Source organism: Anabrus simplex, chromosome 3 (assembly GCF_040414725.1).
Source record: "Anabrus simplex isolate iqAnaSimp1 chromosome 3, ASM4041472v1, whole genome shotgun sequence".
In the NCBI taxonomy this organism is placed as follows: domain Eukaryota; kingdom Metazoa; phylum Arthropoda; class Insecta; order Orthoptera; family Tettigoniidae; genus Anabrus; species Anabrus simplex.
The window spans coordinates 477,329,266-477,392,182 of NC_090267.1; the positions used below are offsets into that span (position 1 = coordinate 477,329,266).

The following is a 62,917-nucleotide window of genomic DNA, read 5'->3' on the forward strand; positions in this document are numbered from 1 at the left end:
GTTGTAGGTTTTCATTATTTTCTTTTTCATCGACTCTATAACTCCCTCAGTCTCTTTGTATAACTCTTTGTTAGGTCTTAATCTTCGTTGTCCACCAACATATGTAGGTCTCAGAATCTTCCTTAGGATTTTCTTTCTTTCTTCTCCACTTGTTCCAGTAATCCTCTGCTTGTTAAATCCAAGGTCTCAGCCCTAACTTGGCAGGTTCGATCCTGACTCTGTCCGGTGGTGTTTGAAGATGCTCAAATACGCCAGACTCGTGTCGGTAGATTTACTGGCACTTAAAAGAACTCCTGCGGGACTAAATTCCGGCACCTCGAAGTCTCCGAAAACTGCAAAAGTAGGTAGTGAAACGAAAAAACAAATAACATTAATTATGCTCCAGTTAATGACGGCGAGTTGTTAAAATACTGTTGAACGTACTCGAAATATTAAAGATTTTAATTTAACCTCTGAAATTCAATTCTGTTTCGAATATAGTTTTCATATCTTCAGTATTTCCGAACAACGTCCTTTTATACCCCCGGATCCATCAGGTCAGTTGCAAAACGCTAATTCACTGTTAACTTCAATTGCACTAGTCTGCAATGATTTCATTCCCTCAGAAATGTATATATATTTTAGGACACTAACCTCACCCTAGATCCAAAAACAGGTCAGAATATTCCTAGCACATAGCGATTGTTTCATACGGACCTTCTTCTTCTTCTTCGCCTGAAGCTTTCCCCACACTTGTGATGTCGGGGGTGAGAACTGTGTTACACATGTTGATTTGGGCCTGTTTTACGACCGGATGCCCTTCCTGACGTCAACCCTACGTGGAGGAATGTAATAACAATTGCGTTTTTCTGTGGTGGTTAGTAGTGTGATGTGCAGGAGCGTAGCCATGGAGGCGGGGTACTGGGGATTAGAAACCCCCCTATGAAATGTTTACAAAAAGATAAACAGAGGTTAACAATAAATTAAATAAACATTCAGAGACACAACTGTAAAACCAACAGATCTGTTGAATCTATTTTCTAAGAAGCCTCAAAACTCGTTTTTAGATTGTAAACTGAACATACCATTCGGTGTAAAACTTTTGACCTTTATCGTCAATTATTATTATTATTATTATTATTATTATTATTATTATTATTATTATTATTATTATTATTAATGAATATCAACATAATTCATTTGTATTAGTATCCTTATAATGCATGCGCGCACCACACATGCACAAGCACCTTTATTATGCTCTAGCATCATTTTGTAACTATGATCCCCGTCGGCCGATCCTGGCTACGCTAATGGCGATGTGTTTTCTGAGTATGAAGAGGAAAATACTGGGACAAACACAAACACCCAGTCCCCGAGCCAGAAGAATTAATCAGACACTAGCGGGAATCAAACCCGGCACCCTCTGAACAGAAGGCTTTAACGCTGACCATTCAGCCAAGGAGTCGGAGCATACTGAAATTTATATTTATTTATTATTACAATTGGCTTTACGTTGCACAGACACAGATAGGTCTTATGGCGAAGATGGGATAGGAAAGGACTAGGAGTGGGAAGAAAGCGGCCGTCGACGTAATTAAGGTACAGCGATTGTTTCAAATGGGAAACCACGAAAAACCATCTTCGTGGCTGCCGACGGTGGGGTTCGAACCCACTATCTCCAGGATGCAAGCTCACAGCTGCGCGCTCCTAACCGCACGGCCGAATCGCCCGGTCTGAAATGTATATAATAGTATATATTTGTGAGATAACTTTACTGAGATCAATTAAAGAAAAAGTTGTGTTAATTATATTAACATCTTAATGTATTTGGTTACAACATTCCGTATGAGTGTGAAAGTTTATGCTGTATCCTCTGACTTTCATTTTCTTTAAAACAGAAGAACGGGGTGAAAGGTTCCATAAAGATTTGAAAGAGACTGAGAAAGGATAGCCTATTAAGGACGATGGAACATCAGCATGCTTCCTGTCTGTCGTTGGATGCTCAAGAGAGAACACCTAGAAGCCATACATATATGTAGCGGCATGATCTTTTTCGCATTAATTTATGTACGATTTCATGAAAACGAAACATATTTTCGCGCTATTTCATGAAACAGGCCACGCCCCATCGCTTGAATTTCGCTATAATAAATGTGCAAAAGAGAAACAATATTGATAATCATTCATTATTCCTTATGTAATGTTGATTCGGACTTGATTAGGGAAAATTGCCCTTGTACCCTACATGACCATTGCTGATACCTTTGGATAACATGTAGGCTACTTACTATCACGTTATTTTTTAGGTGGGCTACGCAGCGAAAGAATATGTGAAGCAAGTCAGAGGAAAACCCTATATCGCCATACCATTAAGGGATTTCCTAGAATAATATTAAAACGAACAAATACTTGTGTCGAATTGAGGTATCCTTATTCTGTCTTGTTGTCCTTCACACACGTGATACTGAAATACAATTTCAAGCTCGTTATTTTCGATTAATTTCGTTGCAGTTTCGCACTTACCGCAGAATAAGTAAATTTCGCTTTAATGTGGCTTAAACGCTTTAATTCGCAAAAACGAAATGACTAATTTCTTAACCAGAATCATACGTCCGGCTCTATGGCTAAATGGTTAGCGTGATGGTTTTTGGTCACAGGGGTCCCGGGTTCGATTCACGGCAGGGCCGGAAATTTTAACCATCATTGATTAATTTAGCTGGCACGAAGGCTGGGTGCATGTGTTGTCTTCACTGTCATTTAATCCTCATCACAACGCGCAGTTCGCCTACGGACGTCAAATGAAAAGACCTGCACATGGCAAGCCGAACATGTCCTCGGACATTCCCAGCACTAAAAGCCATACACAATTTCATTTCCCAGAATCGTATGATTCGTTAAGATCTTATAATCGCTTCAAAATATTTTTGTCGCGTTTATCGTTAATGCGAGGTAACCATGCCTTTACATATAAGGAAAGAGAATAGAAGAACTCTCACGTCATAAAATCGGCGATGACGGTAACGTCTACAAGTGCATATATTCTGCAGCTACACTTGCACTGAAAATACACAGTGACAATATGGTAATATAATGATAAGGTTTTGTATACGAAATAGTGATAACATTTACCAATTTACAAGACTGCACACACACACACACACACACACGCACACACACACATGAGGAATGAAACTGTTATCGGTTCTTTGTGAATTATTTAGGCATTTTAGTAGGCTGCATTTGTTAACAGACTACCCTTGTTCATTTAGTTTGCGTTATTATTATTATTGTTATTATTATTATTATTATTATTACTTTACAAGGTGCTTTAAGAGATATATCGCACCGACACAGATAGGTATTATGGCGACTATAGTACTGGAAGAGACTAGCAGTGGGAAGGAAGCGACCGTGGCCTTAATTAAGGTAAAGCCCCAGTATTTGCTTGGTGTGAAAATGGGAAACCACGGAAAACCATTTTCAGGGCTGCCGACAGTGGGGTTCGAACCCACGATCTCCCGAATACTGCATACCGGCCGCACTTAAGCGACTGCAGCTATCGAGCTCGGTCGTTATTTTTTTAAGGCTTGGATTCAAAAGATTGATGTTCAAAATGTGTGTTCAATAAAATCTCATACTTTTGCAAAATTCAGTCATTGCAAATTTGCCCATAAATATGAATTAGATTATCAAATTTACCGTATCAGTGTTTGGTTGAATCACTTCATTTTGTTTAGGCAATAATCGTGTACAGCCCAAAGGCTGGTTGGATCTTCAACAGCTTCAACATTAGCTGTCACCGATGGCCTGGGCATCACTAAAGAGGCGTTCTACGGAAATGAGGAGTGAGGTAGTTTCCCGTTGCTTTCCTCACTGAACCAGAAGTTGCTATTACATATCAATCTGCCAAGCCCACTGAAATGCATGCATGAGCAACATTAACACACCATTCATAGCAGGGACTGGCTGCATAAGGAATGGCATCGCTCATACCTCAGTTACCTTCACATTGTCAAAGCCAAAGATTACACTGTGACAGATCAATGAACGTTTAAAAAAACATGTTTTAGCCCATACTAGAAGACATAGTGCGCTGTAAACACTAGATCTTGCAATATTCATGAAGTCGTAATCAGGGTTACTAGCCTACTACAGCCTGGAAGCTAGGCAAAATGCCTTTTTGACATAAATAATGTCATGGTTGGAGGTCATTCGAAAATGTGTGTAACGTGACGCGACAAAATGTGTGACGGAAGTGTAACCATAGCAACCGCGCAGGCAGTGATGTAAGGTATGGATGGATGGTCAGACAAGGTTACCTAACAACCGTGCAGGTTATGGCTTATGGCTGGTTGCCATTTGAAATTATTAGCAGCCGTTGATGGATGGCCATGACCGAGAGACATATTTATGATCATTTGATTTTCGCAAAGGAAAAAGTTTTCTTTTTTTTTAAAATCCGGATGGATATATCGAAGTGTCATATAAAGATAGACATGCTCCCGCACATTGGGAACGTAGGACCTGTTATTATTTCCCCCTTTTTTGTGCCTAATTTAGTTTCCATTGCCTATTTGAAAGTTGAATGCCTTTTGTTTTCCTTCTTTTTTTTCTTTTTGAGTTATGGATATTTTCTGCTATTATCTATATATATTAAAAGAATTATAGTAAATAAACAGCGTTAGCAAATCCGTCCGTCCATTCTACTGGACTGCAGTGCTTCATTTCTGTATTATTCTCTCGGGAATTACCTGCCGGTGAATTGTGAGACATTGATAGGTCTCTGAGTCCAGCCAACTTTGAGTAATCATAAAATCAGATCATAAAAAGATCACTCCAGTAATTGCAAGGGATGGCTTACCATAGCTCGCAATACATTCGCGGGTTGCTAAGCTAAGCGATTAACACTTTCATTAATATTCTTATATATATATATGCGATTTTCTTCCTTCGTAATGTGATCGCATGCAGCCATGTTCGATTACTACCTGTCAAGCCAGAGAGTACACACTGCCTCTGTTTATGGAAGAATATTAATCTGTTCTCTGCTAGATTCCGTACTCCTTAATTCTCTGACCTTCCCCAGCTTCTAAATAATTGCACTCAGCAAATGGTAGAAGAGAATGCAGTCGCCGTACGCACAGACGGGAAAGTATCAAAGTCGAATAGCCTTTTGTATGACCACTGCACGGACAAACTCTTGAAAAAGTGGGTGTCTATTCACCCGAACCAGTATTCAGTCATGGCCAATTGTATGTTGCAATATCTCGGGCAAGATACGTCAAAGCGCAGTGAATATTGCACGGAAAGAAGTGTTATAAACTGTATTACCGGCATTAAGTGTTCGTAAAACTATTGAACAGGGCAGACAAAACAATGTAACTTCGACAGGTAGATCACGACGAGTTATCTAACCTATTTATAATGAATGCTGCGGAAGAGCACGGGTCCACCATATTAACATTAATCAGTGGAAATAAAATAACATATAATTCTAATGCACTGTATTAATAATAAAACAATTTAATTTTAATGTAACAGATTAAGAAAAATATTTGCACAAGCTATAGTTTCGTATTACATAAATCCCCATGCAAGTCAACTGGTACAGAGGGTTGCCAGGTACCGTACCCGATATGTGAAATTAAGTACTAAAATGTGAGGCAGATGTGTATTAAGCAGCTTACATTAAACCATTTTTGTTATTTTAGTGCCCATTTTTGACATTTTAAAATTATTTTTTATTTTACTGCTATTTCCTAAATTTTTAGTGCTTATTTGCCTGCTTATTTTAGCAAAATAAATGCCTGAACTTTGGGCACTAGTTGTTACATAACCTGATAATTTAACAGTCATTTCTTTCAATGCATTTTGCTGCTTTTTAAATAACTTCAAAACCCACTACCGATAGAATTGTCTATAAGGCAAGCAAGTTGTTTTGTTGAAATAATGTGCACTAATTTTCTTGAAAGGAAGATTTTTGCTGAGTACGGTAACAAGTAACGCATTAGCTAGTCGAAGGCGTTCAGTCGCAAGGGGCAAGTTTACGAGTCAATAACGGCTGCATTCGCCGAGGCTCTGGCACCGCAAAAGGGTAAGAGAGGAAAAAAAATGAAAAAAGTATGACTGTGGAGGACAAGAGTCGAAATTCAATGACCCTCCCCAGTTTGGAGGTCATGGAAGGACATAGAACGGCAGAGGCAGCGATGCAGAGAGAGGAAAAGAAAATAAGAAGAGCGAGTAACTAGAGAGGGGAGAGAAGAAGCAGCGAGGATGCCAAGAATTCTGAGATTGCGATGTAACAAAATGCACAGCGAGATATAGAGGTTTATATGAATGGCAGGCTATGTGAAAGTTTGGCAGAAAGTGGTAATCAAAAATCTCCCCAGCCCAACAAGTCTGTCGACGTCATCCATCACAGTTCACCCTGACCGCGACCCTACAGTCTCACATTCTCCTTGGAGACAGTGGAAAGGACAAATGCAATCTACCCACACTCGACACGTCTCGCACAATGAGCATAAAAAAAGAACACATCCGAGAGGCGGGGAAAACTTACAAATACAACTCTCACATATCCCATCCCATCCGCTGCGAGACTGGAATTCGAAAACATATCCCTGAATGCCTTTTGAAACTAATTTACGGCTTTCCTTGACAATACAGTACATGGCATTTGAGAATATTTCAGTCGGCATGAACCTCCACATAAAACTCGCTTCACGTACTTTACGATTTCGTAGGTCATTTTTAAACATCGAACTATTCACCATACAATATCCTAGAGCTCTGTGAAAACTGATACGCATTATTCACCAACAGTACCAGAGTATGAAAATATACATCCTTGTTCGCATCTGATAAAATGTTTCATACATCATACCCATAGAATTTTAATCCATCGTCATTATCGTATCGTACTCAGGGTACAGTGTATATTTAATCTTTACTGATTAATTACATGTATATTCATGCTATAGTGTAAACTTTAGCTTTACTGATTAATTACCGGTACTCTAATTTATTTTAGCCAATAGCCTAATGCTTACTGCAATCTTGCAAGAAATTGTTTCCTCAAAAACAGTAAGAAAATAATTAAGAACAGCAAGTCAACTCCAATAATGATATTTTAATAATACCCGAAGGGAAAGGAATTTGACGTGAACTGCATGGCTTAGCCGTCTGTGAGCAATAATTATTACGTACAAATGTATTGGTGCTTATAAAGAGTTGTTAAAACAAGGGGAGAAATATCATCCATAAAAATAAAGATAACCTCATTACTGCACCAATGAAAATAATGTTACGCGTGATATTTAAGTAGAGTAATATTATTAATGTCATTTACATACTATAATCCACTAATTCTTCATATCCCGATAGAGCGCGACACTCGCGCGTTTTGTCGAGCCTAGCTACATCTGGCGGCGGTCGATAAAGAAAGAACACCTGAAGTAGATACAAGCGAAACCTAGCAGTGAATATCTTGACTCTGATGCAAGGTGGTGAAGCACTCTACCGGCAACTGGCGTAACTAATGAGAACGCGCTGGTTTCAAATCCTTAACAGTATCTGATTTTTTTAAAAAAAAGTGTTTGCCACCGTACGATGTCTTTCTTTTGTTTTCTTTTTTTCTTCTCACGGATGGGGTGTACAAGAGTCGAAAACCGATTTAACTTAATATTATGAATATTATTTACCACATCGAGTCTTGTACATGCACAGTAGTACATAACGAAGAGATGTTATGGACAGAATAATTGGCTATTTTTGTTCTCTATGTAACAACTTTTCGATATGTATGAACTTCGTCTGTACTAAACATGATCTAATAATTCCATTCATTCATTCGTTCTTTCTTTCTTTCTTTCTTTCTTTCTTTCTTTCTTTCTTTCTTTCTTATCCCTTTACCCTCCAGGGTTGACTTTTCCCTCGGACTCAGCGAGGGAGTCCGCCTCTGTGATATAGTGTTTAGTATGATTATCTACCACACCCGGAGGTCCGGGTTCGACTACGGACTCTGCCACGAAATTTGAAAAGTTGTAGGAGGGCTGGAACCGGGTCCACTCAGCCTCAGGTCAACTGAGTAGAGGGAGGTTCGATTCCCTCCTCAGCCATCCTCGAAGAGGTTTTCCGTGGTTTCCTACTTCTCCTCCAGACAAATGCCGGGATGGTACCTAACTTGTGGCCACGGCCGCCGTTTCCTTCACTCTTTCTTATCTATCCCTTCCAATCTTCCCATCCCCCCACTAGGCCCCTGTTCAGCACAGCAGGTGAGACCGCCTTGGTGAGGTATTGGTCCTCCTTCCCAGTTTCAACTCCCTACCCAAAGCCACACGCTCCTGGACACTGCACTTGCGGCGGTAGAGGTGGGATCTCTCGCTGAGTCCCAGAGAAAAACCAACCATGCAGAGTAAACTGATTAAGAAAGAAAGAAAGAAAGAAACAAACAAAGAAAGAAAGAAAGAAAGAAAAACTCAGCGAAGGATACCACATCTACCTCCTCAAGGGCAGTGTCCTGGAGACTGAGATATTTGATCAGGATACTACTAGGGAGGAGGACCAGTACTTCCCCAAGGCGGCCTAATTTTCTATGCTAAACAAGCGCCTTGTGGGGATTGGAAGACTGGAAGGGATAAACAAGGGAGAGGGAAGGAATGGATCATGGCCTTAAGTTAGGTAAAATTCCGGTATTTGCTGGAGAAGAAGTGGGAAACCACAGAAAACCACTTCGAGGATGGCTGAGGTGGGAATCGAATCCCCCTCTACTTAGTTGACCTCCCGAGACTGAGTGGAACCCGTTCCAGTCTTCGTACCACATTTCAAATTTCGTGGCCATGTTACCGGGGTCTCCGAGGGGCGGGGGCAGCTGCTAATCACACCAACCACTACACCTCAGAGGCGGACTCTATTTTTTTTTTTTTTTTTTTCTCATTGATAATAGTGAAGCCTCCATGGCTCAGGTTTCAGCGCACCGGCCTCTCACCGCTGGGTTCTGTGCTTCAAACGGGTGATGGACAGGTTTTCTCCAAATACTCCGGTCTTCCCTGTCATCTTTCATTCCAGTAACACTCTCTAATGTCATTTCATTTAATCTGTCAGCCGTTAATCATTGCCCCAGAGGGAGTGCGACAGGCTTCGGTAGCCGGCACAATTCCTATCCTTGCCGCTACATGGGACTTCATTCATTCAATTCTTGATCCGGTCGAATAATTGGAAACAGGCTGAGGATTTTCATTTTATAATAGTGATATTCTATGTCTTGTACAACTTCTCGTACAGTCCATGTTGTTGTTGTTTGAGTCATCAGTCCATAGACTGGTTTGATGCAGCTCTCCATGCCACCCTATCCTGTGCTAACCTTTTCATTTCTACGTAACGATTGCATCCTACATCTGCTCTAATTTGCTTGTCATATTCATACCTTGGTCTATTCCCTACCGTTCGGAAACAGAATATCTGAAGTAAAATTCTGTACCTGAGAGCTGAACCAACGTAAGTCACATTTTATGAAACTTAGAACCATATAAACGTAAGTCCACTGTCATTTTATTTTTATGGCAATAAAATAATGAATAACCATTTTTAAGTGTAAATTATTATTAGTATATGTATAAAAAAATAAAAACCAAACCCCATGGCACTACAGCCCTTGAAGGGCCTTGGCCTACCAAGCGACCGCTGCTCAGCCCGAAGGCCTGCAGATTACGAGGTGTCGTGTCGTCAGCACGACGAATCCTCTCGGCCGTTATTCTTGGCTGTCTAGACCGGGGCCGCTATCTCACCGTCAGATAGCTCCTCAATTCTAATCACGTAGGCTGAGTGGACCTCGAACCAGCCCTCAGGTCCAGGTAAAAATCCCTGTCCTGGCCGGGAATCGAACCCGGGGCCTCCGGGTAAGAGGTAGGCACGCTACCCCTACACCACGAGGCCGGCTCTTAGTATATGTATTCTTCTTCTTAATCTGTTTACCCTCCAGCGTTGGTTTTTCCCTCGGACTACTCAGCGAGGGATCTCACCTCTACCGCCTCAAGGACAGTGTCCTGGAGCGTGAGATATTGGATCGGGGATACAAATGGGGAGAATGACCAGTGCCTCACCCAGGCGGCCTCACCTGCTACGCTGAACAGGGGCCTTGTGAGGGGATGTATTCACTGATCAAAATTACAGAAAATAGATCAAGAACAATGACGAACATTTATTGTCTAAGTCATAATGCAGCAAAAATGCTCTTCAACTGACGATTTTCCTCTCTTCTGTAAAATGACTAAAATATGACTTACGTTTGTTTTGTTCTCAGATACAGAATTTGTCCGTAAGCTGACAGAGTTGTGAAGGACTACAAATTAATCATGAAGAGGTGATAACAAAAAATTATTTCCGCTATCCTGGATCAGTGTTATTGATAAAGGCGTCGCGAGTAGGATGAGTAATGGCTGAGCAAATTGGCCGGCAGTAATAAGGGCTGTCCGTGAGTGCCATTCCATCTAAAATGCTAAAAGTATACAAAACAATGGCTCGAAGAGCCAGGCTCTGAATGTTGGGCGACAAAGAAATAGCATGAATAGAAACTGAATGTTGCTGAAGTGAATATGCTATCATAGGCTCGTGGTGTGATAAGGCTGGACAAAATCCGTAATGAAGTTATTCACCATCTCAGAAAAATTAGAAGAAAGGCGACTCAGATAATTTGGTCATATTGAAATAAGACCAGAAGACATAATGGTGATTATTGTTTTAAGAGGAAGTACAAATAAGCAACCATTCTCTATATTACACTAATCAGAGAGAAAAAAATGGAAGGGATCCGACAATCCGAAAAATTAAGGTATTAAGACAAGGACCACGAGGGCCGTGAAAATGAAAAATTCGAATGCTCTAATACCGTCGGGGTCGGAGAAGAACAATAGTTAACCAAGGGAGTTCGGATAGGATAGATGAAAGTGAGGAGCGTGCACAAGAGAGTGGAAGCAAGTTCAGAGCCCCTGGGGCCCCTTTTAGATGCCTCTTACGACAAGCAGAGGATACCGTGGGTGTTATTCTACAACCCCTTTCACAGGGAGTGGGGGGAGAGGACGATATAGCGCACCGAGTTGAGAGGATGCCATTAGAGGGTAAACCAGGACGTCCAAAAAATGAGATGGAGATCAAGATTTACGAAGGATTTGGAAAATTCCAATGCTGATTCTGCTAGGGTCCATGGTCTAAGACAAGAAATTATTGAGGAAAGCGACCAGAAAAGCCAACCCCATTTGCCAGGAAAAAGGCGTGTAAGAAGGAGAAAAAGATTTTATCGTACAGCGAATTATTTATGGTTTTAAATTTTGCTAATTATTCTCAAGTGTTAAGTTTGTGGTGGTGGTGGTGGTGATGATTATTGTTTTTTTTTTTTTGCTATGGGCTTTACGTCGCACCGACACAGATAGGTCTTATGGCGACGATGGGATAGGAAAGGCCTAGGAGTTGGAAGGAAGCGGCCGTGGCCTTAATTAAGGTACAGCCCCAGCATTTGCCTGGTGTGAAAATGGGAAACCACGGAAAACCATCTTCAGGGCTGCCGATAGTGGGATTCGAACCTACTATCTCCCGGATGCAAGCTCACAGCCGCGCGCCTCTACGCGCACGGCCAACTCGCCCGGTAGATTATTGTTTTAAGAGGAAGTACAACTAGGCAATCATCCTCTATATAACACTAATCAGAGATAAAAAATGGAAGTATCCGACACTTCGAAATAACCATTTTAAGTGTAAATTATTATTAGTATATGTATAAAAAAATAAAAACCAAACTCCATGGCACTACAGCCCTTGAAGGGCCTTGGTGTTTCGTCGGCCAGAGGAAGACAAGAGCCACGAAAGGCGTGAAAATGAAAGACTCACTTGGCCTCGAATGCTCTGGTATCGTCGGGGTCGGAAGAGAACAAGATTTCCCCAAGAAAGGTCGGATAGGGCAGATGAAAGTGAGGTGTCTGGCACAAGTAAGTGGAAGCAGTGCCAGTACTCAGCTGAGGGTCCCGTGGTCGCCAACCCACTCTCCCAAGTTAAAGAGCCCCTCGGGCCCCTTTTAGTGGCCTCTTACGATAGACAGGGGATACCGTGGGTGTTATTCTACCGCCTCCACCCACAGGGAGAGTGTTAAGTTTTGGGTAATATAAGCTAGGAATGTGTACCAACACTTTTTAGTAGTAGTAGGCCGTATGATTATTATTTTATTGTTATTATTATTTTCCTTAACATTCAGTGGAGAAGATGGACGTGGCATGTAGGGACCAAGGATGACTCCCTAGGGAGTGTCACATTTCCGGAGTATCCGATGGACCTCATGGAATGGCCGGTTACGAATTGTTTGTGCATTTACCGGGCATTCTGGGATAAATGCCTGTATTGTTAAATAAATAAATAAATAAATAAATAAATAAATAAATAAATACTCACTCACTCACTTACTTACTTACTTACTTACTTACTTACTTAACCCCTTAAGGCTATGATGGCAGTTGCCCCTAACGTTGTGAATGGCAGAGACATCTATTTCCAAAAATTTGCGGTAAAAACGGGAATTGTTCTCCTCGCTACAATTATCAGACCCACTATGTCGATTTCCCCTAGCTGGTATTTATTTCTGTAGTAAGGAACTGTTAATAAGAAAATATTCCTTTTCTCGAGATTGACGTATGAGGGCTGCGACTTAATGGCTTTCAAAGCGAACAGTGAGATCGATGATGTAACTTTTTTTTTTTTTTTTTTTTTTTTTTTTTTTTTTTTTTTTTTTTTTTTTTTTTTTTTGAAGGCAATGATGTCGATCCTTCTGTGACTTCCGTTGTCCGCCAAGCCATGAACCTCTTCAAGTACCTGGAAACCAAGGACTTTCAGCGTTGTTGGAATTAACGTGCGGATGAAATGACGATGCGTATTCCTTAAAAGTTCATCATAGGACAAGACCCCAGAACATGCGCAAGAGTTTTAATATCCTTGAGACAGCGTTTACAAAGGGGATCGCCGAGCTCGATAGCTGTAGTCGCTTAAGTGCGGGCAGTAACCAGATTTGGGAGATAGTGGGTTCGAACCCCACCGTCGGAAGTCCTGAAGATGGTTTTCCGTGGTTTCCCATTTTCACACCAGGCAAACGCTGGGACTGTACATTAATTAAGGCCACGGCCGCTTCCTTCCCACTCCTAGCCCTTTTCTATCCCATCGTCGCCATGAGACCTATCTGTGTCGATGCGACGTAAAGCCAACTGTAAATAAAAAGAAAGAAAAGGGGAATCGTTCTGAGATCCTCCTGGTACCGATCTAACTGCTGAAATGTTTGCTGTCATCCTAATTGCCTCACGCCATTCATTACATGAAATGGCCTATGACTTTTAGTGCCGGGAGTGTCGAAAGACATGTTCGGCTCGCCAGGTGCAGGTATTTTTTGGTTTGACTACCGTAGGCGACCTGCGCGTCGTGATGAGGATGAAATGATGATGAAGACTGCACACACACCCAGCCCCCGTGAGAGCGAAATTAACCACTGATGGTTAAAATTCCCCACCCTGCTGGGAATCTAACCCGGGACTCCTGTGACCAAAGGCCAGCACGCTAACCATTTAGCCATAGAGCCGGACATTCATTACATGACAAGCCTTGATGGCCTCGAATCCAGGAGTTGATAGGAGTATATTCGTTGTATAAACGTACACCCTTTGCTTTCTACTATAAGTTATACCACTCACTGAATGCCCTTTCTCTCAGTACTCTTCTCACTTTTCTGGCATCAGTTCTTTCCAAGCGAGGATGTAGAAACTGTGAGATGGAGGGACATTGAGGGATTGTAGTGAGAGAGTTATTTCTATATGATTTTTCACGAGAGTTTAATCCTGATGTAAACAAATAGGCGGAGCACCTTGGCTTTGCACGTGGACATAGACGTAGTTGATTGGAGAAGCAACCGTCGCACTCACTCGACTGTATGCGAGCTCGAAGAAGAGCAGTACGTCGCATTAATTTAATTTTATCTTAGTTTATTACATTTAGATAGTCTGAAAGAGTACGCAATCAAATTATAATATGGTTGTCATATATACCGGTATATATCTATATGTTTTTTAAAAATAAAACAGTGATTAAATAACGAGATATGAAGGCAGAAGGCGTGGTGTAATGCAGGAAGTCTTCTCATAGTGAGGGAAAGTCCCAAGCTGTACAGTGTTGAGATAAGGTGTTGCATCTTGCAGCAGCTGTCACTGTCAGTATTCATAGCGAGAGAAATGGAGCAAGAGGTAGGACCATCCCGAATAGTGAAGCACAAAAGAGGAAAACCGCTCAGAAGTGACCATAGGCAGTGCGTTGTGTTTTTTTTAATAACATAAGTGAACAGAATCCAGGTTTAGCAGTAAAAGAGGTAGAGAAACTAAGTGCAGAGTTGTGTGGTGTGTCGGCTAGTTCGGTTCATAACATGCGGACAGAGTTTAGAAAGACAGGGAAATTAACAACGCCGGGAAAGGAACGTAAACGACCTCAAAGAATCGAGAAGTACGACGATATCGTCAAAAGTGGTATTAGAACGAAAATTCATGATTTTTTTTTTTTTCGGAATGAACCACCTACTTTACGCAAAGTATTAGACAGTGTGAATAAAGATAAAACTTTACCCACCTTCAGTTTAACTACATTGTACAGACTTTTGAAGGACATAGGGTTCCAGTTTGTTAAAGGAGAACGTAAACCTTTGTTAATGGATAGGGAGGCTATTGTATTGTCTTTTTGAGTTGTTTCTTTTCGATAGATGTTGTTACAGAATTATCAACAGTTCCGTCTGACATGTCCAATCATGCTATATGCTCTATCATGATAGGAACTCTACAAGATAAGAGATATACATTTCAATTCGAAAGTTGGTATTCTATTAGGTTACAGTCTACCGGGCGGACATTTCAAACAGCTGTCCTAAGATAAACTTTCCTACGCGTGTAATTTTGTGTTCTAGCCTACGATAGCTTTCTTTAATATTCAGAAATGAATAAATAAATAAATAAATAAATAACGTAGGCCTTAATCTTCAGCAGTAGATGTCCCTTCAAACCCCTCCGTTTAGTTTCACACAGCCCAAAAACTGTTCCTCGTCTATTTTAGGTCATATGCGCAGCACTGTATGTCCGAACACGAGACATTGACGGGGCGGAGGTCGATACTACACGCTCAGCGAATCACAACTCTTTCTTTGGCTGAGGCGTGGACATGCCTTGTTTACATCAGGATTAAACTCTCGTGAAAAATCATATATTTTCAGATTTCTTGTAGCATGGATGTATTCGTCCTGAGCTTTAATAATACCTTGCAAATGTTAATGTGCTGAAGATGCGCTTCCTAAGTGGCGCAGAACAGTCCCAGCCCTTTATACCTATTATTTCACAGTGTAGACCATTCCATTAGGAATGTCTGTAGGTATATGAAGAATTTCCTTACGAGCACTTCGTATTAGTATGCCTGTATCAGCAAGGAACTTTTTCGGAATTTTCTCTGGTTTGATAGCTTGGAATGGGTACATGAGATATACTTCTTGCGAACGAAAAACGTCACATCGATTTTTCGCCGACCCCAGTTTAAATGAGGTTTCACATCAAAACATATTAATCATAAGGCCGCTTGTTGGCCATGATCGTTATATCTTCAAGCCAGTTCGAGTTCCTTAGGTGAAAAAAGTGTCACCATCAGAATGTTGGCCGACAGGGTAGGAAATGTGCGTGCCAAAAACCTGGGTTCAATTCCAAAACCTATCTGCAGTGGTCATAAAGAGTGAGGGCATATGATGCTGTTGATGGTGTTTCGTCCGTCGGATGGATACGTTAAGCATTTAGCAGCCCCATGGTGTTATTCGACACGATTAGGCTACTTGCTGACACCGGATTCCACCTTCTCCTTACCTCATTATTATAATTCCATATCCAGACGCGCAGGTCACTCATGGTCGTCAAATAAAAAGACCTTCATCAGGAGAGCCGAACATATCCTCGGACACTCCCGGCACTAAAAACCACACGATAAATGCATGTTAAAAGCATGAAATATTGGAAATTATATTTTCCACAGTCCGCCTCTGTGGTGTAGTGATTAGTGTGATTAGCGTCTACCCCCCGGATGCTCGGGTTCGATTCCCGGCTCTGCCAAGAAATGTGAAAAGTGTTACGAGGGCTGGAACGGGGTTCACTCAGTCTCGGGAAGGATTCAGTTCCCTCCTCAGCCATCCTCGAAGAGATTTCCCATAGTTTCTTACTTCTCCTCCAGCCAAATGCTGGGATGGTACCTAACTTAAGGCCACGGCCGCTTCCTTCCCTCTTCCTTGTTCATCCCTTCCAATCTTCCCATTCCTCCACAAGGCCCCTGTTCAACATAGCAGTTGAGGCAGCCTGGGCGATGTACTGTTCCCCTTCCCCAGTTGTATCCCCCGACCCAAAGTCTCACGTTCCTTCGCTGAGTCCGAGAGAAAAACCAACCCAGGAGGGTAAACGGATGAATAATAATAATAATAATAATAATAACAATAATAATAATAATAATAATAATAATAATAATAATAATAATAATAATAATAATTCATGAACAGATAAAAGGTACACAACTAGTGACTAAATAAGTACAAAAAGATCGAAAAACTGTGGTCTACAGGAAAGGCAAGGATTGTTTTATTACGTTCTGAATGCTGCAGGGAAAGTTACAATATTGGAAAAGCAAAAAAAACTGCGACAAACGGATGCTGTACGTTACAACCGTCAAAGCATACGCAAGCTCATTCTAGTAGTCAAATGAACAACTAACTGTGGAGGACGAAAGCCTCTAGCGTGCAATAGAATAACTAAGTCGAGTAAGTTAATAACAACGCTGCTGCTCTGTTGTTACGGCCACGGCCAAACGAGCAGCATTTCCTGTCTGAAATCTGCGTCAAATGAAGCGCGAGGAATGTATTGGTTGTTCTGTGTGAAATACGCACCATAGGATTAAATTCGTGAGGCAAGACAGAGCAGACGGTTCCTTTCTGAGCGAAGGGAACAACTTCAAGGTCGTAACGCAGCCGAACGAGTCTCTGTCCATAATCGAGCAGCTTTTGCCGCGACTTCGCCTGGCCACACAAGCTCAAGTTAAAGTGTGCTTTATCTACTGCGTAGTTGTATAGTGTTTTATTCTTTTTTAATTTTATTCATAATGGACTTTATTGACAGTGAACTATTAATTCTGGAGGTCCAGAAGCATCCATGTGTTTACGACATGAAAAATCAGGGCTATAAAGATCGTGACGTGAAGGCACGAGCTTGGACAACCATTTCCAAGGCGCTAGTTGGAGAAAAATGGGAGGAGCTGGAACCAGAAGAAAGAAACAATATTGGCAAGTATACCTAGTTGGATAAATACTAATTGATTAATTAATTAATTACGATACAGTCCTCACCAGTGGCGTACGTGGAATTTTGTCGCCGGGAGAGGGTCTCCTCCTCTTTGAAACTGGTTATTCAAACACAATTTCCTTCTTTCTTTCTTTTTTTTCTTTCTTTCTTTCTTTCTTTCTTTCTTTCTTTCTTAATCTACTTATCCTCCCTCGGACTCAGCGAGGGATCCAACCTCTACTGCCTCAATGGCAGTGTCCTGGAGAGTGAGACTTTCGTTCAGGGATACAACTAGGGAGGAGAACCGGTACCTCGCCCAAGCGGCCTCACCTGCTATGCTGAACAGGGGCCTTGTGAGGGGATGGAGAATATTGGAAGGGATAGACAAGGAAGAGGAAAGGAAGCGGCCGTGGCCTTAAGTTAGGTACCATCACGGCATTTACCTGGAGGAGAAGTGAGAAACCACGAAATACCACTTTGAAGATGTCTGAGGTGGGAATCAAACCCTCCTCTACTCAGTTGACCTCCCGAAGAAGAGTGGATCCCGTTCCAGCCCTCGTACCACATTTCAAATGTCGTGGCAGAGCCGGGAATCGAAACCGAGCCTCCAGAAGTGGCTGCTAATCACACTAACCACTACAAGACAGAGGCGGACCAAACATAATTTACGGGCATTTTATGTTAATATTATTTATTTATTTATTTATTTATTTATTTATTTATTTATTTATTTATTTATTTATTTATTTATTTATTTATTTATTTATTTATTTAACCGTTTACCCTCCAGAGTTGGTTTTTCCCTCAGATTCAGCGAGGGAACCCACCTCTACCGCCTCAAGGGCAATGTCCTGTAGCGTCTGACTTTGGGTGGGGAGAATAAAACTGAGGAGGAGGACCAGTACCTCGCCCAGGTGACCGCATCTGCTATGTTGAACTAGGCCCTTGTAGGGAGAAGTGAAGATTGGAAGTGATAGAATGATAGGAGGGAAGGAAGCGCCCGTGACCTTAAGTTAGGTACCATCTCGGCATTCGCCTGGAGAAGAAGTGGGGAAACCACTTTGAAGATGGCTGAGGAGGGAATCGAACCCCCCTCTACTCAGTTGACCTCCCGGTACTGAGTGGACTCCGTTTCAGCCCTTGTGCACTTTTCAAATTTCTTGGCAGAGCCGGGAATCGAACCCGGGCCTCCAGGCGTGGCAGCCCATCACACTAACCACTACACCATAGAGGCAGTCTATTAGTATTATTATTTCTGATTGCACGTGAAACACTAACAAAGAGAGATCGAGCGAGTTGGCCGTGCGTTTAGGGTCGCGTAGCTGAGAGCTTCGGGAGGTAGTGGGTCCGAACCCCACTGTCGGCAGCTCTGAAAATGGTTTTCCGTGTTATCCCATTTTTACACTAGATACTAATTAAGGCCACGATCACTTCCTTCCTATTCTTAGCCCTTTCCTATCCCGTTGTCGCCATAAGACCTATCTTTGTCGGTGCGAGTTGAAGCAACTTGTAAAAAGAAGTAAATAATAACAAAGAGATTCAGTTAATAGGCCTAATATTTATTATATGTTTTATGTGTCAGTTTAATAAAGAGCAGTTCAAATAACGTTATTACCAGTTGCGATGACCCCCCCCCCCCCTCCCCCGTCCCCCGCCCGCGAAATATCTCCCGGTGCAGGTAAAATAAGACAATGCTACCGGGCGAGCGACACACGGCCTCTGAGCAAGGATTACACGCAAAATCGTGAAGCGTTCCACATTTTTTGTCCGCCTCTGTTAGGTAGTTGTTAGTGTGATTATCTGCCACCCCCGGAGACCCGGATTCGATTTCCAGCTGTGCCACGAAATTTGAAAAAGTGGTACTAGGGCTGGAACGGGGTTCAATCGGCTTCGGGAAGTCAACTGAGTAGAGGAGGTTTCAGTTCCTTCCTGAGCCATCCTCGAAGTGTTTTTCCGTAGTTTCACACTTTTCCACCAGGTAAATGCAGGGAATGTAAACGGATTTCATGAATAAATAATCCATTTGAATATACGAATACGAGGGCAAATACTAATGATTTAAATAATATTGCTGTTTCAATAATAATAATAATAATAATAATAATAATAATAATAATAATAATAATAATAGTTACGGATATTCCGTGGTTTACAGAAGTGTAAGAAGGTGCTGGTGTGAATGGGTGGACAGAGAAAAGATGAGAGCATAATTTAAAACACTAAATTTTGAAATTGTATTTTTTTTTTCTGACTGTAAACGTTGATAGATGATCTGAATCAGCAACAACAAATAACATTTAAAGAGCTCGTCAGTTCGGATGACAAGAGTGGACTATAAGTGCAAAAATCAGGTACAATAGAGAAAATTGCCGACACAATAATTTACAAGAAATGAGCTTCGTAGCTCTAATGTTACACTATTTCAAACAGCACATTTGCTCCACTCACTTACATTCCAAAATTTTATTACAGTCCAGCCTCTCTGTCAAATATTACACTAGATAAATTTTAAAACAATTTGTACTGTCATTTCAGATCGACGAGTCGGACAGAAAATTCAAGTAATTCTTGAAGATGTCTGGTTTACGGAGAAAATTCCTGAAGACTGGAAATGTGTCCTTATTGACTCACTCCACAAAAAATGGGATAAAACAGACATTAATAAATACAGAGGACTAACCTTACCATCAGTTGTGTACAAAATTCTCTCTAAAGCCCTACTCACGAGACTTGAAAAACAAACTGAACACCTAGTTGGCGAATATCAGGCAGGATTCAAAATAGGCAGGTCTTGTGTACGGTGTAGAACAAATTCTCAATCTCAAAACCATCTTGGAAATCCGTAAAAGTAGACAAACAGTGATCACTTTTGTAGACTTAAAGACAGCTTATGACTCAGCAGACCGACACTAACCATTCCATATTCTAGAAGAATTCGAATTTGACAAGAAAAAGAGAGACTTCTGTGGTGTAGTGGTTAGCGTGATTAGCTGCCACCCCCGGAGACCCGGGTTCGATTCCCGGCTCTGCTACGAAATTTGAAAAGTGGTACGAGGGCTGGAACGGGGTCCACTCAGCCTCGGGAGGTCAACTGAGTAGAGGTGGGTTCGATTCCCACCTCAGCCATCCTCGAAGTGGTTTTCCGTGGTTTCCCACTTCTCCTCCTAACTTAAGGCCACGGCCGCTTCCTTCCCTCTTCCTTGCCTATCCCTTCCAATCTTCCCATCCCTCCACAAGGCCCCTGTTCAGCATAGCAGGTGAGGCCGCCTGGGCGAGGTACTGGTCATACTCCCCAGTTGTATCCCCCGACCAAGAGTCTGAAGCTCCAGGACACTGCCCTTGAGGCGGTAGAGGTGGGATCCCTCGCTAAGTCCGAGGGAAAAACCGAACCTGGAGGGTAAACAGATGATGATGATGATGAAAAGAGAGACTTAATTCGTAAGGCGTTGACTGAGGGTCCTGGGTTCGATTCCCGGCCGGGTCGGGGATTTTAACCTTCATTGGTTAATTCCAGTGGGCCGGGGGCTGGGTGTTTGTGCTGTCCCCAACATCCTTGCAACTCACACACCACACATAACACTATCCTCCACCACAATAACACGCAGTTACCTACACATGGCAGATGCCGCCCACCCTCATCGGAGGGTCTGCCTTACAAGGGCTGCACTCGGCTAGAAATAGCCACACGAAATTATTATTATTTACTTGAATTTTCTGAGCTAGGCTTTCACTTCCTAATGTCAACATTTCACCGATAATGCCATCATCGCCTTGAACAATAACGGAGATAAGCCATCTTCTTTGTTATTTTTAAGTTTACTGATTATTTGCTTGATTTCTTCTAGTAGTCTAAGTGGGGTTCTGAATCTGGATTTGGAGGAGGTTGTTCGAATGAGTGTTTGTTCTACAGGAGGTTTGCTGTTTAAAAGTTCATGGAAGTAGTTTGCGAGAAGTTTACAGTTTTTTTTAATTATTTGTTTCCAAAAGCCCATCCGGACGTTTGAAACATAAACTAGGTTCTTGGTAATTTGATAGTTCCTCAGCGAATGTTTTGTAAAAATTTCATGTATTGTTTTCGATAAATTTTCTATCTATTTTGATCATATTTGCGTTTTTCGGATCTAATATTTTTTTAGGCTTTTCCCTGGACTTTGAGGAATTCATGCCAGTTGTGTTCTATTTTATAGGAATTCCAATTTTGCCAGGCTTGAATACGAAGGTCTATAACCTTGTCGCAGATCTCGTTCTAGCATCTGTGTTTGCGTTTCCGAGGAAGAACACCAATAATCCGGGAAGCTCCTATGAGTGTATCTTTTAATTCTATCCAATTGGAAGGATTTTGGTCGGAGATATTTGCAAGGAAAATGGTTGAATTTTGTTTAAGAAATTCCTGATCAGTTCTTGTTTTTCTGACTATTTTGCGTTTGGGTCTGTCGGGTTGAAACTTTACTTTGATTAATGGTAAGTGGTGATCGGAGTGACATCCTTTTTCACTTTAACATTCAACATTTCTTTCTGGTTTCTTTTAGAAATTGCTACATGATCAATTTGAAATTTTCCTAAGTGAAAATTTGGTGATTTCCAGGTTGTTTTCTTGTGTGGAAGGGCCAGGAAATGGGTTGATGCCAACTTTAACTCAAAATTTTCGCAGAAGCTTATTAATCTTTCTCCGTTCTTGTTGGTTCTGTTGTCCTACAATGGTTATAAATTTCTTTTCTTGACCAATTTGTCCATTGAAATCTCTTAGCAGAATTTTAACATGATGTTTGGGGATCTTTTCTGTAGTCTCTTCCAGTAGGTCCTAGAATTCTTCTGTTTTGTGAACGTTTGTTTCATGGAGATGTGAGATTGCATTCAGGAGATAGAGTTTTCGAACCCCACTATCGACAGCCCTGAATATAGTTTTCCGTGGTTTTCCATTTTTACACCAGGCAAATGAAGGCCACCTTCCCATCCCTCCATCGCCGAAAACCCTGTATGTGTTAGTGCGACGTTGAACATGTAGCAAAAAAGAAATGTTCATACATTTTTGTCAAAGATTTGCTTTACGTCGCACCGACGATAGCGACGATGAAATAGGAAAGGGCTAGGAGTGGAAAGGAAGCGGCCATGGCCTTAATTAAGGTACAGTCCCAGCATTTTCCTGGTGTGAAATGGGAAACCACGGATAGGGCTGCCGATAGTGGGGTTCGAACCCACTATCTCCCGGATGCAAGCTCACAGCTGCGCTCCCCTAACCGCACGACCAACTCGCCCAGTGCTCATATCTCTCGACCATGGCCATCCATCAACGGCTGCTGATATCATGTGACATAGCCAGCACGGTAGCTAGGTAACATTGTCCGGCCATCCATGAATACCTTACATCACAACCTCCACGGTTGCTAGGGTTACACTTCCATCACACATTTTCGGACGTACCTTCCGCAACGCAAATTTGCAGATGACTCCCAGCCATAAGACATATTTAGGCCTATGTCAAAAAAAATCCTTCCCACTCCTATCCCTTTCCTGTTCCTTCGTCGCCATTGGGCCTATCTGTGTCGGTGCGACGTAAAGAAAAAGGAAATTCCTTGGAGAACATTCCGAATCGTCATCAACTCATGGGTTAAGTCGGTGGACAAGTCATCTGGTCGTTCTTCAGAAAGACGTAGGCTACTGCAGCTGAAAAGACCTCGTCACCATCTTTTTTCTGCAAGAGTAACAGGCAATCAAGACTCAAATCTGTAGAGGGCTACTGACAAACTTGTAAATCTAATGGTCAGCTAGTTAAGCAAAATATCCAAGTTTTCGTACAAAACAGAGATCTTAAGATGTTGCTCTGGATCATCAAATCGTTCATCTTGACATAATGCATCAAGAAATGCATTTTCTTTTACATGCACACCCTCAAAAATCAGCACCACGGTCTCTATGAGTCTGACATAATTTAAGTCTCTTTTTTCCACCTCATCAAGAGAGTTTCATAATGTAGAAAGTGAACGTATTGCTCCATCCAGATTTTCTTTTAAATTTCCTTTACGTTGCACCGACGCAAATAGGTCATATGGGGACGATGGGATGGGAAACGGCTATGAATGGGAAGGAAGCGGCTGTAGCCATAATTAAGGTACAGCCGCAGCATTTTCCTGGTGTGAAAATGGGAAACCATGGAAAACCATCTTCAGGGCTTCCGGCAGTGGGGTTCGAACCCACTTTCTCCCGAAAGCAAGGTCACAGCTGCGTGACCATAACTGCACGGTCAACCCACTCAGTAATAAACATATTTCGCCTAGTCTATCCAGTTCCAATGCTTCTATCACAAATTAGGCTATATAGCACCCCACAGCAACAGTTGTCTCATCGACAGCTTCTTCGCACGAGTACCGCACCTTATTTGATTCCACGCTTCTTCGTAGCACAGTGGCAAATAAAACTTACATGAAGTCGACTCGTCTGGTATTTTTTGGTTTGTGTGTTTTTACAAAAATAAACGTAATTTTGGATTAGATAGTTTACATAGTGGAATATTTCCTGACACTAACACATCGCACAATTCCTTACTAGGGTAAGGTGGTACAATTTCGATCACTAAAGGCAAATTTCGCTGCCACGGAAAAAATACATAAGCTAGAGTGAATTTAAATAGTGTTACAAATACTCTGAAATGTAGGGAATGTATTCCTATATGTATTACTAGATTACAGTGGTTAGTTTAGATACAAGATTAAAAAACATAGTTTAATGTAATTGATCGAAAATGTACCTCGCCGGGTACAATTATGATCACCTACTGGTACAACTTCGATCACTGGCATCTTCCACATACGAAGTGTTTTTTTCCTATTGCACCAACACATATTTCATGATACCAAACATTACATTTCTGGCAACGAATCCAGTCACCTTTTTTCATTGATTGTACACAGTAATAGTTCATCAAACAAAATCCACACTCATCGTAGTTTGCTGGCAATCTTCTGCTTCGAATAATACTTTCGTCTACACTGGCAGACCCGTGTTTACCCTTATCGTTACTTTTCTTCTGTGCCTGTTGAAAAAGACGTCTCTTGCTTCTGATTTTTTTTCAGATTTTCGTCTGAAGTCAGTCGCACTGATGTCTGCGTTTTCCGTTTACGTAATGACACTTTCTTCTCTGGCGTTGGCAGAATTACTCTGACAGCATCTTGGGGTGAGTTCTTGCTTGATGCTGGCGTTATGGTGTCGATCTTGTCTTCATTTACTTCGTTTGATGTTGTGACAAGTCCCGTTTCCGAAGTGCTCATACTGCTGGCAGTAGTTGGAATGCTAGGGGATGAAGAAGCTGGAGTTTCAAATGAACTGCTCGCACTGCTGAAAGTAGCTGCAACAGATGAGGTAATAGGGGACTGAAGTAACGCAGCAGGAGCAAACTTTTCTTCTGGAACAGTGTCCTTAGAAAATGGCATTATTCCTGTACACTGAAAACCTTTGATAGCAGATCCAGCTGACGCCGATTGATACCAGGCAGTAGAGAAAATAGGACAGAATCTTGATTTTGTAAGATTGTCATTGGGGTTACGATGAATCCACTCGGTTACATTTCTGTGGTAATGAGCCTTCAGGGACTTAAAAAATGTTCTGTCTAACGGCTGTAGAGCATGTGTACTGTGTGGGGGTAATCCGAAAAGTTCTATCTCGTTCTCCCGACAGTATTCTATAGCTTGCAGGCTCGTATGGCTCCCGTGATTGTCGAGAATGATTAGAACCTTTCCTGTCATTTTATATTTCTTGAAGTGTCGAAGCCAGGTCATGAAAAGTTCTTCGTTAATGTACCCCGAATCGCTCATCTCCACGATGGAACCAGGAGGTAATCCATCATGGAATTCAGGGCGCTTCCTAACTCCCTTAAAAATGACCATTGGTGGAATGTACGAACCAGATGCACTCATACACGCAACCACTGTCACATTTTCTCCTCTTTCCACATTTGTTAATGAAACAACCTCGCGTTTGTCCTTCCGACTGACTATTTTAGGAGGTCTGTTGTTGAGAGGAAAGCCGGTCTCGTCCATATTGTATATGCGCTCAGGTTTATCAAACATGTCATTTTCTTCCAAAATATTTTCCAAATTTTGGAAGTAATGACTTACCTCCTCTTTATTTAACCCTTCAGCTCTGGCTCGTGATAGACCTTCAGGTTTTCTCAGACTTAAATTAGGATATCTTTTCAAAAAGGCTCGAAACCAATCAATCCCTGCAATCTTATCATCTAAGCTCCAGGGATGTTTGACATTGTTCGTTTCAGCTAACTCAAATGCAGCTTTCCTCACCTGAACAGGCGTCAGACCCAATCCTCGTTGCTCTAGCGATAGAAGCCTCTCGACTAAGGCCCCTTCCATTTCAAGTGTGAGTACCGTTGGGCGACCAATTTTGTCTCCAACTTGTGGATTTAATCCAGCTTGTATTTCCTTTTTAATTTTTATTTTGCCATGTAGCGTACTGAAAGGAATGTCATATAATTCTGATGCACCTCGAATGCTTAGATGCCCATTAATTACACTGTTCACTGCCGCTCCCATCGCTATCTGATTCCACTTATTATAAATTTTATTTTCTGGTCTTTTCCGCGGCATCTGAAATCAACGAATACATTCGGATGAGAATGTGCAGAATACAGCCCTGTCAATAAATTAACCTAATGCATAGGCTATTTTATTTTATTTTGTGAGTGAAAACGAATAAAATTCCAAACATCGTTCGACCTATGAGTTCATAAAGGCAGTGTTTGCTTCTGAATACCATGAAATCATAAATGTGAATTTGAGTTAGGAACCATATTGTTTGTTTCTCAGAGAGTAGGAAATTAAAACATTCTTTTTTTTAAGTCAGGAGAAAGTTAGATTCTGAAATCCTTAAATAACAACATCATCCTCTTTTGCTTCATAATAAGATATTTCTTTTTATCTGATTGTGCCCTCGTTCCGAGGTGGTGCAGCTCTTTGCAGCCACACCCCCAATGGAGATGAGCTGCATGTACTATTTTCACCACATACCACCTCTCCTGCCATTTATAAATCTCTGGCAGTACCGGGAATCGAACCTAGGCTCCCCGAGGAGGGAAGCTAATAGCGTTAACCGTTACGCTACGGAGGCGGACAAGACTTTTACTGTAACACAATATTGCTATTTAACTGCTTAAACCAATATATTTCCTCCGATCGAAATTGTACTAGTGTATCGAAATTGTACCTGTCTGCTGATCGAAAATGTACTGTTGGTATTACTGTATCTATCGTCACATACTATCCCTGCATGCCAACAGATGGCAGCACATGTCACGGAGGAGTTCTCTGTGGTAGTGCCAGCACACGCAGAAATAAACAGCATGGTTCTAACCTCACAATATCATTGTCTGCCAGCCTGTGAAAACTAGGCAGTTTTATAACAGAGCACAAAACTAAGCAAGTCAACTCACCTTGCTACAAGAAGAAATATGTATCTCTGAAGCACAAACTGCTGTATTCTTGACACAACCACTAGCAACACAGTACACCTTCCGCACTGTAACGCCACACTTAGGCAAGTACTACCAACACTCCGAAGTGGAAAATATATGCTAAACCTTAGTTTGATCGAAATTGTACCCATATCGAAATTGTACCACCTTACCCTACAGTAAATTGTGAAGACTTGGCGGATGTCGAAGCAACAATAGGTATAACAAGCACTGAATTACACCTTTCATTGATGAACGCTCAAGAGCACGCACATGCTTCTCGCGACCAATATGCTGCGTCGCAGTAAACCGTCTTTCAGCCAATACTTTGGTTTCGCACAGCTTACAGTGTAGGAAACACACTATCACCAAACTCGGCTACGATTTGTTTTAAATGAACTGAAACGTGTGGTTTAATTTTAGACATTTTCAAATTGGTACCTGAATGCTTCCAAGTAGACCTCCTGCACGATATGAACTGTGCGAAACTGAGGCAATCCTGTTCACGGAAAAAACACACATTCCAGTCCCCAAATACTTTGTTTCTTGGAAAAGAGAATCAATCAATCAATCAATCAATCAATCAATCAATCAATCACTACTGATCTGCATTTAGGGCAATCGCTCAGGTGGCAGATTCCCTATCTGTTACTTTCCTAGCCTTTTCTTAAATGATTGCATAGAAATTGGAATTTTATTGAATATCTCCCTTGGTAAATTATCCCAATCCCTAATTCCCCTTCTTAAAACCTCCTCAGTCCTTGCGTATATGTCATTTTATTTAATTTTAATAATACAATACAAGGAAAAGATAAATAAAGGTAGAAAAATCAACTCTTGAGTCCTGATGTAGCATATGTGCTACAAGTCATTTAAAAAAAAACTAGCAAAATATAATTTTCTTTGGTGAACATTTAAAAATTATTTTAAAAAATATAACATATTGAATGCGCAAACAGGTTCGGGACTGAAGAAGATAAACGAATATTTGCCCCAATTTGTCCTCTTGAATTCCAAATTGATCTTCATATTGTGATCTTTCCTACTTTTAAAGGCACCACTCAAACTTATTTGTCTACTGATGTCCTCCCACGCAATATGTCCACTGACAGCTCGGAACATACCGCTTAGTCGAGCAGCTCGTCTCCTTTCTCCCAAGTCTTCCCAGCCCAAACTTCGCAACATTTTTGTAACGCTACTCTTTTGTCGGAAATCACCCAGAACAAATCGAGCTGCTTTTCTTTGGATTTTTTCCAGTTCTTGAATCAAGTAATCCTGGTGACGGTTCCATACACTGGAACCATACTCTAGTTAGGGTCTTACCAGAGATTTATATTTTATATTCCCTCTCCTTTACATCCTCACTACAACCCCTAAATACTCTCATAACCATGTGCAGAGATCTGTACCCTTTATTTACAATCATATTTATGTGATTACCCCAATGAAGATCTTTCTTTATATTAACACCTACGTATTTACAATGATCCCCAAAGGGAACTTTCACCCCATCAACGCAGTAATTAAAACTGAGAAGACTTTTCCCATTTGTGAAACTCACAACCTGACTTTTAACCCGGTTTATCATCATACCATTGCCTACTGTCCATCTCACAACATTAACGAGGTCATTTTGCAGTTGCTCACAATCTTGTAACTTATTTATTACTCTGTACAGAATAAGGTCATCTGCAAACAGCCTATCTCTGATTCCACTTCTTTACAGACATCATCGATATATAAGAAAACATAAAGGTCCAATAATACTGTCTTGAGGAATTCCCATCTTAATTATTACAGGGTCAGATAAAGCTTCGCCTACTCTAATTCTCTGAGTTCTGTTTTCTAGAAATATAGCCACCCATTCAGTCAATCTTTTTTCTAGCCCTATAGCACTCATTTTTGCCAGTAGTCTCCCATGAAAAAATGAAATGGCGTATGGCTTTTAGTGCCGGGAGTGTCCGAGGACAAGTTCGGCTCGCCAGATGCAGGTCTTTTGATTTGACTCCCATAGGCGACCTGCGTGTCGTGATGAGAATGAAATAATAATAATAATAATAATAATAATAATTTCGTGTGGCTATTTTTAGCCGAGTGCAGCTCTTGTAAGGCAGACCCTCCGATGAGGGTGGGCGGCATCTGCCATGTGTAGGTAACTGCGTGTTATTGTGGTGGAGGATAGTGTTATGTGTGGTGTGTGAGTTGCAGGGATGTTGGGGACAGCACAAACACCCAGCCCGCGGGCCATTGGAATTAACCAATGAAGGTTAAAATTCCCGGCCCGGCCAGGAATCGAACCCGGTACCCTCTGAACCGAAGGCCAGCACGCTGACCATTCAGCCAACGAGTCGGACGAAATGATGATGAAGACGACACATACACCCAGCCCCAGTGCCAGCGAATTTAATTAAGGTTAAAATTCCGGACCCTGCCGGGAATCGAACAGGGACCCCTGTGACCAAAGGCCAGCACGCTAACCATTTAGCCATGGAACCGGACAGTAGTCTCCTTATCAAATGCCTTAGATAGGTCAATCGCGATACAGTCCAATTGACCTCCTGAATCCAAGATATCTGCTATATCTTTCTGGAATCCTACAAGTTGAGCTTCAGTGGAATAACCTTTCCTAAACCCAAACTGTCTTCTATCAAACCAGTTATTAATTTCACAAACATGTCTTATATAACAGAAAGAATGCTTTCCCAAAGCTTACATGCAATGCATGTCAAACTGACTGGCCTGTAATTTTCAGCTTTATGTCTATTACCCTTTCATTTATATACAGGGGCTACTATAGAAACTCTCCAGTCATTTGGTATAGCTCCTTCATGAAAACAATAATCAGATAAGTACTTCAGACATGGTACTATATCCCAACCCATTGCCTTTAGTATATCCCCCAAAACCTTATAAATTCCAGCTGCTTTTCTAGTTTTTAACTTTTGTATCTTACTGTAAATGTCATTGCTGTCATAGGTAAATTTTAATACTTTTTTAGTATTAGTCACCTCCTCTATTTGGATATTTTCCTTGTAACCAACAAACTTTACATACTGCTGACTAAATACTTCTGCATTTTGAAGATCCTCCAGCATCCCTATGCGCGTTGTTCAAATGTTATCTTCCTCAAATGAGTTAACTGACATCCTACAGTATTCAAAATCTTATCTGGGTGTTCCTCTAACTTTTCATGTAGTAGCACGAACTTCCTACTTTTTGATCTGTCTCTTAATAAGTAAACGACCCACCACTTTCTCTGTAGTATTTGGCATTGCCGTCGTCGGCATATTAGGAGTAAACAAGACGCTGATACTGCTTGTCTGTTTAATATTCTAATACGAGTATATGTTTCAAATTCTTTATATTCGAAATCTTCGCAGTTATATTTATCTCGTTGCTTTTTATTTCTACATTCCTTACATTCGTTTAATCTAGATTTTCTGTGTATAGCAAAATGTTGGAATTCCTTAGTTTCTTTACAACTTATACAGGTCTTCATTTATAAGGAACAAAAACTGTGTCTAGTATTAGATAACAAACAAATTTATCAATATAAAGACCTATTTTTTAACTTTATACTTTTATCATTTTTTATGTTATTTTCTTAATTTTCCTTAATTTTCTTCGATTTTATATTGATAAATTTATTTTTAAAATTCTTTTAGTAGAAAAAATTGCAGTATTTTGTGGAGCAGAATGAAGTATTGCGATTTTTACCTTTCGTCCAAATTGTCGAAAAACGAGTGATTTGGGGTTTTTATTTTTTTATTTTATAGAAATATTAACTTTTGATAATTGTTTACTAAAAATGGGTGATTTTTAGAAAAAGAGATGAAATTCCGAGAAAAGAAATACGAAGAATTATGAAAGAATGGTTTAAAGTTGTAGGTGTGGAAAAGTTTGCAGGATTTTGTGGAGCAGAACGAAACATCGCGATTTTTTAACTTTTGTGCGAAGTGTTGAAAAACTAGTGATTTTAGGTTTTTCATGTTTTTGTAGGATAAGATCTAAAAATTATGAAATTCTGAGAAAAATACGCAAAAATTGTGAAATTTTGAAACCCGTTTTTGGTGTCCAGAACCCGGGGTTTTCTACTACTACTAGAAGCACGTAAAAGAACTCCTGCGGGACAGCATTCTGACACCTCGGCGTCTCCGAAAACCGTAAAAGTAGTTAGTGGGACGTAAAGCAAATAACATTATTATAAAGAAGAACGGTGACAGCTGTCATCCGCTCGTGGGTGCGAAACGATTGCTTCGATTACATCATCGCCGCACCACAGACATTTTTTTTTTCTAGTTGCTTTACGTCGCACCGACACAGATAGGTCTTATGGCGACGATGGGATAGGAAAGGCCTAGGAGTTGGAAGGAAGCGGCCGTGGCCTTAATTAAGGTACATCCCCAGCATTTGCCTGGTGTGAAAATGGGAAACCATGGAAAACCATCTTCAGGGCTTCCAACAGTGGAGTTCGAACCCACTATCTCCCGATTACTGGATACTGGCCGCACTTAAGCGACTGCAGCTATCGAGCTCGGTACAGACATTTTAGGCCTGTACTTGTGCAGTTACCTACTGTAACCTTCTGCGCCATAAAACATTCCCACCGACAGTTACCCTAAAGAGACAAAATTCTCCAAAATATGACCGAACAATTCTCCAAAATTAAAGAAAATGCTGCTAAAATTTAAAAATCCAAAGAATGCAAAAATGCAAATAATGCAAAATAAAAAGTATAGGCCTATATTTGTAATCGAGGTGCCATGAACAGAATTTGTATATGTGACCACTCAATGTCGTAGCTTACCGGACAATTTTCAGACAGTATCCCCAAGTAACAATCCGTGTAAGTTTGTATATGACGCTAATATTACGCAAAGAGGAGCTCTTAAGGAATTGTTACAGCTTCCATCTGATGTACCTAATGAGATGCTTCACAAATATAAAGGGCTCGGGTATGTTCTGTTCTAGATGGTAGGTGCATTTACAGCACAACTCCCCAGAGGAAACGACCAAGCTCAAACGCTTCCGCGCCGAGCTCATAATAAAGGCTACGGCAGGGATGGCGAACCTTTTTCAGCTAGTGTGCCATTTTAAGTCTGTTTTATTATTGTCAACTGTTTACTGTGCCACTTGTTATTTTCTTTTAAGGAATGGCTCACCCCCCCCCCCCCCCGTACGACTTCGTTTCTTAATTCCCAATTATGTTTCATAATAAGTTATTCTTTTAGTGATTTATTTACTTACTTAATTTAATATATATCTTGTAAATACATTTGACTGCACGTTTCGTGGTTGTATTTTGTAAAAACATCAAAAATACATTTTTAAGTATTTCGAGAATACCTAACATTACTTGTAAAAGTATATAATAAGCTCCCATTGTAACACACCTCGTCATCAAATATTATTAGATAAAACAATTAAAATACTAGTATTGCTAATGAACTTCGAGTGAAATATCGTTCTCACATTTAGTACCCATGTCATTTATACTAGGTTCATAACTTCTTGTCTTCAGTAACACACAAGAAGCACATAGGTCTGAACCAAGGCGGATTCTAACTGTTGACTTCACAACGTTCATTGTAGGGTGTTTAACGTTTTCTTTAAGAAATTGCATAAACCCATTACGAATACCCACCATACTTGAGGCTATTCTGTAAGTCAAAGCCCATTTTAAATACAAGTTCTTGCTTCACATCCTTCATTATATCCTTACCTATTGTCATATTTCGTAAACTTAACAATTTTACTAATTCCTACCTCCCCTCATCATATTTTCACAAGTAAATCAGACAAAACAGCAATTCTTTCTTGTAAGTTCACATACGTGTTTTCATCAAGACATACTGAATACATCTGGGAGTTATCCGAATCAGCTTTCAAATGCTCCGAAACATGTTCACTCATTCTTATTAATCTACCCTTGACAGTATTTCGGCTGCCTGGCATTTCTTTAATTCTGTTAATTATTTGCCGTTTGTTGGGAAAGTCTTCAATTAATGTATCGGACGTCGATAAGAAAGTCTCTTTCAAGAACTCAACGTCAAAAATCGGCTTCCCATGCTCTAACATGCAGTGAGACAGATGGAAACAACCGCACTGATATTATTGTTTGACCTGAAAGATGATACAAAACAAATAGTTTGCTTTGTGTATTCTTCGATTTTCTGTGAAACGAGCTCTCTTCTTTCTTCATTTGACATGGAACGAACATTTAAATGATTCGTCCGGAAATGGTGCTTTTGGCCTACATTAAATGTGCGGGACACGACGGTTTTCAGTCACAGGCAACACAAAGCGTTATTGCTTATTTCTATCACTCTGAATTCCGTTGTCCACTGTTCTTCAAGAATCCGGTTACTACTTTTGTTAAGTTTCTGTTTTTTCGGCACCGAAAACATGTTTGTGAGGTCCGTATACAAACGACATTCAATAAACTGTAACACACAACGAATAATTACGCGCTACTGGCTACCACACACACGTCAAACTTCACTCACTGACCGACTGACGGCCAGGTTTTCGATATTTATTTCTCACACGTGAAACACTATGACTATACGAACCATGTGATATTGTATAGTCTGTAGCACAAGACGTATATAAAATGTTTAATATGTTCATGTGGCGTGCCACCAAAATCCTGTTCGTAGGTGACACGCGTGGCATAGGTTCGCCATCCCTGGGCTACGGTCACACTCGCGTGATTTCATGCTGCGTTGCGTGTATTTCACGCAGCTGGACGACCTACGAGGTGGGCGGCCACACTTGCGTGTTTGCAGGGCGTGATTTTATTTGTGTGTTGTATACTGTAAAGTAGCAAAGCATTGCCATTGTTCTGCATATGAAAGACATTTCATTAAATAATAACTCCGTTGTTGCGTTCTGTGCTGCGTTGGTTGTTCGTCGTCTTCAAAGAAAATATTGGATCCATCCTATTATAAGTGACAGGTCATCATGTGGACAACTTGTGTTCCTACAACTAAAAGACAACAAAGGTACATTTTCTGAGTATGACAGGAGGCCCGTGACCTCATTTGAAATGCTTTTCTGTTTGTTGAGAAATGCTATCAGCAAAAGAAATACAACATCCCCCCCCCCCCCCAACACAGCGGCCGTTACTGAAAACCACGCATCTCTCTTCATGTCTCTGTTTTTGAACTCTTGGTCCTTTGTATCGTAAAGGAACGGGTACTTTTGTATGTCCAAAATTATTAATTCACTGTCTAATTCCATTCTGCGAATTGAAAGTACAAAACGAACACAGATGGACCACGCGCAATATTCAAACAAGAGCGCAATACCACAGCGTCTTCTTCCCGCAAGTGTGGCCAGGCGCTGAACGGGAAAACAAGGAAACCAAATGGACCTCCGGCTATTCTAGAGCGGACGACTTTGAAGACGCTCCTTGTCTCTTGTCCCGCGGCGGGAAATCACGCAAGTGTAGTCATAGCCTGTTCACGGACGCTGTAAGCATACTACCCTCCGTGGGTGGAGGCAGTATAATAACACCCATGTCCCATGGTATCCCCTGCCTGTCGTAATAGGCGACTAAAGGAGCCCCAGGGGCTCACAACTTGGCAGCGTGGGTTGGCGTCTGCGGGTCCCTTAGCTGAGTCTTGGCATTGCTTCCACTTACTTGTACTAGGCTCCTCACTTTCATCTATCCTATCTGAGTGTTTCATTTTCACGCCCATCGTGGCCCTCGTCTCTCTTTAGCCGATACCTTCATTTTTCGAAGTGTCAGACCCCTTCCATTCTTTCCGTCTGATTAGTATCAATAGAGGATGGTTGCCTAGTTGTACTTCCTCTTAAAACAATAATCACCACCACCTCGCTACAAAGTACACACTTATGACAGCTACTGCGCTTGCGTATGTCGTCACTTATGGCAGACATACTTGCTACAGCTACAGCTTGCACTTCAACGTCAGCTACAATGCCGTACAGACGCAGAAGGACTATGTTAATATATGTAGATCACGAGATGTTATTAAGAAAGTTATATCAAATATAGATTCTAATGCAAATGGTGATGGTTACCATGCATATACACTGCCGTAAAAAAACATGCAACATCCGCAAGGACTATGTGCAGTGGCACCAGGTAGTGCTGTGATCAGGTGGTGTCCCTCCGGTTGATTGAATCGGAGACTGCGATTATGGCGCTCCTCCGGTTATCTCCGGTACTACCGACGGAGGGAATGAATTGCGGAGCTCCAGTGCTCCGGAGGTAAATCGGAGGTAGCGGATGAGACTCGCTTTACAGTCCGACCCTCCGACTGCAACGTTGTATTTAGCGTAAAAATCCAAATTCTTTCTTCCTCGCACGCGTAACTCAATGTACACGTACGCCTACATAAGCTTTACTAGATGAAAAATTCATAAAAGTTGGTGTATTCTACAGATGCAGTTTAAATACAACTATACAGCACTAACGTTACGCATATAGGTCTACATATAATAATAGCCATTCTAATGGCTAATCTTTGAACACATAGGTATCAAACCGCTTAAAATAACCCTATACTTTATATTATGCTTCAGGAATTGTGAGTTCATGCAGACATGATTCTGATAGTGTACCGTATGCCTACCAGTAATTAGCAGCTGAAATACATAACTATAAAAGTACGTAATTAAGACTATCTTTAGTGTTGGTTTTTGATGCATATTTTGTGCGAGGTGGGACTTCCCTTCAGCGTATACTTCTATCCATCGAAAAATGAGAGGTGTCTGCTCAAAAGGTGCTATTTTCACCTTAAGAAAGTTGTAGGAAAAGCGCAAGAAACGTGAAATAAAAGGCACATGGAATGTACTCATGATCAAATTTGGCACAAATTTTAAAGAATTACATCTTCCTGGTCTGGATTGCTCATGGCAATCGATACTATTGAACTACTGTAATGCATGTGAAAAAAACGATTTATTTTTTGGAAGTGGATAAAGCACCTTTTGAACGGATACTCCTCAAATACCACGAACCTACTACGCTGGCGTAGCAGGTGGAGAGGTGATACTCCCACGTGGCGCGTCCCAGGTGGCGGATAGGAGTTCTTAACCGGCTTGCCGGCGGACTTGAGGGAAATAAAATATCTCTCGCGGACCAAACACACAACCCGCTGTGGGTGGGAGACTCAGACGAGGAATACACCCACGGTATCCCCTGCCTGTCGTAAGAGGCGACTAAAAGGGGTGACCAAGGGATGATTGTATTAGAACCATGAAACTACTTGTGATTAGTATCTCCATGCAGGGAACACCTTGGGTCGCCTTTACTTGCGCGTAGTTCCACTATGTCCGGTACCAAATAGGTTTGTGATTAGTAGCAAAAGAGTACGTTGCCGGCTTTACAGTACCTGTGATTGGTAGCACTATATGAGCGACACCATGGTTCTGGCTTGCCTATTAGTGCCCACTATATGAGGAACACCAAGGGATAGCGCGAGTCCCTGTGGTTAGTAAACTTACGTGATGAACACCATAGGTTTGCGTTGCCTGTAAATGGCGCCGCAATGTACGAAACCCCATAGCTGTGCGTTACAAATGCGAATTTCATTACCTATGAGTAGTACCATAATGTGTGGAATACCGCGAGTCTACGCTACTTTTGATTAGTACCGCAGCATGACAAATACCATGATTCTACTTTCCTAGCGATAAGTACTATTATGAGGGGCCGATGACTTTGATTTTGGACTCCTTTGGACTAAAAGCATCATCGATTCAGTATTATGCTATAGATGCAGTCCCTTGGTCAGTAATACTATTATTTCATGTCAGTTTCTGTGAATGCGAGACATTGCGTGTCGGATCCACTGATTGTTTTAAATTCATATCCATCCATTCATTCTTCGTCCTCAGGTTTTGAATTCTCGTCAGTGGAGGATTTTGGACTTTTAATTTGTCATTCCATTTCGTAACATTAGGGGCCGATGACCTAGATGTTAGGCCCATTTAAACAATAAGCATCATCATCATCATCATTATCACTCCTCAGATAATGAAATGTGAAATAAATGCGAACTAAGCTTTCCGACATCTTGTCTTTTTTTAATAATGTACACATTTTATACAGCTGCCAACCTACAAGACAAAGACTACTACAGGGAATAAATTTACCTAACATACCGCCCCACCAAAAGGTATTGGCCTTTTGCAGAAAAATAATAAAATGGAACATATGCACACAAAAATGCACTAGTCAAAAATAGGGCAAACACGATTTTTATAACAGTACGTTGATAATGTTCAAGCAAACTGTAGTTTGATGATCATTCCCAGTTCGTTTCTGGCAATACACACAACTTGTTGATAGGACGCATCATGACACCAGAAGTGGTGTTGACAGTAGCTACTCTGGCGAGACCGTCATCTCCGAGATGGACCTTTTCCACCAATCCTCTTCTTCATTGAAGAGGAGGGAGGTTGTCATCCTCGATGAACACAAGATCACCAGGACGTAGGTTAGGATGCTCTTGTGTCCATTTGTAACGTTGCTGAAGTGTGTTAAGGTAATCCTTATACCACATATTCCGGAAGTCTTGAGTCATTTTTTGTATATGTCTCCATTTAGAGAGACTATTGATGGGACAAGGTTTGAGATCGTGGTCGGGAAGTGCCGTGAGTTGCTCACCGATAAGGAAGTGTGATGGAGTGAGATAGGATGAATCTGTCGGATCATCGCTAAATCTTGATAGCGGGCGGCTGTTCAGGCAAGCTTCGATCTGTGAAGATAGGGTAGTTAATTCTTCAAAGGTGAGTATTGTTGTTCCCATCGTTCTTCGAAGATGAAATTTAAATGCTTTTACCATGGATTCCCAAGCACCTCCAAAATGAGGTGCAGATGGAGGGATGAAGTGCCAGGTAATGCCTATTCCTTCTGCGATCTTCACAATTTCTTTTTCTTGCTTCGGATCTTGTAAGAACTTCTGAAGTTCCTTTAATTCCCTCGATGCACCAATGAAATTGGTGCCATTGTCGCTGTAGATATTGGCAGGACAAACCTCGACGTGAGGTGAAACGACGTAGTGCTGCCATGAATGCACTTGTTGTAAGATCAGAGATGATTTCGATGTGCACAGCTCTGATCGAAAGACATGTGAATATTCCAGCATAAGCCTTTCCTGTTGTCTTACATCGTCGTGTGCCTATCCGTATTAGGAATGGGCCAGTGTAGTCTACTCCAACGTTCATAAAGGCTCTAGTAGGAGTAACCCTAAATCTTGGGAGGTTTGCCATTTTCTGTTGAGCTGCTGATTTTCTCAGTCTGAAGCATGTGTAGCACGAATGAATGCATTTCTTAACGATTTGGCGAATCCTCGGTATCCAATATCTCTGTCGCAGCGATGAAATGAGTAATTGAGGTCCTGCGTGTAGTAACCTTACATGTTCACTCAGGCAGATAAGTTTGGTGAGGTGATGATCAGGAGGAAATATAAGTTGATGCTTGGCTTCGTATGGAACTGGTGCGTTTTGTACTCTTCCTCCGACTCGAAGAAACCCATTTTTTTTCCAGAATTGGGCTCAGACTCTTCAGTGCACTATTTGCATCAACAGCTTTACCTTGTTTGAGAGAGAGTATTTCTCTTTGATAAGAGACCGATTGTACGATTTTGATACAGACCATGAAGGCATTATTTATCTCTTGTGGTTTCAGTGGTGATGTATCGCGCTCACTGCGAGTTTTCTTGCAATTGGAAGAGAATCTGAGACACTGACCAACTGTTCTGAGTAATCTGTTTAAGGATGAGAATCTATTCAGGAATGTATCATCGTATTTTATGACAATAAGTGATGTTATAATTCTTTGGTCAGGGATCTTCGAGGTGTCGCATCCTGATTGTGCTGGCCATGATGCAGGGTCTAGACGCAGCCAGCTGGGGCCTTCCCACCATAGTGCACTGTCTTGAAGAAGCCGTGGCTGTATTCCTTGTGATGCAAGATCTGCAGGATTGTCCAGTGATTCAATATGACGCCAATGGGAGGCTGGCACAGTGTCTTGAATTTCTGCCACCCTGTTTGCCACGAATGTTTTCCATTTTGTAGGACATCCGCGTAACCAAGCTAATACGATTGCTGAATCAGTCCAAAGTAGTACACCATCGGGGGTAGTGCGTAGAGTTTCAAGCGTTTCCTTGATGAGGCGAGCCAAAATTAAGGCACAACACAATTCCAGACGGGGAATTGAAATCTGTTTAAGAGGTGCAACCCTTGATTTTGCACAAAGAAGTCTCGTGAGAACCTCGGCTTTTTTGTTAACAGATCTTATGTACACAGCAGCCCCGTAAGCAGTCTGTGAGGCATCGCAGAAGCCATGTATCCCGATATTCTTCACTATCCCTTCACTGAGAAGACTGAAGTCCAGGAAATGTTTCCTCAATGTCTTCAAGGCTGTGCTATGTGGCGAGCAAAAATGGAGCATCTTTCTGATTGGATGGTGCCTTCTGAATCTCCATTCCCTGATCATCATTTGGAATGGACAACCTGGAAGGCACTGAATCGTTTGAGGAGTGGAGTAGGTAAATCCAATGATAACCTAAAAAATGGGGTTATCTGAAAGATCAGTCAGACTTCTGCGTTTGTGGGAAGCAACAAACTACCCAACACCTGTATGACTGTCAGTCCTGCCCTGTTCGTTGTACACTTCAAGACTTGATTCAAGCCACTGAAGAGGGAATTTCAGTTGCCCATTTCTGGGCAGACATTGTGTGAAACATGTTTTGTGACATAAAAGTACTTTGTTTTATTTGTATATAATACCTTATTTCTATTTTAAGTTTTTTCAACACTCTGACACGAAATTAAACTATTATTATTATTATTATTATTATTATTATTATTATTATTATTATTATTATTATTATTATTATTATTATTATTATTATTATTTCCGATGAGGCATGCTAAGGACCACGTGCCAATTTCAATTCAATTCTTTATACTTTGTTGTTTTTTCTTCCGTTCCTTCCAATATTCTTTCATCCTTTCACTATGCTGTTTCTTTCTGTCCTCGGCCCACTTCGCACCGGGTTTCTTGTTCAATCTTCCTTGGAATCCTTTCAAACTAACTGCCCTCTTTCTAAAAATCTCTCTGTCCAGAGTTTCTTCTTCTCTCATATCTTTCTAAATCTTTCCTTACTTCTTGAATCCAGCTAGTTTGTTGCCTTTTTGTCCCAGAGGTACTTGAAAATCCTTTTTGTTAATCTGGAAACATCCAATCTGTAAATATATTCAAAAAATTGCAATCTCCTTTTTCTTATGGTTTCTGATATATTTTCTATGTTTCTGTTTATTTCATCATTAGATCTTAATTTCCATACTACTGTTTTTCTTTTTTTACGTCGCACCGATACAGATCCACCGTAGGATGCTCAGGATTTCGTGGGTTGCACGACTAACGAACCAAGAAGTACTCAGAAGGGCAAGAGCAAGTCGGGAACTCGTTGAAACATTAAAACACCGGAAGATCTCTTACCTTGGCCACATCCTTAGAAATGACCGTTACCTCATCTTACAGCGGATTGTACAAGGCAAAATACAGGGTCGAAGAGGTGTCGGGAAGAGGCGAACATCATGGCTTGGAACATCAAAGAATGGACTGGAATTCACAGTGTTGAAAGACTTATCCACCTAGCAAGAGATCGTACTGCATTCGCCACAGTGATTGCCAACGTCAGGGGAACCTGATATGGTACTGTGAAGAAGAAGAATGGCCGCTACTAGCGCTGCACTAATGCGATTTGCGGAAAAATTGAGTCAACGTCATCTTACAGATGTATAAACACGCCTACCAACGTTCGTTAATCTAGCTCAAACCCTTCTTGGTATTTTTTTTTTTTTTTACCCGCCAGTGTAGTTTTTCAACGATTTGTATAATCAGATTATTATCTAAAATCCAACTTCCCAGGCTTCTTAAAAACAGATTCAAGAGATCTGTTGGTTTTACAAATATGTCTCTGTGAATTCAAAAGAGCAACCCACTGTGTCGATTTTCGCTAGTTTATTGTCAGTTTCCGTTTACTTTCTTTTGTCAAAATTCCATGCGGTTGGGGGGTGTCTGATCCCCAGTAACTCCCCCCCCCCCGCCCGCCCTGGTTTCAACAAAGGTGCATGTCTCATCTCATTTGGAACGTTCTCATTTTATCAGTCCAGCACCACATCGTAAATGCCTTAATTTTCAATACTTCCGCTTTTCGCAGGGTCCACATTTCCGACGCATAGCTTACAACATTCCACATACAATTATTGTTCACGAAGTGCTTTCGTACCTCCATGTTGCTGACCTTAGATGTTAGTAGGTAGGTACTTTTTTTAGTTTCCTTTTTTAGAAAGCTTCTTTCGCCTGTATTATTCGGACTGAAGAACTGAAAGAAAGAAGACGAGCTGCTCGACTAAGTGGCATGTTCCGAGCTGTCCGCGGAGAGATGGCGTGGAATGACATTAGTAGACGAATAAGTTTGACTGGTGTCTTTAAAAGTAGGAAAGATCACAATATGAAGATAAAGTTGGAATTCAAGAGGACGAATTGGGGCAAATATTAATTTATAGAAAGGGGAGTTAGGGATTGGAATAACTTACCAAGGGAGATGTTCAATAAATTTCCAATTTCTTTGAAATAATTTAAGAAAAGGCTAGGAAAACAACAGATAGGGAATCCGCCACCTGGGCGACTGCCCTAAATGCAGATCAGGATTGATTGATTGATTGATTGATTGATTGATTGATTGATTGATTGATTGATTGATTGATTGATTGATTGATTGATTGATTGATTGATTGATTGACGATAATTTCTCTCGTACATTTTCCATCAGATGTGAGCAGACTCCCTAGATATTAGAGTACCTTTACATGATCTAGATGGGGGGGTGGAGGTTCGTCCATACTATGAGCAATAGCTAAGTATCACGAAAAGAAGTGTAATGACAAACAATATTATTTGCAGGAAAGGAAATTCAGAAACGATGGAAAAGCCTCAGAGACTCCTATACGAGAGCACTAAAATTCCAGGAGAGTAAAAATGGCGGCGCAACCAAAGGCAAGAGACCATACGTTTTCTACAGAAAGATGTCTTTCCTACAGTCGTGTATCCAGCTTACAGAGTATGTATATTTTATCTTTATTAACTACTTTACACTGAGGACTACTGTTAAATTACACTATTTCACTCATACAGTAGAATCTCGTTTATCCGACTCAAAAGAGACCAGGTCCGATCTTGGGATATGCTGAATATCCAGATTAACGTGATCCGGATAACCGAGATTTTACTGTTATTATTAAAATTGGGTAACAGTTTTAATTCAGTTTAACTGTTCACAGGTCCTCTAGAAGTACGGATGAATCAGTCTTACAAGCGGGCAGTAAAGATGATGGTAAAACTGAGCTAAACAACTCAGCACTGTCCGACAGGATCACCAACAAGATAACACCCAGAGAACCCAAGAAAAGAAAATGTGATACGGACACCTTTGAAAAGGAAGTAATGGATGTGCTGAAATCTAATGCTTCACAGCCTCAACAAGATCCAGACGAAATGTTCTTTTTATCATTAATTCCGTATGTTAAAAGTATGAATTCATCGAACAAACTCAATTTTCAGATTGAAGTTATGCAACTTCTAAAATCGTACACGAAATAAAACCTCGTCCCAATAAACCTCAGAGTCTATCCTTCATATCCGCCTCTATTTGATGCCTGCAGCCCATCGGAACCTTCAATGAAATTATGAGTCAGCAGTCCTAGTATTTAGCCTGTATAGTCTCCTTTATCTCCTCCTGCAATCCTGCCACCGCAAGCCATAAGTACGTTAATGTAGAAACAGAGAATGATGAACTATTACTAAATTCATTCCTCCCCTGAAGGGAGAACCGGGCCTCTTAGACGTTAACGATGGCTCTCAGGCCAGAGGATTTGTGGTATGAAGGAGATGCGCGGTGAAGGTGAGGGGATTGGCGGCAGTAGCCCATTCCCCTTAGTGCAGAAGAATGAAAAACCACGGGGAAACAATTTTCAAGACAGCCGACGGTGGAGACCGGTCCCCCTCCATTTGCCGAATGCAGAGGTGTAGAGCCACCCACCTTTGCTTGATTGGTCGATCTGAATGCAGATCTGCCGGACCACGGGAAAGCCGTGGTCATTTGTAGACCGAAGGATTATGTTTTATCTTCATTTCAACCGTGAACGGATTAAGAGTGAATGCTACTGTTAAAATACTATTGCGTGTCAAAAATCTCATATCTCTTATACAACCGACTAATATTTTTCCAAAATACTTTTCTTAAACACTTATTGTCTTGTTCCTGATGCTAATAAAAGTTACCTTGAAGTAACTGCCAGACTTCCTACAGTACTGACTCATTCTCCAGCATCCGTGTGCGCGTTATTCAAATGTTATCTTCCTCAAATGAGTTAACTGACATCCTACAGTATTCAAAATCTTCTCTGGGTGTTCCTCTAACTTTTCATGTAGTAGCACGAACTTCCCACTTTTGATCTGTCTCTTAATAAGTAAACGACCCACCACTTCTCTTTAGTATTTGGCATTACCGTCGTTGACAGATTAGGAGTAAACAAGACGCTGATACTGCTTGTGTTGCATCAGGCTTTGCTGTCAATACTGTCAGCCATTTTGCCGGCAGTGTTACATGCTGGACAAAAGAAAAAAGAACAGTTGGAAGCGAGTAATGGCCGCTATGTTTTTGTAAAGTGATGTGAGCTGTATAAAGAAATGTTTTTTAACATTAAATTCAGTGCAAACCAATTGTAAGACTTCCTTAAATGTGTTCCTGCGTGTAATGGTATTACACAACATTTAGTGGCGACCGTGACAGGACATTTACGTCTTGAAGAAGGAAGAATCACCGTACCCACGAGGAACATGGAGCACGGAAGCCTCGATAAATTACTGAAGCATAGGAGAGCGACAAGGACTTCGTTTACGAAAATTGCTAAACAGGTTAGTGATTTGACTGAAGAGGAAAATCTTAATATTACGGAACTTCAATCATTATCCACCTTGTTAGAAAGTAAGATAGCGATTTTGAACGAACTAGATTCGAAAGTGCTCGATTTGTTATTAGACGATGACGAGGCGGATATTGATAAGGAAATGGAAGGGGCTGATGAGTATCAGAAAAAGTATCTGGACCTTAAATTACGTATTTCGGGAATACAGGTTCAACAAACTGAATATGAAGCAGGTAGTGTTGCTAGTAGGTCTAGCAACCAACAAACCAAGAAATTCAAGTTGCCGAAGTTAGAATTCCGCACCTTTGGAGGGGATTTAAAGGAGTGGCTACCATTCTGGAGTCAGTTCTCAAAAATAGATGAAGATCCCGAAATAGCTGTGGAGGATAAATTTCAATATTTAATACAGGCAACAGTAAAAGGATCACGTGCTAGGCAGGTGGTTGAGAGCTTCCCCCCAACACGAATAAATTACAGCAAAGCAATTGAAAGCCTAAAATCCCGTTTTGGCCAAGAAGATCTTCTTGTGGAGGTTTATGTACGTGAACTGTTGAGGTTAGTTTTACACAAGGCCTCGCAATCCAAATCCAGAATTGCATTGTCTCAACTTTATGATCAGTTGGAAACACAGTTGAGGTCACTGGAATCGCTTGGTGTCACAACGGACAAGTGTGCCTCTATGTTATTTCCCCTTGTTGAATCGTGCCTCCCCGAAGACTTATTAAGAATTTGGCAACGCAGTATTCCATTCACCTCCGCTACAAATGCGAAAGACCGTCTCGAGTGGTTAATGAAATTCCTGAAGTCGGAGGTGGAGGGTGAACAGAGAATAAACCTTGCTACATCTGGGTTTGACTTAAAGTGTGAAGGGGCAAAAGAAAAACTGAAGCACAAGGGGAAGGATTCAGACGACAACATTCCTACAGCTATGGGGTTATTAACATCAAATCAACGTAAGGATGACAAATGTGTGTTTTGTGAGGGTCATCATACCAGTGCAGATTGCTTTTCCGCTAGAAAAATGTCAATGGAAAGTAAACAGAAACTGTTAAGGGAAAAGGGATGTTGTTATATGTGTCTGAAGTCAGGGCATATGGTAAAGAATTGCAAGGCAAAAAACATAAAATGTATAATTTGTGGTGGGAAGCATGTTGTTTTAATGTGCAGACAGTTGTTAGAAAAACATGTCCCCAAAGCAGTTAGCAACAGTGAAGAAAATGCAACTCAGGAAATCACATTGGCAAATGTTTCCGCTTTGCCCAAGGTGTTGTTACAAACTCTTCGTGTAAATGTAAGATCTGATAAAAAGACTGAATGTGTTCGTGCTTTAATAGATACAGGCTCCCAGAAGTCATACATTTTGCGAAAGACGGCTTTAAAGATGGGTTACACTTCACTGCGAAAGGAGATCATCTCACATTCTCTTTTTGGTGGTGTAACAACGCAACGGAATGAGCATGAAGTTTACAGGGTGCGTGTAGGGGACCTGAACGATGAATTTCGGTGTAATTTTGAGGCTTTAGACCAAGAAGTGATCTGTGGAGACATTTCACATGTTACGGAAGGGGAATGGATGAACGAGCTAAAGAAATTGAAGATAGATATCACCGATAATGAGGAAAGTTTGGGGCCTATAGAAATACTTATTGGAGCGGACGTGGCTGGCAAACTTTTAACAGGAAGAAGAGAAGTGCTGTCGTGTGGTTTAGTTGCAGTAGAGACATTGTTAGGCTGGACTTTGATGGGAAAGATTCCTAATACCAAGAGAAGTGAAGAAAATGAAGGCTTGCTTGTAACTTCCATGTTTATTAAAGAGGCAAGTATTACTGATTTGTGGAGGTTGGATGTAATAGGCATTTCGGACCCTGTCGAGAAAGTTACGAAGAAGGAACGAGAAATTGCAGTGAAAGATCATTTCCTCCAAAGTGTTCATCGCACAGAAGAAGGTCGATATCAAGTTCGGCTACCTTGGACTGAGGGGCATCCCGCCTTGCCATCAAACCTGAATCTTGCTGAAAGAAGACTGGGTTTGATGAGGAAGAAATTATCTGAAGACCTTTTTCGAGATTACAATGAAGTGTTCAAAGATTGGTTGGCTGAGGGAATTATAGAAGAAGTGCCTGAATCTGAACGTGTTCATTGTTGTCACTACTTACCGCATAGACCAGTTGTAAAGGAAAACAGTGCAACTACCAGAATCAGACCTGTTTTTGATGCTTCGGCAAAACTAGGCAGTTCTCCATCTTTAAATCAATGTCTTGAAACTGGTCCAAATCTGATTGAACTCATCCCAAATGTGCTGTTAAGATTTAGAGAAAAGAAGATAGGAGTGGTTGCTGATATTAAAAGAGCATTTTTACAGATTGGTATTCATCCTGAAGACAGGAACTTCCTCTGTTTCTTATGGTGGAACTGTTTTGAAAAACTGGAGGTTAGGGTATTCCGGCATGCAAGAGTGGTTTTTGGTGTAAAGTGTAGTCCTTTCCTCTTAGGATCTGTAATCGAACACCACTTATTGAGAGAAGAGGATTCAAATCATTCTCTTAAAGAAAAGTTACTGCATAGTTTTTATGTTGATAATGTTGTTTCTAGTGTGGACACTGAAGCTGAGCTCAATGCATTTATGTCAGAATCGGTCAAAGTCATGGCAAAGGCCAAATTCGAGCTTAGGGGTTGGGAATGGACAAGTGACAAGTGTCAGAGTGCTCATGATAACTCTTATTCTGCAGTACTGGGTTTGTTGTGGAATCGAGAAAGTGATGAACTCAAAGTTAACATGAGTTGGATTAGAGATTTTCTTTTTGACACCATTACCAAGAGAACAATCCTGTCGATCTCTCACAAAGTGTTTGACCCTATAGGCTTTAGTTGCCCTGTTATGTTGTGTCCTAAATTGCTCCTGCAGAAAATGTGGAAGATGGAATTTGATTGGGATACAGAAGTTGACGATGCTATCAAGAAAGAATTTCTGTCATGGTATGAAGAACTCCCTCAATTAGAAGAAATTGGCATCCCCCGATGGGTACAGAAACCTGTGAATATAGAGGAATGCACTTTACACACCTTTTGTGATGCCAGTCAAAAGGCATATGCTGCAGTAGTTTTCCTCAGGGTAGAGACAAGCGACAACGTTCAGCTTCATCTGTTGGCGGCCAAGACACGAGTCTCTCCGTTAAAGAAGATTTCTATGCCTCGTTTGGAGCTTATGGCTGCAACTATAGGAGCAAGGCTTGCGAAGTCAGTTCTGGACGGATTGGGATGGAAAAATGTGAAGACGTTGTTCTGGAGCGATTCTACTACAGTAATTGCATGGATTACCAGGGGAGACAAATGGACAGTCTTTGTCAGAAATCGAGTTGATGAAATAAGGAAAATCACTTGCTCTGAATCTTGGAAGTATGTCCCAGGGGAACTTAACCCTGCAGATTTACCTTCCAGGGGCTGCAAAGCTAAACAATTAGTTGCTTCTAGATGGTGGGAGGGACCGGCATGGTTGAAGGAATCACCAGGAAAGTGGTTTGCTTGCAATGATGATCCCAAAGAAGATGAGATCAACATGGAAAAGGTTAGATCCCCAGCTGTTGTGAATGTTAACTGTTTGGTTTCAGAGGACCAAAAGGACTGGTATTTCAAATACTTCTCTAATTTTACAAGAATTGTCCGCATGTTGGGGTGGTTGCTAAGGTTTATACGCAATAGCCGCTTACCTACAGATCTGCGTCAGAGAAGTGAATTAACTGTGGAAGAGTATGCTACTGCAGAAAGAAGAGTTGTTCGGTTTATTCAAGAGGACTCCTTTTCGGGGTTAAGGGACGACAGACTGCGAACGCTCAGAGTATTTCAAGACCATGAAGGAATAATTAGGCTGAAAACTAAGATCGCCTACCGAGATGACCATGAAGACTTTCGTCAGCCTGCAGTACTTCCATCACAACACGAGGTAGTGAAGAGGTTAATCATGACGGAACACAAGATACAAGGACATGTAGGATTGCAAATGCTGCTAAATAACCTCAGGGAACGCTATTGGATTTTAAACGGTCGGAAAGCTATCAGGTCGGTTTTGTCCAAGTGCGTCATATGCAAGAGACACAGTGAAAGACATCTTGAAGTTATTTCACCTCCACTTCCATCCAGTCGAGTACGGGATGCTGCCGTGTTCGAGATTGTTGGACTGGATTTAACTGGGCCCTTATATCTACAAGGTGGAATTAAAATGTGGGTGTGCCTCTTTACTTGCGCAGTGTTTAGAGCTGTCCATCTGGAATTGGTATCATCAGTCTCGACAGAAGCATTCTTGCAAGCACTCCGTCGATTTGTGGCTCGCAGAGGAAGATGTTCTGTTATCTACAGTGACAATGGGACGAACTTCACTGGGGCTTCTAATTTTCTTCGAACTCTGAACTGGGAGGATATATCTAAGTACAGCACTGCTAGGTGTATTGAATGGCGTTTTAATCCCCCTAGTGCACCTTGGTGGGGTGGATGGTGGGAGCGCTTGATACGCCTCCTCAAAGATTTATTGAAGAGGATATTGGGTAGGTCATGTCTTACTTACGAGGAGATGATGACTACATTATGTGATTGTGAGAGTTTGATGAATTCTCGACCTTTGACTTATATCATGGAAGAAGGTTCTGAGCTAGTGCCTCTCTCCCCTTCTTTATTCCTGCAAGATATAAGGGAGATTGGTGTTCCTGATCTCGATACGATAGACACTCAGAGCCTCAAAAGGAGGTATAGGTACCGACAAACTTTGAAAAGGGATTTGAGGAAAAGATTCAGAAGTGAATATTTGGGGCAGTTAGTGTTACATCGTGAAAAAGAGGGCACCCGTACTGTAGCTGTGGGGGACGTTGTGTTGATTGGGTGTGACAATCTCAAGCGTATAGACTGGCCATTGGGATACATAGTTGAAGTTATACCAGGTAGGGATGGTGTCATCCGAACAGTGAAACTCAGAACTGGTCAGGGCGAGTTATTACGTCCAATACAAAGGATTTATCCCTTGGAAGTGTCTTCTGATGACCCTATTGTGCTCTCTAGAAACTGTGATTCTTCAGATGTACCAAAGGATGACAACAGTGGTGATCCAGTTGTTACTCGAAGTGGTCGAGCGGTGAGAGTTCCTGACAGACTTGATTTATAAGCAGCAGGTTTGTATTTGTTGGTATTGTTGAGTAGCCTTCTGCTACTCAAGGTGGGAGTATGTTGCATCAGGCTTTGCTGTCAATACTGTCAGCCATTTTGCCGGCAGTGTTACATGCTGGACAAAAGAAAAAAGAACAGTTGGAAGCGAGTAATGGCCGCTATGTTTTTGTAAAGTGATGTGAGCTGTATAAAGAAATGTTTTTTAACATTAAATTCAGTGCAAACCAATTGTAAGACTTCCTTAAATGTGTTCCTGCGTGTAATGGTATTACACAACAGCTTGTCTGTTTAATATCCTAATATTCGTCACGATTGAAGGTTTTGGGGGGAACACCCTCAAGCTCCATTCGTGGACGAAAATGAGTAAGACATTGGTTCTAAAAGTTAAAAAGTCCTCTTTCCTTTCGTGAAAGAGCCTGGTAGCTCTCTATAGTAATTAAGCTACAAATTGCAAGTAGCTGCCTTTGTCATGTATTCGGAGGAACAAAGAGGCAGATGCTGGAGCTACCTGGGTTTTTCATCAAACAGTTTGTACATTCACCGCCAGACGGCAGTAAGTTCAGCTTCTTTCACGTCACACATATTTTGCTCGTCATTCAGCCAGTCAGTGTTTGTGATCATACCCAGTAGCTGCCTCTGTGGATCCGCGGTAGAGTGTCGGCCTCTGGATCCCAAGATAGCGGGTTCAAACCCGGCAGAAGTAGTCGGATTTTTGAAGGGCGGAAAAAAGTCCATTCGACACTCTATGTCGTACGATGTCGGCATGTAAAAGATCTCTGGTGATACATTTGGCATTTACCCGACAAAATCAATTAAATCTCAGCCATAGACGCCCAAGAGAGATCCGGTTTACTCTGTCTACCATCTAACGGACCTAGAGTAAAACGGAACGTCGAAATTGACGAGCAGACAGCCAGATGGCGTCAAATCGAAATGTCTGCACACGGTAGCTGAGGCCATACGATTATTATTATTATTATTATTATTATTATTATTATTATTATTATTATTATTATTATTATTATTATTATTATTATTATTATTATTATTATCATACCCAGTAGAAATGAGACAAATGATTGTTCTGCTTCTGAGAGCGATTTGAACAATCCGAGGACTTGGATCTGAGGGTGATATGGTAGAAGAGACAAAGAAAAGGAAGCGTAATCCAACAAAATTGGGGTGTAACACACGAAAAATTAATGGCTTAATCGTTTTGTAATGTACAAGTCTGTTTTATATTTAGGTATTTTTTGTCAGTATCGTGAAAATAAATTGAGTAGCCTACATTTACATGAAAGGCAATTTTTCCTTTATTTGGTAGAACCATCAGGTAGCTCCAAGGATTGAAGTAATTCATTATTGGTGTTGGTAATGTGATATAACGTTATTTCCAATAAAGGAAAGAACATTCAGACCTCTTCTGTTAATGATAAAAAATGTAGATTCGTTGAAACAATGCCAATATTTTAATCCAGTTTTCTTTGATTATCTCCAAATGTACAAAAGTGAAAATACCTGGTCATTCCCCCAATCACCTCAATTATAACCCTAATGCTTGCAGCATGTGCAGGGTTGCAGTACGTCCCAGAATGCGCGAGACAGTCCTAGAAAGGAGCCTTATGGTCCGTGCCTCGCACTGTAAAGGAAATGTCTCAAGATTTCGGTAACTTGTTGTATTAAATAATACTATCAATGTTAGTTCACGACTAAATGGCGTAAAAAGTGCTTCTATCGTCCAAAGAACGAAATAGGGTGTCTTTAGAACTGTGAAGGCTGAATTTCAAGTGTGGCTGAACACAGAAAGTGTTGGAAGTTCGCTAAATGTTGGATCAACCCACCCAGCACCTCATTAAAGTAGCCTAATCTGACACGAACATCAGCGTAGATCCAAAGTCTAGAAACAGATGTAATACGCCCCGTAGGTGACCGGTAAAATATTTTTCAGTGTAAAGACAATGTTTCTGTTTTGTACATTCATAAAAAATTTTGATATTATAATTACCGTAAATGCTGTTAATGTAACTTTCTAAGCTCACCGGACAAAAATTAGTCACCCTAGTGCGCATGCACAGGTGGATCGTTAAGCCTGTACGAATGACGCAGCGAAGGAGTTCCATGTTCAATCGCATGCGGACTGCCTCTACGTAAGCATAAGGCAGTAACGATCAGTGATACACTGATGTTTCAAGCGGACAGTGTACATTAACATGGGTAGAAGTAAGCATGTGAGCGAGTGGCAAGAAAGGGCAATCGTTATTGGACGTGCCCATGGCCATTCGATGCGTGAAGTTGCTGAATTTGTTGTTGTTTCTCAGCGGAATGTTCAACGTGTCTACAAGCAGTGGTGTACTACACGTGGCCACGACACACGACGTCAGAATTGTGATCAGAAAAAGATCCTGAGTGAGAGGGACCGGAGAAAAGTTTCACGGCTTGTGAATTAAAATCGCATCCACGCCCGACAGGAATTGCTGCAGTCAGTGAATGAAGGTCCATCCCAACCTGTTAGCTAGAGTATATTGCGACTAGAACTGCATGCAATGAACATTTGGAGTCGGTCACCTCGCAAGAGGCCATCTCTCACACAGGCACATAAAGCTGCGCGTTTTCGATTGGCTAGAAATCATCGAACGTGGACAGTATCTGACTGGTGGAACGTAATGTGGTGTGACAAATCATCCTTTTGCCTGTATTCCAATGACGCACGTCGTCGAGTGCACCGAAGGCCAAGTGAAGCTTTCCATCCTGGATGTGTGCAAGGTCAGGTTCAAGTCGGAGGTTGGTCTGTGATGTTTTGGGGGTGTTTTTCATACCATGGATTGGGCGCGCTCACTGAAGTGACCACTACTATGAACCAGCATGTTTAATTAAACATTCTGGATGATCGCTGTTGTCTTTCCGTCAAATCTGCATTATGAGTATGCTATTGATACCCCGATTTTTAAAGATGACAACAGCAAAGTTCATCGGACTGGACGTATATATGACTGGTCTTAATAACGCTCCCCCCACCCCCACCCTCTTACATCTCGACTGGCCTGCAAATCGCCTGACTTGAAACTCCGTTGAAAATCTGTGGGACATGTTGAAACAGCGTGTAAAACGCCAACATCAGCAATCCAGCAATGCGGTTGAATTGCGCGAGCAAGTGCTCAGCGAGTAGCTTAACCTAGATGCGACCTATCTGCATAACCTTGTGGACTCGCTTCCTAACCGAATCCAGGCGGTTATCAAGTCCAGATGCGGTGTTACACGGTATTAAATAATGTTTGTAATGATTTCACCAGCGGTGATTATTTTTTGTCTGGTGAGCTTACAAGAGTAGCTGCTGAGCCCGTCGTTGATAGGTTAGTTTTCATACAATTACAGCGAAAATGCCATCCATATATCATAAATGAGTGGCAGCTGAAGAGGGAGCACATCTCAGTTAACAATACTCAGGATTAGAGGCGGAAAACTATCGACAGCGACCACTATCGTCATACATCGATAGTCAGTTGCCTATTATCGATAGTCAATGATATTTTTTTTGCCTCATTGGCTTATTTTTCGCGCTAACAGAAAATGTACTGCTTTTTGCAGTTAATTGGAGAGGACTGAGGAGTGTGTTCCAAGGTGTGTATTTAAGTATCTCTGCGTACCTGCGACTTCAGTGCCGACAGAAAGACTATTTAGCTTTTTGGAAGGTGGGATTCTCCATTCAACCTAACCTTAGTTGAGTTGATGCCAATAAGGGACAAAAAATGAGATTTATATGTTGTCAGAGACTGTATGTAGGCGAGAGAAGATAAGGCACATTTTAAGTCAAAGACTTCATAAAAGCACCTGAAAACTCTCCTGCCATCTGTTGAGAATGCTGTAAACATTTTTCCAAAGATACTACAATACCCGAGAAAATGTCGGGCGATCGCAAAATCAACTCTGCAGCTGAGCGAGAATTTCTCGGGCGGTCACGTTATGGGCACGCGCGTGCAGCGCGAGAATGTCTCAGCCGTGCCACTGACGAGATTTATGAGTGATTCCGATTTGAATTTAAGAAATTACATAGCATGAAATAGTTGTGCTTTCTACTAATTTTTTGTGGATTGTGTTCAATAAACGTTCTATTTTCGGGCATAAAGATATGATTCGTACCACTTTTTTAAAACTATCGATTACTATCGATAGTAGAGCTCATAATATCGGAAAATATCGGTGGCGATTACTATCGATAATTTTCCGCCTCTACTCAGGATAATGTTATTTTTGGTCAGTTCTATGTGCTGAGGACAATGCACGATGATGATGTCATCCGTTCAGCCGAATCCGACCATCGGCGATTCTATGAATTAGCGCTCTCCAAGTTGTCCTGTTCCATACTGCCTCCAACACATTTAGTTTCTTTTTTCGGTTCAGTGGAAAGCACTCGATGTCAAGGGAGTCTCACATTTCCACCTCTTATCGTGATTCCCTTTCCTTGTATAAATTTTCTTCGCGTTTTTCTCATTTCGATGGTTATTATCTTCCTAATCAATGTGGGCTATTGATCATGTGATTTTTACACCGTTTAAAAATTATCGCGATAACAACGACCATTATCACAATTTAACTCGCTACCATAGTATAACGAGACAGCTCCACCGATGCTGAAGAAGTTCTCACTTAGGATCTCAAACGGATGATTAATTTCGAAGATGGAGTCTTCAGCCTAATCGTCAGAGAACATTGACATCCACATTTCGCTTGAGTAATATGCAAGCAAACTATGATTCAAAGGTTATGTTCAGAAAACTGGAACTACAATTTGACTCCATTCCAAAATACGTGGGAATAACTTTGGACAGGTCTTTAACATTTAGGGGCCATCTTCAAAATACGGCCCATACACTAAAAAGCCATAATAACCTACTCCTACGTCTGGCTGGAACTTCTTGTGGAGCGGATGCAAACCTATTATGGTCAACTGCTCTAGCTTTAGTTTATTCAACAGCTGAATACTGCTGAGGCGTTTGGCTTAACAATGCCCACGCTCAGCTGTTAGACATCCAACTCCACCAAACCATGTGCACCATAACTGGCATGCTTCGAGCTACTCCAACTCAATGGTTACCAGTACTCAGTAACATACAATCTCCACACATCAGACGACAGAAGGGCCTCTACAAGCTTTGGTGTAGGATGCTGTTGAATGAGGTACTCCCTTCATCTTCTTTTCCGAATTTGGCCATCTATGGACTTCACATAACTTAAGTCTTCTTGTGCCTTTCTTCTCTTCTCTTCCCAAAACCTCTTCATCCTTTCACTTCTCATCTTTCTCTCCTCTTCGGAAATGATCCGTTCGTGTCTCCGTTTTAGTGGTTTCTCTTCTAATGATTTTAGACTAAACTCTCTTCTATTGTGGATCATCTCCAATGTAATTCCAACTTCTCCCGCATCCTTCTTCTACCCACTTGGAGATTCCCTTTAACCCTATGATGTATTTGAAGATAATTTTGGTCAGCCGTTTGTCATCCATTCTTATTTGGTGTCCGTAGAATTTCAGCCTTCGTTTCCACATTGTGTCCGTGATCTATTCAGTGCACTTGTAGAGCTCCCCATTTCTCCTTTTCTTCCAAGTCCCGTCAGTAGTTTTCTGTGGTCTGAGAATTTTCCTCAGAATCTTCCTTTCCTTCTTTTCGAGATCTTGCGGCTCCCCTTTTTTATTTAAAATCAGGCATTCTAAATCATACAGTCCTTCCGGTTTTAATACTGAGTGATAATGTACTCCCTATTCATGAAAATGTTGGACAACAACAAACCGCACGCCTTAAGTCTCGCCAACCTGCCTGAAAGACTACTGTGAAGTTAAAACTAGCTACTACAACCACGTCAGCTGGTTAACACAATGGACATCATCTCCACTCATTGCATAGTGGAAATTAATTACCCCTCCTTAAAACCTGCAGGATTCAATCTGCCCCACCGTACCTGGTGTAGTTTAAACCATTTAAGATGTGTAGCGGGAAGAACTTCAGCTGCTCTATACAGCTGGGGATGGTCACCTTCCCCTTTCTGTGACTGCGGAGAAGTCCAGCAAACAATAAAATGCATTGTGCTTGACTGTCCACTTCGTGTCCTCCCTGGAAGCGCGGAAGACCTTCATTCAGCAAAGCCTGAAGCACTGCAATGGATACAAAATCTAGGTCTCCTTCTATAGTTCAGTCAGTAGATGCAGGCAGTAGAAGGCCAGTCAGCTCTGGGTAGACCTAAATGAAGATGGAAAACCTGCATCAGAAAGGACCTGAATAGTAACAATGCTGATGAAAATAGAGTACAAGATCGAAGTTACAGGAGCAAAGTTACCAGAAAAGACGACCCCATCTCAGTGGCATAAGGTAGAGAAGAAGAAGAAGAAGAAGAAGAAGAAGATCGAAATATAGTGAAAAATGAAAATAGGACATAGTAATTGCTTTTTAGTTAAAAATTGAAAATTAACAGCATATTATACTCATTCCATCATTTACAAACTTTTCATTATGTTAGAAAAATATTAAATTATTTGAAAAATCATCTTTAGAATGTACCATTAATGTACTTGTTGGTAAACAAAGCCACGTGCTTTTTTGACAGCTGTCATCTTGACGGACCCTAACCTCACTTTGAAGGATAATAGAGCGTCGCTAACCTCACTGTTGCCATCTTTACGGCGCTAAACTTCAAGGCTGCCACCTTATGCATGTCGTAGCGCGGAATTTAAAATCCAACAACAGAACATCGCTAACCTCACTGCTGCTATCTTGACGGGCTTAAACCTTACTGTTGCTACCTTGGTTATACGCTTTTGTGTTAGTTTACTGTTAATCGCTAAGCTGTCCGCATCATCGAAGTAGAGAGTAACAAGTGTCAAGTAGATTTAAAGAAGGATCTGTTAGCAGAAGATATAAGTTCGTCAGGGAAAAACCTATTTCTAGGTATATTTGCAAAGAGTGTGGAAAAGCATTTTCACGAAGCTATCACAAGAGACGTCATGAGATATCATGTAGGACAATTTGTCAATGTAAACATTGTAGAAGAGAGTTCAAGAACGCATAAAACGCTCAATGTCATGAAGTCGCGTGTAATGTAGCTTCATCGAGAACAAAATACAAAGAGCTCAACCGTATTCAAGCGAACACTGATTTATTTTTAAAAAGTACATCTCTGCGAGAGATTTTTAATTCTCCCTTGTTGTCTAGGGCTGCTACGAGTTCTGTTACTAAGCACAAACTTCAAGATAAAGAGAGGCAAGATCATGATTATGATAATAAGGATAATGATGTTGATCAAAACAGTAGTAAAGGGAAAGTAGAAGAAGAAGGAAATCTTAATATTTTATTTCCATTACAGCCTGATGATTTTACTTCATTTCCTAAGCCTACTACACGTTCTGTCGCAGTGCAAACATCTCAAGAAGAGATGCAAGATAAAGAAGAAGAAAATTTCAACGCTTCATTGCTATCGAAACAAGTTAAGTTTGTACCTAGAAACGCTACTGCCGAAGCATGTATTACATCAAAGCAAGTCCCTACACATCAACTGTCTGCATATAGACTCAAAGTTCACAACAAGCCTCGGTTACCCTATGTAGATATAAGATACTGTAAAGACCCCAACGTACTCGTAAAACGTTTACAACTGCTAAGAGCCTATCATGATGCTGGTTACATACAGTACAAAGCAGATATTTTTGAAATAGAGCATGAATTACGTCTTGTAGGTGTTACTAATTAATAGCTCTCTCTCGACAGTACAACAGCTTAAACACCTTCCTACAATCCCAGCGCTTACCCTCACCTAAGTCATCCTTCTGTAGTATATAGTCGATCGAGTAGCTATATTCGTATAGATTATTTTCCAACATTCTCCCTTCCTTAGGGTGTTAACTCCGCCTCTAGTTGTAGAGCCGGTCTCAAGCCCGGATAAAGAGAGGAGAGGCACCCTAGCCCATTAGCCCTTTTGCCCATTAGCCCTTTGGCCAATTAGCCTATTAGCCCTTTAGCCCTACAAGGAATGTGCGGTAATCTAATCTTCTTAGAACAGAGGTATCTCCTGACATGTTCTAAACGTATGTTGTATCGAGTACAGTGTTCTATTTTAGTCTTGATCACTTATTTAGTATTCTCAACACTTCAATCAATGTTCCGATCACATGATGAATTTAACGACATCGAGTGCAGTGTTCGATTCTAGTCTTGTTATGTTTCAGTCACTTCTTTTGTGATTTGCAAGTCTAAACATGCATAATAATGTTATCGCCGCACACTCTTGCCTTCGTGATGCATGTTTAAACTTGTTCGATAGAGCTATGTCTTGACATAAGAGGAGACCTTAACAGCTTATGTATAGCCGCTATTGTTTAAAGATAGCTGCTGTCAAGAAAAAGCACGTAGAATTTTTCAAATTACCCACCACCACATTTCAAAGGTATGAGGTTTAGTGCTGTAAAGATACCTGCACGATGCTCTGTTGATTAAAGATGAGAGCTGTGAAAAAATAGCAGGTGGAATTTTACAAACAAGAGCACGTGGAATTTCAAATTGCTCTCTACCGTATGCATAACAGCAGCCGCCATCTTGCGCAGTAGCCTCTAAGCTAGCTTTCTTCATAAGAGTAACCGCTATCTTGTGCGAGCACCCCTAGGCTGTCTGATAAGGAGCTGTGTATAGGCGCCATTTTGTGTCCGTCATCTTGCGCAAGCATCCCTAGGGGTTTCTCAAGCCATCTTGTGCAAGCACCCTTAAACTGTCAGCTATGTATAGCCGCCATCTTGTAGAGTTAGATAGCCGTCAATGCCGAAGTGTCTAAGTAGGAACCGAACCGTTGATCTCATCATTAAACTACTTTTTCTTATGCTATCATGTTTCTAATACTGCCAACCTAGGTATTGGGCAGAAAAATTTTGTCCGTTTTGCTCTACGATGCACCGTTTTCGAGATATTTAACATTTTGCATTTAAGCCCCAAATGTAATGAATCGAACCAGCACGGCACGTTATACTCTCTAACATAGCTAGATATGATCATGTTACAAAACCTTTCTTCAATACAAGCTAAAACAGAGCAAATGCCAAAGGGCCTAAGTAGGAACCGAACCATTGATCTCATCACTAGACTATGTTTTTCTTATGCTATCATATTCCTGATACTGCGAACCGACGTATGAGGCAGAACATTTTTGTCCGTTTTGCTCTACGATGCACCGTTTTCGAGATATTTAACATTTTGCATTTAAGCCCCAAATTTAATGAATCGAACTGGCACGTCACGTTATACTCTCTACCATAGGTAGACCTGATCATGTTACAAAAACTTGCTTCAGTACAAGCTAAAACAGAGCAAATGCCAAAGGGCCTAAGTAGGAACCGAACCGTTGATCCCATCATAAGACTATGTTCGTCTTATGCTATCACGTTCCTCATACTGCGAACGTGCGTACTGGGCAGAATCATTTTGTCCGTTTTGCTCTACAATGCACCGTTTTCGAGATATTTAACATTTTGCATTTAAGCCCCAAATTTAATGAATCGAACTAGCACGGCACGTTAGCCTCTAAGCAAGCTTTCTTCATAAGAGCAGCGGCCATCTTGTACAAGCGCCCTTAAGGCGTCTCATAAGGAGCCGTGTATAGCTGCCATCTTGCGCAAGCATCCTTGGGCGTCTCAAGTCATCTTTTGCAAGTACCCTTAAGCCGCCTTATAAGAGCAACCGCCATCTTGTACAAGCGCCCTTAAGGAGTCTCATAAGGAGCCATGTATAGCCGCCATCTTGCGCAAGCATCCCAAGGGAATCTCATAAGAACCTACGCATAGCAGCCATCTTGCGTAAGGACCCTTAAGGAGTCATGTATAGTCACCATCTTGTGCAATTAGCGTCGAGAGATGGCTGCTGTAGAATTTTTTTTTAATTATCCGCCACCATATTGCAAAGGTATGTATCTAAAGAGTGCAGCACTGACGTTTGTGATGCAAGATGGCGGATGACAGCTGTCAAAAAATCACGTGAGTTTGTTTCTAAACAAGAGCACGTGGAATTTTTCAAATTGCCGCCACCACATTTCAAAGGTACGTAGCTAAAGAGGGCAGCACGGTGCTCTCTTGATTAAAGATGGCGGATGACAGCTAACGGAGCTTTTCAAATTGCCCGCTACTACGTGCCATAAAGAGGGCAGCACGGTGTTCTGTTAATTAAAGGTGGCGGATGACAGCTGACGAAATTGCCCGCAAGATAGTAGCAGGGTGCTCTGTTGATTATAGATAGCGGATGACAGCTGTCAAAAAAAGAACGTGGGTTTGTTTGCAAACAAGAGCACGTAGAATTTTTCAAATTGCCGCCACCACATTTCAAAGGTATGTAGCTAAAGAGTGCAGCACTATGGTTTGTGATGCAAGATGGCGGATGACAGCTGTCAAAAAAGCATGTGAGTTTGTTTCTAAACAAGAGCACGTGGAATTTTTCAAATTACCGCCACCACATTTCAAAAGTATGTAGCTAAAGAGGGCAGCACGGTGCTCTCTTGATTAAAGATGGCTGCTGTCAAGTGGAATTGCCTGCCACTACATTTCAACTAGAGTGCAGCACGGTGCTCTGTCGATTAAAGGTGGCTGCTGTCAAAAAGCATTTTCCAAATTATCCGCCACCACATTTCAAAAATATGTACCTAAAGAGGGCAGCACAGTGCTCTGTTGATTAAAGATGGCGGATGACAGCTGTCAAAAAAGCACGTGGATTTGTTTACAGATTCAAATCCCGCGCTAGTAATGTTAAGTTGGCAGCAATGAGGTTTAGGCCCGTCAAGATGGTAGCTCTGACGTTAGCGATGCGTTGTTGTCTGTCAAAAAGCACGTGGCTGTCAAAAAAGCACGTGGATTTGTTTACCAATTCAAATCTCGCGCTGGTGAGGTTAAGTTGGCAGCACTGAGGTTTAGGCCCATCAAGATGGCAGTACTGAGTTTAGCGATGTGTTGTTCTCTGTCAAAAAGCACGTGGCTTTGTTTAGCAATTCAAATCTTGCGCTAGTAAGGTTAATTTGGCAGCACTGGAAGAGGCCCCTGGCTGCGGTGGAGGAGGCCCCAGGGAAGGCCCCCGGGAGGAGGAGGAGCGGGCCTCTGGGAGCCGGAGGAGGAGGAGGCGGCCGAATCCCTGTATTATACTACTAACAACAAAAATGTCAGTCATAATTAAGCACACTCAGAGAATAGAATAACCGTAACTCAAAAATAGTACACTATAGACATAATATAAAAGAACAAAATTAACCGAGCTGTGTAAATAGTATCACCGTAATTAAAATAAGTCAGAATTAAAAATAAAACCCTGAAAATAGAATAAACGTGGCAATAAAAACATCGATGTTACAATAAAACTTCAACATGCTCATAGAATAGTAGTGCCGAAATAATAAAATATTGTAATGATATGAAACAAATTATGTAGTGTCACTACTATCATTCTTAGCCAGGGAAATAATTTCTTCCACTCGATATTCAACAGTTCCATCAGCTTCTTTTGTCTTATATAGATCTTCCCAGGTGTGACTCACAACACTTTTCCACTTATTCGTTGTAACAAGTTTGACTGCCTCGTGCACGAAGCTTTCAACATCAGTGAGACGGAAAGATTTGTTATTTTCGGCAACATATCCTCCACTGAACAAGCGAGATTCTTTCAAAGAGTCAAGTAGTTGATCACGGGTGGGAAATTCCCTCCTCATGTAATATCTATAAATATGTCGCCTTATCGCATCCTTTTGAAATGCATCTAGTGATGTCTTGGGACAATGTCTTGGTCTTCGTTTTTCAGGAGTACGCAGCACTTCAGAGGGTGTATTAAGATCCACTGGACTTTTCTTTTGTAACACTTTTCACAGTTGTCCTACCTACTTTTAAAGCGTAACAAACTCGATCCACCACTTTTGTAATGGGAAGAATAGGCCCACCGTTATCACTCACTTTCTCAAAATATTTACGTAGCCGGTACATAAATTCACGGCTTTGGCTTTTATAACAACTGAGTTTTTCTTAGTTGTTTCCGGTGATCCACTGGCCATCTCGCAAAAACAAAAACAAACGGCTTACACACATCGTGAACACATGTATTTCATGGGTTGGGAAGAATTGAGAGAAAGAAGAAGAGCTGCTCGACTAAGTGGTATGTTCCGAGCTGTCAGCGGAGAGATGGCGTGAAATGACATTAGTAGACGAATAAGTTTGAATGGCGTTTATAAAAGTAGGAAAGATCACAATATGAAGATAAAGTTGGAATTCAAGAGGACAAACTGGGGCAAATATTCATTTATAGGAAGGGGAGTAAGGGATTGGAATAACTTACCAAGGGAGATGTTCAATAAATTTCCTATTTCTTTGAAATCATTTCGGAAAAGGCTAGGAAAGCAACAGATAGGTAATCTGCCACCTGGGCGACTGCCCTAAATGCAGATCAGTATTGATTGACATGAGAGTCATATACTCGATTTTCTTGAATTGTCAGACATCAATTCCTGGTGATATGAATAATTTTTCCATGCTGTCATATACTTTTGTTCAAGGTTTCCTATTCTATTATTTTCTTACTGCTAAAAGTATTTAATGGCAGTGTTTTTATTCCTTTTTAATTACTGGAAATGAGTATATTTTCCTTCTTTATGCAATATGTAACTATGTATATCTTGTATCTTTAATGCCCTTTAAGAATACATTATTCAACTTTGAGACTTTCCTAACCAAGAAAACTGTGTAAAGGCCGGTCTCCACTGATTAACATTTAGAGACCGGTCTCCACTGATCAACATTTAACACCAACACGTGGATTGATGTCAAGTCAGTTCGTTGTTCGTGAGATGTCGGCACAGCTTTGGCAAATTCTGTGCTGTTTCCATGCCAACAGATAGCCTAAACCAAAGAGGATAGAATAGGCCTAAACGAGGCAAACGACGTGCTTCTTGTGAAGTAGGATTATAATTACAACACTCCGCAACAGTCATTCTCTTTGTTATAACCTACAAATACAGTACGCGGAAGAGTGTCATTCTCTCTGCACCATACTAAAATTTATAGTCAGAAATGGAGGGGAGCAGGAGAGATTACTCTGGACTTAATTAATGATATAATAGAATGGTCTTGTTTATAGGATGTCTCAACGAAGGAATACAGAGATAAAGCGAAGAAAGACGACAGTTTCCAAGAACTCGAAATTTTCTATAATTATTGTTACCGCGTGTGCATAAAAAAACTAGCGTCTCTCCGCTCCCAGTACAGCCGAGAATTGCAAAAGGTTCATAAAAGTCGGAAGTCAGCGGCGGGAGCGGACGAAGATTTTACACTGACTGACAGAGCAAATGCAACACCAAGAAGGAGTGGTCAGAACTTTATGCCAATTGCAGGGTAGACTGACGTCACTGAGGTATGCTCATGATGTGAAATGCGCCGCTGTGCTGCGCACGTAGCGAACGATAAATGGGACACGGCGTTGGCGTTGGCGAATGGCCCACTTCGTACCGTGATTTCTCAGCCGACAGTCATTGTAGAACGTGTTGTGTGCCACAGGACACGTGTATAGCTAAGAATGCCAGGCCGCCGTCAACGGAGGCATTTCCAGCAGACAGACGACTTTACGAGGGGTATGGTGATCGGGCTGAGAAGGGCAGGTTGGTCGCTTCGTCAAATCGCAGCCGATACCCATAGGGATGTGTCCACGGTGCAGCGCCTGTGGCGAAGATGGTTGGCGCAGGGACATGTGGCACGTGCGAGGGGTCCAGGCGCAGCCCGAGTGACGTCAGCACGCGAGGATCGGCGCATCCGCCGCCAAGCGGTGGCAGCCCCGCACGCCACGTCAACCGCCATTCTTCAGCATGTGCAAGACACCCTGGCTGTTCCAATATCGACCAGAACAATTTCCCGTCGATTGGTTGAACTAGGCCTGCACTCCCGGCGTCCGCTCAGAAGACTACCATTGACTCCACGGCATAGACGTGCACGCCTGGCATGGTGCCG

At 41.4% G+C, this 62,917-nt stretch overlaps 1 protein-coding gene across 1 annotated transcript; it reads left to right on the plus strand.

Moving 5' to 3' along the window:
• Positions 1–16,838: 16,838 nt before the first annotated feature.
• On the plus strand, positions 16,839–43,318 carry LOC136867454 (uncharacterized). Its single transcript, XM_067144661.2, has 3 exons — positions 16,839–17,347; positions 41,756–41,912; positions 42,133–43,318. Exons 1-3 carry the CDS (start codon positions 17,167–17,169, stop codon positions 42,449–42,451), a joined length of 657 nt encoding a protein of 218 aa, XP_067000762.1. The 5' UTR covers positions 16,839–17,166; the 3' UTR covers positions 42,452–43,318.
• Positions 43,319–62,917: the final 19,599 nt, after the last annotated feature.

Bases quoted from the DNA above. Each gene is read 5' to 3' on its own strand.
- LOC136867454 (XM_067144661.2), top strand. From the start codon at position 17,167: ATGGACTTTATTGACAGTGAACTATTAATTCTGGAGGTCCAGAAGCAT. The intron at 17,348-41,755 runs GCAAGTATACCT...TATTATTTGCAG, and splicing joins AGAAGAAAGAAACAATATTG to GAAAGGAAATTCAGAAACGA. The intron at 41,913-42,132 runs GTATGTATATTT...AACTGTTCACAG, and splicing joins TCGTGTATCCAGCTTACAGA to GTCCTCTAGAAGTACGGATG.